General features: G+C 36.4%; 1 protein-coding gene across 1 annotated transcript; it reads left to right on the forward strand.

Annotated features, from left to right (window-relative positions):
- Positions 1-22,962: 22,962 nt before the first annotated feature.
- LOC105144873 (Sox box protein 14) lies at positions 22,963-54,905 on the forward strand. The gene is made up of 2 exons (XM_011054084.2): positions 22,963-23,943; positions 44,573-54,905. The coding sequence occupies exons 1-2, from the start codon at positions 23,833-23,835 to the stop codon at positions 45,899-45,901; spliced, it is 1,440 nt and encodes a 479-aa protein (XP_011052386.1). The 5' UTR covers positions 22,963-23,832; the 3' UTR covers positions 45,902-54,905.
- The last annotated feature ends 17,184 nt before the right edge of the window (positions 54,906-72,089 follow it).

Raw genomic sequence — 72,089 nt, forward strand, 5'->3', positions numbered from 1 at the left:
TATCGTATATTTTACATTTATTATATAATATATATTTATATATAATAAATGTAAAATGTTATACAATAAACTTTTTATAATATAAAAATTCATAATAAAATTGCGTTACATTATTATCAGCTACATAAATTAATCAAAACTTAATATATCAGGTATACCTAAGATATTTTTTAAAGTGCTACTAACACTCACAAAACAATTTAAGCATAACCTATTAAATTTTTTATATTACTCATTTTTCATTTATTTCATATTTCTAAATGTTGTTAAGTAATAATATAAAATATTGACGAGGTACAAAATTTAAGCTACTACTAACTACGCATTTGGCAACTCTCCCCTATTATATTTTTTGAACCTTTTTAGCTAGTAAAAATAGACCGAAACATACTTAACATATTTTTTAAACAACTCACTATAATTACTACTATAATTAAATACGTATCTACATCCACAACACTTAGGTGTAAGCTACTTTTCTTTCATTTTCGTAATGTTACATACGTAATTTTACGTTATGTCTTTTAAATTTCAATATACTGTTTAATGAAGAAATAAAGATTTTATTATTAAATAAATGGACTTTACATTCGCAAAAAAGAGATTCCACCGAGCGAAATGTCGAAGGCGTTTTATCGATCGGCATTTCTGTTTCGCTATCGACGTATCGATGCCTGCTGCTGATATTAATGAGTAAAACGGTGATAAAATGTTTCTTCACTACACGCCATTTATGCATGTTACGAGACTCACGATTCTCATCACGAATTTAATTCGAGCGCCGCAAATTAGCAGAGGGACATTTGTTCGATTAGCGCGAGTGTCGTTAAACGAATTAACGTCTCGTTACGAGCGTTCGATACGCGGACGACACGCGTGCGCGCGAGTTCGTCGATACGCGCAAAGCCAGCTTTCTACGGAAAAAAGTGCGTAGAAGCGGGGTCATTTTTTTTCTTTTCTCGCTCTTAGCTTCCAGAAGCAGACAGGTGTTGGTCGATGATGCACCTGCGCGCAGACATATCACCCGTTGTTTTTTTCCTTTTCGTCGGCACCTATGTTCCTGACCAATTTTCCGCCGGGCAGGCGCGAAAGACGATGAACGTATCATTATATTCCATCGCGGTGATTAGAATAGCGAAAAAACATGGTTCCCCACGTATCGATTACTTCACTCACGATACATTGTTAGGTTCCCCCTCATCATTATTTCATCACTTTAATAGATTTACTGTAATATATTAATATATGTGTTTTATATTATATATATTTACTTTAATACATTTTAATATATCTACACTTTAATATTCAAAAATTTTGATTTTTTTTCCTTTAATATTATTAGCTCATAATTATTTCATCATTTTAATACGTTATTTATTTTTGATATATTAATATATTTCATTTAATAAATATAATAATTGAATATTTTTAATATTTATATTTTAATTAACTTTTTAGCGCAATGCACATTATTTTAATATATTTACGTTTAGCGCAATGCACGATTGATTTACATTTCGATTATTGAAATGCAATCGATGTTATCTATCGAGAGAAAAATATTTTATATTTGTGACTATAATTATATGGTAAAATAATTATAGTTAATTATGGAGGAGCTCCATTTTTATAGTTATTACTATTATGATGTTGACACATAACATGTGATAATTCTTTCACATGAACAAATTGTACTATAAATTATAATAATTTCAAATATTATTATAATAAAATATCAAGATATTTATTATAAATAAAATAAATATTTTTATTCATTTAAATGCAATCGCAATTACAGTGAATATAACTACTTTCTTAAATTTATTTACTATTTATGTAGTATGTAGTAACTAAAAAATATGTTAGAGACAACTGAAAAAACTGAAGATTTTCAAGCACTTTGTGTAACTATTATTAATAGCATAATTGACTATATTTGCATAGTTAAAGCAACTATAAATATACAGTTGTCCTAAAAAATGACTATAAATTATGACAATTGCAACCACTTTTTTCTCTTAATGCGCTATTGTTATGATGTACGAGTTTACAATGATGTTCAGTAAAGCTCATCAAAAGGGAAATTATTTCCTTTTCTGATGATTTTTCACTTTGACTCAGGATTTTCTAAATTTCCAAGGATATAATAGCATAAAATGACTACAGAGTCGCAAAGATTCTGTTTAATGGGAGAGCCTAAGAAGTTAAGAAAGCTTCTCATTTAAATAATATTTAACATTTTAATGTTAGGTAGACGGAAATCTTAACTAGGAACTCACAAATTTAAACGACTGGTGATTATCTCCGAAAATATTGCGACTTCTGTAAACGTCTCGGAAATATTTTGCAATTTTAGGATTTCTTAAGCTGATTAAAGAGGAGAGGGTCGTCGTTTCGTTTGTTTTGAGATTATAATTGCCTCAATGATGGCTCACTTTTGCATTTCTCACGGAACCGTGCCGCTCTCGAAGTCGAATGTGTAGCTCCCGAGTGGCGCCAATCGAAAGTCCACGGCGGAAATAATGGTTAATGTTAATTTCCCATCGTATACCTTGTGTAATATTGACGATGGTTGGACGAGCGAGCGGCGTCACCTGCTCTCTCGTCCGTCGTCTTCTTGACCACATCCTTCCTTTTTCCAGGCGCTTTCGTGCGCTACGCACGTAGTCGGTGTGCGTTCGTAAGTGCTCGGTGTGTGCGCACGTTGCGTAAACTCCTTTAGACGTACGTGTGCGTGCATCTCTTTGGAGGTCCTCCCCTCGCGTCTGTTCCCCTCCCTGCCTCCCGATATTGGATCGTCTTTCATACTGTTCTCACACGGAGAATTCTGAAGCTCAGGTGCGACGACCTTGCAGGCCCTTTAAAAAGACTGCCCCATTCGCGACCCCAGGATGGCAACGGTTTTTGTAAAAAGTTCACTCTCGCCTGTGGGCAGGCTACGCGTATGTACCCCTGTGGGCGCTTTAAACTTTAAATCGAACGCACAGGGGAACCGCTAGTCACGCTTGCCTCGTCGCGAAATTATTAATGTAAGAGCCCCTTCCGTAACCCTTTAAGAAGGGTGTCTTTTACGCGATCTATTAATTGCCGAATTCACTTTCGAATTCATCGCGTGACCTCCATTGCATTTCATCCGTTCGTTTATTTACAGCAAAGATATATTCCACGTGTTCGTCAGCCTTTGTTTCAAGTGAAAGTAAAGCTGCAGCTATTAATAATATTGCGTAGCTGTAAATACAATATTATAAACGTCGCGCGTCGCTCGTAGAGTCGGAAAGCAACGTATCATGATCGGATTTTCGTAGCGTATAATTATTTCATACTCTGTTAAACAGAGCGAGCGAGAAAGCAATGTTGACGCTCTGACTGCTCCAGCGAGCGACATGCAATCGTGTCTGTGACTTCCGCTTTCGATTAACCGCCGCTCAAAAGCGTTGACTCATAAAATCGTGTACACGCACGTTTATGAAATTAGTCGGACATCGTAACGGGATTCTTTGGTGAATGGTACCCAAGTCGAAAAATATACTTATTCGTATCTTACAATAATCTTCTTAAAGATATGTATATGTATCTATAAATATACAGAAATATTTTACAAAAAATGCTCATGGAAAATGAAGATCAATTTTTACTAAGTTTAAATGTTGAGTAGTATTTTGACTTTTTATTTTTTCTATTATAATACTATCATATTAGATACGTATTAATAAAAATTTTGTTTACTCGTTATGTTAATAATTATGTTAATTTTATTAAATCTGTAATATTTAAATATAAATAATAATTTAAATTAATATCTAAATTATTTACAATATTTACTATGCATTTTAAAATAAGTCTTCATTTTTTTCGAGCATTTTTCTCGGTTTGATGCCTTTGGGAGTTACTTTCACGAGAGATGCGATGTTTTGAGCAGCTGTTTACAACCGTGGAAACTTGGAGGTATCCAACGGCGAGGCCGAGCACGATGCGATGCAGCGGCTCGAAGAAAAGAAGAAGACGTATAGTATCAATACATCTCGTATGTCGTTGTTCGAAGGAAGTGGGTTCTTTTAAAGTACGAGCCCACATCCTGTCGTTGGGCGACTCGGAACACGGTCAGCCGACTCGTGCAGTCATGTCCATCGCGGGAGGAGTATCGTTATCTCGTGAAAAAGCAAGCTTCTCGATTAGAAGAGACGTATCGACGTGGTATAATGAAAGCAAGAACGAAACGAGCAATACGTAGAAGCCGCTTATCATCGAGTCCGTATTTATTTGTTACGGGACGTCGTTTAATGGAACGCAGCTGCCGTCATCGCTGCACCGGCGTGGCGATAAACCAACGATCTTTTTTTCTACCGAATAACGAAGAGAGCGAGTGACGAAGCTCTCGGTGTGCCGCTGTCAGATGCGATTGCCGTATCTAATCATGCGTTGCGTTAAATGGTGCCACCAACACATATGTGTCCCGGAGAGACTCGAAGTGATTAAATGACAGTGCGCACCCGTACGATAGAGAATCAATTCGCTATCAGTGAAGCGGGAACGCTCGCTCGTTGGAGGTGACGCGTTATATCGATGACCTAGTTCGAGAAAACAACATCTTCCTGCTACCGAAATTCCTGGTTCTGATAAGAGCCGTTTCGGTCATTCGAAGCGATGCAATTATTGAAGCGTATCATCATGTTCACAATATTGCCCAAAAAGTTGATAGCGTAATTGTTCCTTGATAATTATTAAACGAAAAAAACTCGTATGAGTACAACCAAGTTACACATAATTTTAAAAACGTTCTGATTATATGTAAAAATTCTTAAACGTTCTTAATTCGTTTTAATAATAAAAAATATCTGCAGATTTATTAAATATTGACAACCAACATTTCTAAATACCTAAATCTTTGAAGAAAACATCAGCTTTTTGAAAGATTTTTTACTTGTGAGAATTCAAATTTCCATTTCTATCTATATATATCTAGATTCAATTTATTTTAATTACAAGATATACTGAAAGAAAATGTGTTTGTAACTATAATTGCATAGAAAAATAATTATGATTGAGAGCTCCATTTTTATAGTTATTACTATTATAAACTATAGGCATTTTATATTATATTTGCAATCATTTTTTCTTTCAATATAATTTATATTCAAATATAGCAATTCGTTCTCTCTCTTTCCCTTTTTCTGTCTAAGCTTTTCCGATTTCGATTTTAGCAATACTATAACGTTTAGCAATATAAATTTATATTTTATATTATACAATTTTTCCTCTGATATATCCTCTGATATGTTGCGACTAAAATTAAAATCTAAAATTATTTTCTATCCACGTGAAGTATGAATTTGTATTTTTCCATGCGCAGTCATCATCTAATATTACAAGTTCTACGAAGTGGGGTTCGGGAGTCATGTTAAGTAAGTCGGGCGCCAACTGGAGTGTCTGTGTCTGTATGCGGAGCACAACCGGTCGGCCCTTTTCTGTCCGCGAGGGTCGATTCTGCCTTCCGCAGGGCGCCAATCCGCCCGGTCGACCGAAACCAGACGCTCACGTCGTACAGCTCGAACAGCTGATGTTTTCGCATATTTTTCGGCAGATGCTTGGACCGACGCAAACGCCCACTTCCATCGCTCTTTCGGCATACCTGCGCGTTTTTCTATATAAGAAGGGCTCGGGCGATAATTCAGTTTAACGTCCCAGATCCATGATTATTATATCCTCCATTATTATTTTCTAGATAATCACGAATGCTCAACCAGTATATTTTATATCCAAGAATGAAGCCGTTTTTATAATAACGTAATTAATAAATCAGGCTGATCTAAAAGGGGACTGACCAGGATCATCAAATAAACCTCTCGGATTTTTAATACTTCGAATCTTAACCCGGAATAGTCACCTAGGTTTTTTTTTTTTGCGTAAACAATCATCTGGATTTTTATACTCCAAGTAAAAATTACTATTAAATCTTCAACAATGAAAATGATACATACGGGATCCTAAGTTTTAAAGTGTTTGAAATACAGAATAAGTGAATCCCCGCTTTATGGCGATTGATAAAGAAAATTTCAAAGTTATTTACTTACAATTTAGAATACTATAATATCAATCATACAGACTATATAGTCGTTCAAAAATTTTTATTTCGAGTCCAAATGATGCGTTTTTGCAGTTGAGAGTTAATTACATGTTGTATATATATATATATATATATATATATATATATATATATATATATATACATATATAAGGCATCTAATTTTTTTTACATAAATGATTATCTGGGATTTTTATATCTTAATTAAAAGTCACTATTATTAATTACATGATGTATGGCTATTATAAAATTTAATATTAAAAATTTATAATTTACACTAGATTTTTAGCAATGGCAAAGAATTTTAAAACACAATACAATATGTAATTAATAATAATGATTTTTAATTGGGGTATATACAAATTCCAGATGATTGTGTAAAAAAAATAAGTAACTATTTCCGAGTTAAAGAAAAAACTATTTAAAATAAATCCGTTCACTTTGATGAAACAAAATATGTTGAAGCAAATATGAAACTCATTCGACTGTATAACGCGATAATTAACGCGATAAACATTTTGTCGATTCAGTAATTGTGTTTATTGCGCAGTGTATTGAAAAAATTTATTGTGTTGCATAAATACATAATTTGTTCAATGCGATATTAATTGGAGCGGAGGTTATCAACCAAGAGTTTTGTTCATCCAAGTAGTTTTTTTTTCTTTTACTGTAAGAAACTAATAAAAGGCTTGCCGTTTGACATCGTAAATAGCAATGTTATAATAAGGCTATTATAAGACTTAAAGAAATTCTGTTTGTAATGTCGCTTCTAGCGTTGCGATGACCGGTAATAAGACCTCGCAAAAAAACGCAATGTCACTGATACCGTAAGAAGGCTTTTAAGGGAAAGAAAAACCGACGCTTTGACGCTATCCGACAAAAGCGTAAAATGCGGCCAGTTCAAAAGGAAAAGATTAGACGCGGGGAGCTGTTGTAAGAAACGGAATACGATGTCGGTAGAGGGCATCGAAGAAGAGCGGGGAGTTTCTGTTTCGTATCCGAGCACGAAAGAGTGGTACGAATTACGAGGAAGGTGATGGGAGGAGGACAAGAGCAGAAGGAAAGATCGGCATCGGCGAACATCACGGACAACCGGTACGGTGCGGCCCGCATTTTCTTGGTGCCAGTTGCTACTCGTCGTTGCCATCGTCGACGAGCGTCCCGGTCGCATGAGGGCCGATATGCTCAAGGCCAAGGACACTTATGCCCACCCACAACACACCCGAGAATATGCGACGACGCGGTTCTCGTGCATGTATATACTTATGCGCGGCAACAAAGTAAGAGAGAGAGAGCAACGGATACGCTCCCGCATTATGCAATTATCTGTCGATAGTCTGCGCGGCGTCACTCAAAGAAAACTAGTATTATCTCGAGCACGCCAGCTAATGATAACTGTTGTCCGTCCGACCGACTGTGAGCGACCCGCGCGCGTTCTCGTCTATTAATTTAATTTGGTAGTTAAACGAGCTTATTTTCGAGGGACGACGCTACGAAGGCAGAGGGCGGTGACAGAAGATTTCGCATGAGGTCATTGTCCATGTATCAACAAACAATGTAGACTAAAGCAAACAAAATCAAATAATGAAATGGGCCAATGCGGTCCTAAGCTTGATGCCTAATAATATTTTAATATGTAAATTTTAAAATGTATCTTATCATTTATACACACAAATATTATTCTATTATTAAGAAAAGTAATTACTCAATTTACTTTTTTTCTTTTAACGGTTATCTCGAATCGTTAAAAGAAAGAAAGAATTTTTTATAATAATCTTAAAATTTATTATAAATTTTAGAAAAACTCAAGAAATTCAAAAGAATTTCTTTTTGGAAGAATATTATAAAATTAATCGAAGAAGCAACTTTATATAATAAGACAAATTTGTTTTAATTTAATAATCTTGATTAAATTTACTAAGATTCAGAATATATTTTATTTAGGTAATGCATTTTTCAGAGCAAGTTATAAGTATATTTAAAAATTTCGTGTTCCTAGATAAAAGGGAAGAACAAATGTTGCTATGAACATTAAAACGCAAATGTTTCGTTGTCAAAATAATGATCGACTCAAATACAAATCGTGAATAATGACTTTATTTAAAAGTTTCACGTGGATATTTTTTTACAACAGATGCTCAAAATGTCCTCCATCATTTTTTACACATGCCTGAGCACGACGTACACATGACTGGCACATTCCTGGTCTTTATGAACAGTCTTAACGAAACATTTGCGACCTAATGTACACAGAAACATTTGTTCTCCTTTTTCATTCAAGAATACACTCACGAAATTTTACTTATAACATACTTATAACTTACTTTATATAGTCTGTGCGTTGTTTACTGACTTGAAATGCTGTCACGAATTAAAATTGAAAAATTAATATCAGTATTATAAATTAATCATCGATTTAATGCTATTAGTATCTTAAAACATTACACTGCAAAGAATAAATTTATTGTGAAAAATATTATCTCAGTCAGGATTCGAACTAGAATATAGAATGTGATTTCAGGCCATAAAGATACGAATTGTTGGAATATGACTATTTTTAGCATACCTGCTTTCTCGGAACGACATCTGACGATCTTTCTGATAAAAGAAAATTGTAAAAAAAGTTGTAAAAAAACAAGCATATCATTATATCTCCAAACATTCGCTTGATCCTCTTTTCTCATTCCTTTTATAGTTAATCTTTTTTACTTCTCAATCTTCTTTGCTTCAAAATCTTTTTTTACACTAAATTCTTACAATAGAAATAAAAAAAAATTAGTGCAATACCGCCGGTAATATAATAATCTCGAGATGTCTTAGAAAACCCTTTTAAACTTTCTTAATTTTTTTACCGAAATCGTTATAAAACGAAACGAGCAACTCCTTGAAATATCCGCGTGGGTATTTACGGTAATTTGGAATTGGCTCGACGTACCTATGAATTTAGAGTAATACAACTTTTTGCTGCCGCTTATAAATATCCCGCTGCCTATAAACGCAATGAGTTAATGATAGGAGTTTTACGAGGGTCTCTCTTTAAAGTACTGTCCTTTCCGGTTTCCTCGGGTAACGGGAGAAATCCGAAGAGCCTACGAAGTTCTGAAGAGAGTCTGATCCTATCGTCGGGTGATTCTCATATCGTCACATGCCACCGATACACGCCAATAATCGAGATCACGACACGCAAGTGGCTTATCGCGATTACTCGGCGTATGTGGCGTATATTCGCGACAATCACTCGTGCGAGACCGGCGTCGTCTAGTCTACTCCGCTCGGCTCGACTTTGCCGAGTGTTGTGCGTGACGCAATTCGCTTAGGCATCGGCGAAGTTACGCACTCGCGAGCTGCGCGATTGCCTCCGGCAAATCACGTAGGACTCGGTCGGCTCTCTGACGTACCGGGAGAAACGCACGGCCGTTTACCATTCCGATGAGAAGCGCTCTTGTGACTTCCGCTACGACAGCTGCGGATAATTGTCTCTAGAACGCGATTTCACCCGTATGCGTACCTATTATTGTAATTAACTTTAACCCTGTTAACTTTGTGAGATCCTTTAATTATTTGTCCTTCCTCGGTCTGCGTCAATTTTATCTCGTTTGCTGCGATGCGACGGTCTTTTTCATGTTTCGGTATCGCGACCTCACATATCAATATTAATATCTATCTTCCGCAATTTATTCTAATCTTTGAGCTATGCTTTCCTTCTGTAAACTTGTACAGTAAAAACATATACTTGTGTTAAATCGGACCTTGTTAAAATTTTTGTGTAAAATTGATATTTAACATTTCTTAGTGTTAAGATAATAAACAATTTATGAATGAATGAACAAAAAAAAATAATGTAATTTTAAAACATAAATTCTAAGATAAATGTATATCAATTTAATACTAATAATAATTATAAATGTTAACTTTACTGAAGGAATTTGTTTCCAAATTGTGTCAAAGCGTTGCTTTTTTTTTATTAATTTTTATATAATATTGTGTTATTCTCTAACATATTCATCTCATATTAAATTGGGACGTTGGAACACATAAAATGTGATAAATTTAACACAAATTTTTTTCAACTGTACATTCTAAAAAAATATGAAGGTGAATTTAACATTACGTATATAACTCTTACCGTGTTAGAGTTGATAAATTCCAACATCGTATGGATTTAACAGCATAGTTATAAAACCCATGATGCTAAATCTACATGTTGATGTTTACACCAACACTGTGAGAACATTTAACACACGATATTAAATATACACCTATATTTTCAATATATACACGATTCTATCTGAATTTACGCTTGACCGTCTTCTTCGTTCCTCTTTCACGGTACTTTATTCTGCAAATTCTAGTCCTGCAAGGCGAGGAGCGAGGAAGAGTAGCCGGGATCATCACGATCTCGGAGGATTGTCGTTCTGTACGACTCGTCTCGTTTGGCATATCGTATCGCAGAGCCCCATTAACGACGCGGTGCAAGTAAAGCGGCATTCGATGTTTGTTAGCTACAGATAGCTGTATGCGAGTTGCGCAAGATTTGCGCGACCGACTGATAGCCTGACTCAGAGCGCTGAAATGCGGCGCGGGTGTTCCGCCGGTCCCGTATACGTGATATATGACCAATAAACGACCAATAACAGGACGATCGTTTCGCAACATGGTTTTCAATCGATTGGACTTCGCCATTCGCGTACTCGGTTCCTGGTCGTTTCGGAAAAGGAGAGGGATATCTCGCGCGAGATAATCGCGGTTATTTTTTTTCTTCCACGCGTATCGGATTGGTTCGATGCGTCAGAAAGGTATAATCGCGACCGATTGTCTCCGACTGATTGATATGGGGTAGATACCCACACTTGTAAATGATTGTTCGCCGGGAATTGTCCAGGCGGAGTGAGAGGCAAAAGAGGGGAGGAGGGAGGGGGGGGGGGAGGGAAATGATACAATTGTATCCTTATCTTATGCGCATTGCGCCGCAATGATGATTCGACAGTTTCGATTTCGATCTTTCAATTCAGGTAGTATTCTCTCGAATTGGAATTATTCATGGTTTCCATGCGTGCATTGAAACGATTGTTGCCATCAATCAAATGCGTGCTTTTATCATGCGTTTGTCGCTGCTTTATATCGTGCATCGATGCGCGTGGAAATCAAGAGCTAATCGATAGGTCATTCGGTCCTTTGTTCAGTTCTCTCTTTCGAGAACGTACGAGAGGTAATGTTGCATCATTATTGATGCGAAGAAAAATACTTATCTTTATATTTATCGCGTGTACTGGTATGGTATTGGTATCTACAGAACAAGAAAATATAATTTTAAAGGATAAGCGTTTTCTTTTAAATTATGATGAACGTTATTTACAAACAAATTGCGTGTTTGCCGTCGTTGAATAGACAATACGTAAAGGTATCTGTCGTATGTGTATAATTGCGCCGGCAAAGGAAGAAATACGCTGCAATCTTATCGAGGAAACTTTGTCGAGCCAGGGAAATTTACTTAAAACCCGAAGACCGAAGGGAACAGGCGTGAAGTCTTCGGGTACAAATGACACTGCTTAGCAGCCCTCGGTAAAGTAATCCGATACAGCCATGTGCAAGTGACGGCAGGGGTCGAGTAAAAATCTTCTACCTGCGTCTAATTAGTGGCACCGCGCAGTATTCGCTCCTCGGCGCGGTAAGGGTCAGATACATATTCGCCCGAGCTTTCTTTTCTCTACTATTCGCTCGTATCGGAGTACCGTTATCTTAATTAACGTTGTATCTCAAGCGTTTCTTTAGCCGAGCATTAATTCTCAGAATCGGCGTTCCTACGCCGCACGCCTCTTCCCGCCGCTGCGCTGTCGTGGTAGCGCGCGAGACATCAGCGATAACTACGCCCGAGCAGTATGATTAGATGCGATTTATTAATTTGCTAGAACACAGTGGGAAATTTCTAGCGTTGCTCGCGCGAATCTCCAAGATAAATCGCATCTGCAATATGAGAATGATGTAACGAAAAATATTGATGATCTAAGCATTTTGAAGAAGTTGACTACTAATGGAAATGAGAAATAGAAATTTACACGGCGAGAACAATTTTGCTGAAGTGTCTATGAATTTAGGTGGCTACAGATCTGGAAATAATTTTTGCTAGATCAACGAAATAATGTAGGAAATATAAACATAATGAGTGTTGCAAAAAGTTTTGATATTCTAATCATCTTGAGCGTCCTACATATAATAATCGTTTTGATAGTTCAACAAAATTATTTTTTCTTTATCTAAAGTTTTAAATACTTCAACAGAATTGTTTGTACCATGTAAAATGTGTAGACGTATTTTATTTTATATAAAATAAAATTATAATCTTACAATGTTGCAGTAAATAACAAAATAAAGTTTAGTAACCGTAGACTTTTAAAAGAAAGTATAACATCTCTGGTACAATGCAACTTTTTTAAATTTTACAACAGCCTCTTCTTCATAAAGTTTGCAGCGATCTTTTCATGTAATTATATCAAAGTACTTTAACGTCGCATTTACATCTTCTCGAGATTCGTCGTCGCGTTGTTTTCTCTTCGCGAAAATTTCTTGTTTTTTTTTCAGTCGCGCGAATCCTAACAGGATTCGTCATCTTTTCTCTTTTTCTACATCTTTTTTTTTCGCGAAAGAAGTACCTGCATTATTTCTGCCGACGGGTATCATTACCTACCTACTTCGTAGGATATTCGTGAATAGACATTAGCGTGGGCAAACCCGCAATTAGCTTTATCAAAAGCAACTGGACGCGAGTAGGTGGATTCGTGGAAAGCAATTACATGTTAATGGCTCGCTTCGCATGGCAACTCAGCTTCGTCTCGCAATCAGCCCGCGCCGAATTAGCATTTGGCCCCTTACGTTTTCGTTGGTGACCTATGTCGATGCTGGTCCGACCGCCTCTCTAGCTGGGTCGTCAAGCGTGTCTTCTTGAAAATTAACTTGGAGCCGTCGGGACTGCCACGGAAGCGATGGAACGCTTATTCGATTGACACAGTTCCACGTGGCGGTCCCGCACGTGTGGAGTAGAATATCTTTCTCTAAATCCTTAAAAGATACAACATGGAAGAAGCGGATATTAAAAGAATCTTAACTCAAGGATTATGCACATATTTTTTATACGCAGACTACACACTGAATCTTTCAAATCCAGTTCAATATTTTATGCATTATTCTAAAAATGCATATTTTTAGATAAATTTTTTCCAGCAGAATATTAGTAATCGTAAAATGTTCAGATAATATAATATTAAAAATACTGCGTTGAAAAATAAAAAATATATTGAAAAAAATTTACTAAATTTTAATAAACATTTTAATAAACATTTGTTTGAATTTTTAAAAATAAAATTAATAATTCTTTTATGTATATATATATAAGAACCATTAATTTTATTTAACTATCATTATTTTATTAAATAAATTACTATAAATAAATGTTTAGTTAATATTATAAAAAAAAATTGTATGAAAAAACGTATTAAGATTTAGTAAATATTTTCTCAGAAATGTGTAATCGATATAAAATAAAATTCATTAAATAAGATGAAAAAAATCATTTTCAACATGTAAAACATCTTGCACTTTTTTGATGAGAATATTTGAGAACCATATGGATCTTTATCTCCATGAAAAATTGTCTACAACTCAGCTGCGTTTCGTCGTATTGTTCGCCTGCTACCTGCGTCGCTGCATTGTTACGGATGTGTTAAATTTGTTGGCTACATCATGGAGATGGATTCTCATTGGCCAGAAGATACAGGCGTTTAAAGATCAAGGTAGACCTCGAGACCGCAGGTACTTAAGTAGCTATATCTATAATATGACGGTTGAATTTTGCTGTGGACTTAACATATTTTTCGAAAAAAGGACTGTCCAAGGCACCATTGACCAGAATGCTGTGAAGCTTTTCTTAACGTCTTCGACAAAATAAACGGACAGAGAACGGCAGGTGATGAAAATAAGCAATTTTACCTGTTAGAACCCTAAGCTTGAGAGTTACTGTAAACCATATGCCGTTTTCAAATCCCTTGAATTGGTTGGTTTGAATAAAATTTTAACGAAACGTTCAATCACACACTTAGAAAAAAAATATTTGTGTGTGTAATATATTTTTGTGACTATAATTTCTAAAATAATTAGAAACTCCATTTTTATAATTATTGTTATAATAATAATAATTGCGTGTAAATGTATGTGGGACAAATGAGATGGCAACAACGATACTGTTGGCAATAAATTCATAGGCAAATGGAACTTTCAGATCGTTTATAATAAATTTAATTTATAGTTCAATATAATTTATAGTTATTTTCGGTCAACTATAATATTTTTGGGTAGAATTATAAATATTATTATTAATATATTATAATATAATAATTATAGTGTATGACTATAAATTATATTAAATTATAAATTAAATTTATTATAAACAATCTGAAGATCCCGTTTGCGCATAAAAATTACTGTTTACAGATCGATTGCCCTATTGTGTACATTAAGGCTCTTGAACCTCTATCATACAACATATGAATTATGATATTAGAAGCAAGAGATAACATTTTTTTTTAGAATACATATAGTATACTCGCTTCGTGTACAATTTTCCAGAAAGCGAAGTTCTATATGGGTTATCAATTTTCTATGAAGTGAGATTTCAATCCAAACTTATCCGTCTAACTTTTCAATGGTGAAGCCCCCCGTAGAGAGAGTAGCGAGATCCACTGCATTCGCACATATACTTTATATACAACGCAAAGTGAAGACATGGGTTTACAATTTTCCATGTAAAGTTTAAATGATAACGTTAAATACACATTTTATATTGTCAACTCTCTTTATTTGTTAATAATTTTATAATAACGATTGACTCAAAACTTTTTGTTCTCGGTTACAAATTTGACAATATGTCAAGGTAAAGATAATTGAAGTTGCTACCTCTAATATATTATAGATTTAGATCAACTGATTACTAATCGCCTTAAAAAAAGGTCGTCATGATTGATGATGATGTGGCGAGAAATTGGTATCTAATCCCCGTTTCATGTAGGTGGACATCAAATTTCTCTTACGAGAAGATGTCATTTCTGAGAGCTCTGCAAATATTCCTTGCTCTACCATAATAGATTATTTCGTTGATTATAAAAAACAAAATTGATTTTGTAATTACAATCTGGTTTTATATTATTATTTACAAAACGTGAATAAACAAATAAAATTATACTATATTAAATCAAAAGGTTCATCAAATTTTGCTTATCTAATAAAAAACATTACATTTTATTATTAAAAAAAAATTGTCTACTGATAATCTACTTATAAATATATAATAGCTACTTATAAATAATTCTCTTTTTTTTTTGTTACCAATGCTATAAATTTTTTCTCAGTGTATCTCACTGTTTGTTATAAAGAAAATCAATACGAGAAAAAAAATATATATCTGACAAAACTTGTTTATCATCGTTATACAACGCTTGGATATAATTATTAAGATTATTTCTTCGCGTGACTATCCTTTACAAACGTGTTTCCGTTGACACACACGCAATAATTTTATATATTTTACGCTGCTGTATTTCTTATTAAAACTTAATAATTCGAAGCAAGCAGTCAGGTAGTCAGTTTTTACAAGACCTTCACTGCCTTCATTTTCTCACATGGCACGATTTGTACATTCATCTCTTTTCAGCCAGCCAATAATTCAACTTTTCGTTCGCATGTTTCATGATATATGGCATACATAAAGATTCGATGCAAATGCCCGATTGAACGATGGTATTATCGACGAGTGTTATCGCGACACCGGGTTCTGTCGCGGATCCTAACGGATTAATCAAAATCAGACATTCGTCGATGTCGAAATGACGATAACCCGTCCCGCGCCAAATCACTTTCGTGGAAAATCGAGGTGCATGTACTTTCGCGTGCGAACGCGAAATCAGCTGCGTCATTCGCGTTGTCGAAATCACAGCGCATCGCCTTTTCTATCCGTTTCATGGACATCGCCGGAGGTTTTTAACCTCCGCATTCGTCACGTTCCGTGGTTTTGCTATACTTCACCGATATTGCATCACGTAGGAAAGAGATAACCTGGTATTATTAATGTCAACTTCATGATTGATTTCCTGATGAATTAAATATCTACCTTAATCTGATGTGGAGCGAAAATAAAGATCCAACGTATATTTTTATTTGTTTCGCGATATCGACACATGATTTTTTATTTAACCTTACAGAGTGTACACAGAGTCAAAATATATATTCGTAATACAATAAAATATACTTCGCAAGCAATTAGAATGTACTCGATAAACGAAGTTTATCAACGACGATAACGGATGTACTTGATAAACGAAGTTTATCAATAACGATAAAAAGTAAAATGTAAATCTGCATTTATTATTTTGTTCTTGTTTAATATTCGATGAGTAATAAAAGTAAAATAAACTACAATTATACAAATAAAGTTTCTAAACGTAGACATTTCGGACGTCGGAATTTCCTTTTATATAGTTTTATATTTATATAGCGATAAATAGTGAAGTTTAGTATAAACTAGTTTGTACTCGATTTGATTATTTATGTCAAATTAAAGAGAACTCAAATCCAAGATCGAAATGTCTACAAGTTTATATTTTACTTTTAACTTCGTTTATCAAGTTTTAATTTCTTATGAATTGTATTTTATCACTTTGTAAATATACAAATTACGCATCAACAGAGGGTCACATAGGCTTTTTTAAATTAACTTTAATTAAAGTTATATACAATTTGTAAAGTTAAATTAAAATATGTCGACATCGCAAAGTCAATAGATTGTATGTTTGAATCTTCTTTCTCGTAAATTAAGGCAGGCATTTAATCAGTTTCTTATTTTTATTGGATTTATGTTTGGAGCTACAAAATAATTAAAGTCTATATTAAAATAAATTAATTCATAGTTTATTTATATTATTTTTAATTAACACTATGTCAAGTTTTGCAATCAAATCAGCTAAGATACAATTACTGCAGAAATAACTCAACTTTTCAACTTTTACACATCCAACTATTAATTACTTTTATTAAATTTCAATTTAAAATTCTGTAAAATGCATGAATAAATCTTGATAAGATTCTTTTTAGGTCATAAACGCGCTTAGAGATTTTTTTTTTATAACGTAAACATGCTTAGGGAAGGCCGAATGAGATGGTAATCATATAAATCACCATCAAAACCCGCTACGGAAAGTGCCGCCACTATATGAATTAAGCAATGGAAATTAATTGCTGATTCTGTTGGAACGTATAATCGCATCGTAAGTATGATTGCATTAAATCTCGCGCGCTGCTGCGATTAAATATAATTTATGACAATGCGTGTGTACGCATCATACGACATGCGTAAACTCTCTCTTAACATTGTGTAACGCGATGCTGAAGTGTCTGCGGGGGAATTGCATCGCGGGGCTATCGGGATTAAATGTATTTACCGTGCACAGATAATTTCCGATCTTGAGTCTTATCGCGCACCACAACATGACTATTGACCCTGCTTAACATTGATTGATTTCAACACACGTCCCGGGGCGGCGCGATCGAAAAGAATTACGCGTTATCTTCTCGCTCGGCTATTTATAATGTTTTTAATGTGCGCGCGGAATGGAAAATCTATTACGCGTTTATACGAATGATTAGGATTGCGCTAAACAGGGTCAGCGAAAAATCTTGATCATGTCTGAGAGAGTGTATCTCTCGAGAGTGAATTATGTTTCCTGATATACTGCAAGCGATCAAAATTACACGAGAGTTTGAGAGAATCGAAAGGAAGATACATATATTGTATATATTTTTCACATAAACGCTTTAATCTGAAGACAGTGATAGAAGCTTGTTTGCTTGAAGTTTCAAGTTGTTTCAACAAAATAATCTGAGAAAGTGTAACATTCTTGACATTCTACACACGATGTTCTAAACATTCAAGTGCATTACTATCGTATATCTTGAAGTTCTATATCATACATCTTGACATAAATTCTTGTTCTGAGATTATCAAGAGATTAAAACCCTTCCGGCAACATCAGAGTCAGTTACATTTTAAAACAAACAAATTCGAAGGCAGATTTCTGATTATACATACACGTTAGTCTATATACTCAGAGAGAAGTGTTTGTGTTTATAATTAATAAAATAATTATTGAAAACTCTATTTTAAGTATAAAAAGTTTATGATATAAAATTATAATTAATAAAATAATTATAGTTAAACGTAAAAGCTATTTGTTAATATGATCAATTAAATCATTGGTTATCACGCCGATATTAATTTGTTGCAGAATTTATTAAATAAACTGATGATTTAATAATACAAAACTATTTTTATGGTACGAAATTATAATCGTTTTGGGGAATAATCGTATATTGGTTTGGTATATGAAACTATAAATACGGAATGAGCTATAAATATCTTTTAAAATTTCGTTGAAATATATAATCAGAATTCTGATTATATGATCAGAATCTTTCGTTCATTTTCAACCAGAAATTTTTATCAAATGTAAATACAATCACAAATACTTTTCTCTCAGTGTACACAAATAAAGAAGATGTTCTTCGCGAATAGTGGAAAATACTGACACTGAGAGGCACACAGGACATCGGTAACGATATCGGTCAGCAAGAAGATTTTTCTAATGAATGATTATCGCGGTGAGGAGGCGAGACTGAACTGAGAGTGGCGTATAGGACACGGATAGTATCGCGGTGCACTTCTCGTAAACACATCGGCACGGCGTCCAACATCGGCGTTTAATATTCTCGAGTTGCAGTTAGCATCCGGTTAAAGCGACGACGAGACCGCACCCATCGGACCGGACGATACTTTTTTCCGTTAGCGAAAAGGGAGAGGGAGAGCCTGGTGAGACCGTTTCCTTTTTGCTTCACCTCAATTCGGGGACCTAACGTTTGAGACCTTGGATCGAACCGCCATCACCGTTGTCGACCTATATCGCTTTTATGTTGCCTCTTGAAATACGAACACCGCCAAATCCTAGACGTCTCACCATTCTCCTCGATCGCTCCAATCTTCTCTTTCTCTCTCTCTCTCTTTCTCGGTAAAATCCCGAGTCCTGGATCTCGTTACCTGTCTACTGGTAAACCGTGCGATTCCGGAAAACCGACGTGCGGAAAGAGTATTGATCCTTTATTGATCCTCTATAGACTATCTTCTATTGATACAGATATATAAGCAGCATTTTCGTTTGGAAAATTCGCATTGAGATAGAAGAGATAAATTTGGAACAGAAATGAACAAACGAAAATCAGTTGACGTTGATAAGAGATTTCGACCTGTCACGTTAACTAAGAATTTTATTTTTAAGCTCGAAGAAACTGACAGATTAACTAAAAGAGAATTTTTTTCTAGAAAAAAAGCGTTCTTTGAAGCCTGATGGTCCTTGAAAATAAAAATATTTGTTTCGCAGAAACAATCTATTTCGTTGATGAACTGACCTATATTCAAGAGAGTTAACCTTGACAATGTGATCTAAAATAAAAGGAAAAGAGGAATGGGCCTCCCTAGTCAGGTGAGAACGACGTATTCGCGAGCATAAATGACTTGTCGCTCTGCTAAAAATTAAGAGATCCGACCCCCTCGTATTCCGACCGTGAAAAAGGAACACGTCGAGACGAATTGGAGGTGAGAGAATCGTCATTTCTGAAACGTCGTCGAAGGATGCGGTTTTATTTGATAGCATGGGAACTTCGGTTCACGGGCTGATCACGTTGCGCAAGGCTTCCTCGTCGAAAGCGGTCGCGGTTCGCAAGCGTGAAAGACGGCCGGAGAAGTAGACGCCGTTCTCGTCGCCGTTCTCGTCCGCCGTTTTCGCCGAAAGAGTTTCGTTAGGCCGGCAATATATATGGTTTATATTTGTATGACTTTCAGCGTGCGCCGCTCTTGACGTGTTTGCGCAAAATAAAGAATTTGGACGGTCCGTCTCGCTCGCGTGTACGAGAGAGTCGTTCCGTCCCGTCTCGTGTTGGCGTGACTACTAAAAATATATCGTAGATGAAACGACTGGCGAGTGCACACACGTCTTCTGCTGTACTGCATTTATAGATCGGGGCATTTACCGGAAAAAAAAAAAAAATCCCGGCTCTATAAAGAGAGCGGTAATTGCCATGAAAATTGCGGAATCGATCGAGTCTCAAGGAATTTTCAATGATTTCGATTCTCGCGAAATTGAAGCGCAAATTGACGTTACGGATCTTGCTGTCAAATTGAATAACGTATCTCACTGTTTTATTTATGAGACATAGAACATCTGTGAGCACTGCCTCTCGATGAAACTTGATAAATTAGAATGAGATTAACTCTTCTGATGGTGGGTCTATTAGATCACTCAATTATAAATCTCTTTGTCAAAAATGTCAATTTTCTTTATGTTATATCTGTATTATTCTCATTAAAATATACTTATATATTTATTCTTTCTTATACGAGTTATATCACTTTGACTCCTTAAAATTAATTAGTGCTTTTTAATTACACTGCAAGAAATACTTACAAGCAAATGTTATTTGTGACGTTTTCTTGTGACGATATTTGATTATAAAAAATTCGACTGTTATGATGGAATTCATATTTCTGTAAAATATATCTCTTATATTAATCGTAAAAAAATAAACATTATATCTCAAATAAATTTTTAAGTATTTTTCTTGTAGTGTAAATATATAAATTAAATAGGTCTTGTAGACCCAGCTCTGAAGGATTAATGCAACCAATAAATATTAGTAATTTTCTATTAGTAATTTTTGTAAATTCTGTAAAAGTCTCTACAATATCTCTTCGAAAAAATAATTACTCCACTCCTATTGAATTTAGACGTATTTTCCCTCTAGCAATTCACAGACATTAGAATGGAGTCTAATCCTTTTTGTGAAACGAAATTACAACAGTCCAGCTGGCTGAACATAAGGCAAATATTGTCATTCTATAGAAATAAAATACGCGTAACGCAATCAAATAATTCAACGTATCATTATTGTATTGTGATTTGAATAGTCTCGATGAAATGGTCCGAAAATTGCTGTTTCCTCGTAAAATAATTAGATACTGGAAAAAAAAAAATGTCTCCGGATGGGGCCACGCAAAACGCTTGGCCGGGCTAATGTGGCTCCAGAGAATTTCTATGAGAATAGAAAATGTGATTCGAGTGCTATTATGCAACTCCCCTAGGCATGGCACGGCGCGTCGAACATTATGTTCAAGGAAACAAGAGTATCCGGGGCTGACTAAACCTGTTTACGCGTAAAGTCTACCACACTACTATTTTTCCCTATACAACGCCGTATCCGTGCACTTTAATACGTGACGCGCGTGAAGCAGGAAGAAATCATTTTTACGATCCCACGATCACTCAGCTGTGCGCTAAAGTAAACAATGTGCTCGATAAATAGTGATAAGAAATCCGTGCAGTGATCAATGAGCGTTCATTTAATAAATATCGACACCGCTAATCGAATTATCCTGTTTAAAAAAAGGAGACACATAATTCCTCCCGTTAAAAAAAAAAATTGTAAATTACTCTGCATTTAAACGACAGTTTTATCTTGCGATCTTGAGAATTGTGAAATTATCAAACTTGACTACCTTGCGCCAAGAGTTCTTACTTGAAAAATTTTACGTTTAATATATTTATTCGTATTTGTCCCACAGAAATCAGTCTCTCTTACAACAACAAAAATATAGAAGTTCGAAAAAAAATCGATTAAAATAAAAACGTGTTGTTGAAGACGTTATTCGGAGGTCGTCTTAAAGTCTGCGGAGGTTAAATTAACGGTTTACGATTCAAATTTCTCCTCCGCGGCATATACACACGCCTTCTCGCAAGATATATTATCTGGCATACGTAAGGACGCATTCAAAAGCCCGTCATATGAGAAAGTGCTCCGCCGCGCTGATCGTAATCTCTTAATTTCGCATGTTTTTACGCCCCCGCAGGCACGACGTCCGAGTATCCAAACCGGTATAACGCGATATTCGCGGTCGCGCCGAGTTGCGCCAGGATTAAACTAATCGCGGGGAGAGCAAGGACATCGACTATCAGATCACTCGCTTTCATCTGTGTGCCTATAACCCTCCTGAGAATGCCTGCCTTATCTTATCTAACGTTTGAGCTTTATAAACTAAACTAAAGAGGGTCCGGATTTTATTTTTTATTCGCGGCCCCCGACTCATTGCTGTTTATACAAACATCCGAACTTGAATCTTCATTTCAATTCGAGAATAATTCTCGATTAGATTCAGTCACGGTGATTTAACAACTTCATTCTTATTTACATTTTTTACGCAGTAAGACTGCAATACTATCTCATTTAATATAATTATATTAAATATGATTATATCGCAATCATATTGTATAGAAAATACGAATAAAAATTGAGTTGTATTTAATTAAGCTGTAATTATTTAATATAATTATATAATTAGATATATCAAATAATTATATCCATCATCCGCTACACCAATCTCTTTCCTGTAAAATGATCACCGTAATTCTCTCGTTAAAACCTCGAGGATCAATGAGAAAAAAAAAAAAGAAATGACGGCGCAGCGCGTGACGGCGAGAAGCTACGACCGTGTTTGACACTGACAGTGGCTGATTAGCGATCGAGTTTAAGGATATAGGCAGGCAAGCGACGCAACTCGTGCGTATGCGTGCGCGCAGCTCGACGTAGCGCGGCGGAGTGAGTGCGAACACTGCGAACGCTGGTCGAGATGCAGTGGACGAAGAGGGGACGAGGCGGGGGAGGGATTGCCGGATGCGGATTGGTCGGCGCGATGTAACTGCGACCCGAGAGTAGGGATACTCAGCTGAGCGCTGGAGGTATAGCACGAGTAGCCGATCGTACAGTCAGTAGCTTATGAGCGCTCGTGAAACGAGCATCGAAACGTTTCTCTTCGGAGCGGGCGAGGATGTCAGTTCGTGATCGACGAGCGACTGTGAGAGGATCATAAAACGTCTTAGGAGTCTTGGAACGCGCGTGCACGTTGTCAATATTCTGAATATCGAGAGGACGAGAGAAGAGAAAGGAGGAGAGTCCACTCAGACGACGGAAGGATAGCGATTGAACGCGCGCCTTTATCGGCTGCTCTCGGCGAGCACGTGGATATATACGGAATAAATACGTGCGGCACCGTAGGAATCGCACGTAACCGTCGCGTCTCGCGCACAGATCAACTGCAAGTAGCAGAAGGTGGAGGAAGTGTGTCGTGCCAATCGAGGGATAACCCGACGCGTTGGATTCACGCCACGGTCCATCATCCACAGTCGAGTCGCGTTCACGAGAGAGGAAACTACGTGTTTACATCCTTTCGTAATTTTTCGCCTCGCCGATTAACGCTCGATAAATGCGATAGACGCTAAATCCTTTGAACACGCATGTGTCTTGAATTTCTTCTGGCGGAGCACTCTTTTTTTTTTTTGGATTGTGTTTGGAAAACGTTTCGCACGGTGAGATCGTTGGATTTGTCTCCACGCGAAGGTGCGTGAAATTTGAGTGAGAGAACCCGATAGAGGGTAGATCGTTCGCGACGAGTGATCGATTGCGAGAGTGAACGACGAGAAAATAATTCTCGAGTCACACTTCGCTGTCGAAGCGCGCGGAATTGTGATGCGAGTCGCCGACTTGACGTCGTTGTTCAATTGAAGTGAAGTGGAGTTTTTTCGTGAAGTTATTTCGGAAGCAGCCCGAAAATGCTGCCAACGCAGCAAGAGAGCCCCTCGAGTTCGTCGGAGGTATCCATCAAGTTTGGATCGTATCTCGTGAATGAGAATTCTCCCACGCCGTATTCGGATGCCACGAGGGTAAGTAATTAGAATTGGCATTTCCATAGCACGAGGAAAGCACTTGAGGGATATTTTTTTTCATAAAATTCTCATCGCGGGGGAGATCCGGAAAAATTTCAAGCGGAAATTTTTCTCGCAACGATTTTACTCTTATCTTATGAGCGGCCGTTACTTAGGGTTTTTCTAAATTTACTTTTTGAGATATTTGAATAATTATTTTTTGATCCATAAATATCTCATAAAGTGAAAAAAAAATTAAGAAGTTCTCAATGAAAAGAAACTTATTTCAAATTTGCATCTAAAGAACTTCTTACCTTATCTTGGAAATTTGAGGGAGCATGCTAGAAAAGTGTACTCTTACGGAATCTGAAACTTGCTTGAAAATTTGAAGGCATATTATACTAAAAAAGTTAGTTCTCATGTAATTTTAACTTGTTTGGAAATTTGAGAGTCAAAGTTAGAAAGTCAAAATTCTCAGGTAATCTTAAAATTTGCTATGTCAACTTATTTAGCTATTAAACTTGCTAAAAAAAAATCAACTTTTGGAGAATTTTAAATTTTTCTGTAAATTAGAGGGAGCATGTTAGAAAAATCAGTTCTTAAAAAATTTTAAATTTGTCTGGAAGGGGGTATGCTTAGTTTTTGAGGAATTATAAAATGGTGCGTGAAAATTCGAAGGGGCGCATGCAAAAAATCAGCTTTCGGAAAATCTTTTTTGACTAATGTCTATTTGAGAAAAAAAATATTTTGTCAAGGATTAATTCTATTATTTTTTGACATTTATTTTTACTTCGGCAGCCAAATCCCTTATTTTTACAATATTAGTTCTCGAGGGTCTTAACGGTATTTTTTTCGGATTGTAATTATTATATCCCGGTTTTCCATTATCTGGTTTTTCATTAACTTGTGATTAGACTTGCCCACTTAACCTAATGATGATATAAAAGTTGTGTTTTTCTAGCTATGATTAATCACTAGACTGTTAGTTTTATAATGATAACTTTAAAAGTAACCCATCAATTTAGTGATTAATACACTGAAAAAAAAAAAACTAAATTTTAAAAAGTATTTGTTCAAATAGTTCTAAGTAAATATTTACTAGAAGTAAATGTTTAGTTAGTATCATTTAAAGAAATGTATATTAAGATTTAGTAATTTTCTTCGTAGTGTTATTTAATATAATTAGAAAAATATAATTTTTTATATTAGTTTAATCACAAAATGGAAAACTGGGCCTTCAGCTGTCATAGAGACTCGCGCGGAAAGCGAACAAATTCTCATTGAGAAAGATATCTTATTGTTATACCGTCGATAAAACACATCGTCGATATTCGACAAACTGACATCACAATAGTTACACTTCGCATCGTTTGAAACGCCGAAACAAAAATCGCTTCGCATTAGACAGAAAATCGTTCTATATTCGAATATTACGTAGTATAATTACGTAGTTAGAACGTTGTTTTGCACTGCAAACTGATCATTAAATTGATCTTTGAAAGGTGAACAGCGGGTCTGGCTCGGACTTAATAGAATTTTATTTGGTGAAATAAGAATTCAGGTTGAACTTCGGTCGTACTTACCTGCGATTTCCTTTCTTTCCCGAAGGAACCTTTTAATAATACGCGATAATCAAAGGGAAGAAAGACTGCATGCATTCGACGAGATATACCGGTCCCAATGGATTCCACGTGACGAGGGTCAAGCTGTTTATTTTGAAAGCGGCGCAGGTAAAGATTTTCGAAAGCGCTGTTTAGTCTCGTCACAGATTCGCTGCCAAATATTGCTGCATGGCTGCATTTCGATGCATTGGGTTCTTCTTAAGCCGGATTAATGTCCCAAGAATGAGTTTTCCTCGCGGAATCAAGTTCAACCGACGGAAATAGCGCAAAATGACGCTCACGATATCGTTAATAATTTCGAAGGGACGTGCGCGCGCGCCGCTCAAAGTGGGCTGTAAACTACATTTTTATCGGTGCACGTGGCGAAGTACATTAATCTCTAGTATTAACGAAATTTATTGCTTCACGGCATATTCTCATTCGTATTCATCGATGCGACTTTCATGAATTTACGACGCACGATCGCGTTAGTTACACGATTGGAAGTTGAAGGGCGACAATTTTTCGAAACACTGTACGCAAGCAATTTTACAGCAAGCAATTTTCGCTCGTTTTTTTCGTCTAATTGAAAGTGTCCTTTCTATTAGATATTCATTAAGCTGTTCTATTAGCAACGAAAGTTGACTCGTGTCAAAATTAATTTCCATTCTCCATATGATAATTATTATTTATGTGAAGTAAATAAAACGCTCAATCAACGAAATAATTTGTCTGATTTTGATGTCTGTAATCTGTATCGGAAAGATTACAGAAACGCCTGATTGCGCAGAGAAATGAGGTAGATAGATGTTATTTTAAAGTGGAACAACCGTAAAGGCAAAGTCCCGCCGATCAGTTCAATATACTGCCTAATGACTCGGTGTAATATTCGATTCGTCGAAAAGACCTCTTTGACGGAATGCGATAGTACATTAAGATAACTCGTTGAACGAAACGTAAAATATCACCGACCGATGTTTGTTTGCGAGGCCCGTCCTCCTCGAGATGTCCATGAACAGTGTTATTTTTCCGTGCTTATGTATCGATTGTCGAAGTCTTTTCGCGGCAGTGTCTTTGACCGAAAGAAATCGGTCGTTTTCTAAATATAGAAGTGTATTTATGCTCCTTTTGCTGTCGAAAGAGGAGGAGAGACATTCAATGTACAATATTAATCTTCACTATATGAAATTTTCCATCTTTCGCCAGCAATATCTCTTTAAGAATGAATTTCTACTACCATAGAAATCGAATTGTATTTTACTTTTTTTTTTAACAAATTTACATTTATTTATAAAAATTCACAATCAAAATATTGACTGTACTTTTAAAGTCACTTTCAAAGTATTTTAAATTCGGTGGAGAAAATTAAAATATCAGAAATTCGCAGTAATGATATAAATGTTGTCAGGCATTAAAAAATTGAACACAAGAGATGAACATGACGTAAATCAGAAAGTGGACTTTTAATCTCTTTTTGTATCAGAAATACTGACCGGATTAACTTGATCCTTTTCGAAGGGGAAGTTTTTCCTCGAAAGGTCTCGGGGTCTCGGGCGAGATGGATCGAAAAAAACATGAGAGAAAAATCCTTAAGGCACAATTTAGAGTACGCCTGCTGCGAACCCATGCAAGCGGCGATGAAACACCATCCTCGCTTTTTAAACCCATGCGTTTCCGGTGCGTGCGTGTACTTATGCGTCGCCGCCTTTCCTCGTGGGCGACGAAACGAACAGGGTATCGCCATATGGCTCGCGTGAAAATTCATAGATATTTCCAGACCTCAAGTTCTGCTTTCCGAGCCTCGATACACGGACCGGATGCGTAATTCCTCCCTCGTATGCGTAATTTACTTGGGAGTTTCTTGGCCGATACATCGACATTTTTCTGAGTAGGTCCTCCGGTCTCAAATCTCCTTTCGAGACCGGTCAATTATCCTTCGGGACTTTAATGACTCAGGTCTCTAATTCTAGAGTTCGGTCCGACCAGGTAGTCCTTCGCGCGGTTATGTATTTTGTATCGCTCCGGGGAAATAACATTCCCCGGTACGAGTATCGGTTCGCGGCGCGGAATAATCGATCGATCGCGTCATCGTCGTGATTTTTGATTTCGCACGCACGTCTCCAGCCACCGCGCCGCGCCGCGCCACGCTGCGCTCGTTCCGTTCGAGAGCCTGTAATTTGACGGTTGCACCATGATCGTCCATTTCGACCGATCGATCGTACTCTGTAAGCATGAATCGGGAATACGATCATGTGTTCCACACAATATCCGCAGCTTCGCGGATCGTTGGAGGTCCTATTACTTAACTCCTGCATGCCAAGAAATGCGGATTTAAATCGTATCTCTTCCCCGTACAATTACGATGCGTTACGCATTTTCAACTTAATATTGCTGAAATGTTTTATTTGTGAAAGATCAATCTCGTTACTTAACGTCCGCTTAACGTAAACGGAGAGATCATATTATTTACTTGGGAGATTAATATTGAGCTTAGTAATATAGAAAAAGATGTGAGAATGATTCAAGATAATCGCTCTTTTATCTGCATCCGAAACAAATATATCTTTCCTTTTTCTATCTGATTCGTCCGTGTTGCATCGTAATTGCGTTAGCTATCTTAATCTCCCTTGACATGCTGTAACGTCGCACTGAGCGTTATCAAATCTTCGTTACATCCGCCTTGCGATATTTGCGTGAAATCGCAACAAGTGCGTCATAATATTCGTCTGGAATTCGCGCGACGACAAGAGGGAATGGGAGAGAGAATATCGTACGCAGAATATTTAAGATGTGTCTTGAAATGTTGATGTTTTATTAATCGTATAATTTGTCTGCCATTGATCTTTTGCTAAAATTAAAGTAGAGACCTTTCCTGGCTGAGATATTTTTCGCAATAAATTTTTTACAGTGGTTTAAGATACTAATATTATTACATTTAATTGTGTGTGTATTATTATTTTATAAAAAATAATAAAAATTAAACTCTGGAGATTTGACCAACAAGTATCTATTTAATAAGAGCAAGTGAGAGTAAAATTCAGTACGATAATTCATGCGTTAAAAATTATATTATATTTATTCTTTCTTACAATTAATTGATGAGTCTTGTTAGTCAATGTAAAAAGAAACAAATATAATATAATTTTTAGCGCACGAATTATTGCGCAGAATTTTGTACTCTCACTCGCCCTTTATTATTATTTCAATTACAGTTATGATTGTTTCAAGTTCGGTACGCGGTTTATAAAATAAAAAATGTATTTAGAATTAATGTATAAAAATATTACTATCAAGATTGATTCTCTTTAATTTCATTTATCACTAACCTGATTTATTTAATTTATTTTAATTGGATTTATCACTTATTCGATTTATTTATATAGCGTTTTGGATTATTTAATATTATTGTTTAAAATTAAGACTCATAAAAACACTTGATACCTCGTATTATACATAATATAAGGGCGGTATTCATAGTCCGTACGTAATTTTAAAATCATCTGAAGCAATGCTTTAAGATACTAATACGGTGCTCTCTCTGATCGGTTCATGACATTTTAAACAATAACTTAATCTGAAAACTTGAGCAACGTCTATAGATTTCTTCCTACGTATCTGAAGTGAAACTAATTTTCATTCGTAAGAGTCTCTCAGTTGCAATATCGTTCGATTTCAAATTTTATTCCCTTAACACGGCGAATGGCGATCACGTCCGATGGACCGATATTGCCGTGCGCATTTTTCGACATTTTGATTTACGTCGCTTCGGAAATAAATCGTACGTGTGTGTTAGGGCGCGGCGCATGGGAAGGACGAAAAAAGGACTCGGCGGGGAACGTGGGATCCGTAATTTTCGTCTCGATTCCAATTTCTTTTTCTCGCGGGCTTAATCTCGTCCGGTAAATTGGCCCTCTGAACTTCTCTTTGACTGCTCTCGGCCTCTCTGGCCTCCGTCTCTCCCTCCTTCACTCCTCCTCTCGCCCGTCCGCCTCCTTCTTTCCTGATAGGTACAATCCCATCAAATTATCCCGATTACCTGTAGCCTTGACGGTATACGCGAGCCTTTCTAATAGAGACAAGCGCGCACCGACGTTAACGACGATTTCGAAGTCGAACGCGTGCTGCCGGCATTCGCGTGACGTGAGTTTCGTTAGATTTACGCCGTGCATTTACCGTTAAATACGTGGCCGGCCTCTTGTCTTTTGCTATCGACATTGAACGTAATTCTCGCGACGCAGACAAGTCGCAGATTTTCAGTTATCCGTCATTGAAAAATAATCGATTTTCTCACTGATTTATTGACGACATTGCATTTTGGCAAGAAAAGTGTACCTATATAAAAAGCTCTGAAGAATATAAAGCATAAAAAAATAAATGCCAATCAGATCCGACACTAAGTGTGTCATATGTGCGCATTTACGTTTTTTATTAGAATTAATTATTTTTGATATTTAATCCTTCGTATGCATACTAAGTCTTTTTTTTTTTTACCCAGATTACCCTTTCTCTACGAGATTTTATTCTCAAATTTCTTGGCATAAATTTTCAATTTTTATTAAATAAAGGTTTAAACAAAAATTGAGTTAAATAACAATTCGGCAACATAGCAGATATGTTGAAAAGTAATCCTGAATTTTTTTCTAGATTTCTTGAAAATCTGAAACGATAAAAAAATTTGAACTGGACAAAAAAGATCCAGAATGCCTGATAAAAATCCAGAATGTGTCATGAAGGATTAATAAAATGCACACGTAAACATCTAGTGTCAGCTCTGATTATTGTTCATCACATTTGCTTCTTTGTAATTAAACTTTGCTACTTGCGCATTTATTTTCTCTACATCCGCGTATCTACTGGCTCATCTAAAAAGATATTGCAACCTGTAAGCGATTGAAAATAATCACGGTAAATGCGCGGTGGCGAGATAACGCGTTTCTTCGGATACCATCCGTTCCCATTGCGACGACATGAACAGGCATAGCGCGGAATTTTAATCGAGGGACCAGACTTCTATCGATCTCGCGGTCACGGAGAGAAGGGTTCCGCTATCGGGAGTAAAAAGCAATGAGCGGATACGCGGATCGGCTCGCTTTCATGGAAAGCTCGCGTGATAACGCGACGGCGCGGGGGATAAGTCGGATGTTCTGGGAAGCGCATCCGGTGCGATGGCGCGAACGCGGTTGGAAAAAAGGTCTCGCGTTTTCATCGTGGGACGAGCACAATTACCAGTAACGCTGGATGGTAGACCGACTGTCGGTGGTCGGCCCCTACTGACGTATTCACGTATTGGTGCGTAAGCAAAACGCAAATCATTGCCACTTTCCCCGCACGCGTACGCGTGAACGTGACATTTCGCGCTCGCACGATTATTCTATTTACGAAAATGATTATTGAGAACGGCGAGCCTTGTCACGTTTAGCGTCAATCGTGTCTGCGATCCTCGCGTCACGTCGGAATATCGAACGCAATTTTCCTGCCAACCAATTGAAGCCAACTGTGTATTTTATGGTTCTAAATAAATGTAGAAAGTGTGAGGTTTGAGCGATAATTAAATATATTGTTTGACTGTTGACGGTGTGTGATTGGAATGTTAGACGAAACATGTGTCTTTATATTTTCTTGTAAAAATTTAATACCGAAAAGTAATGATTAATTATATTTATTTTGAGTATTGAAGTTAATAACAGTGCCATAAGTACTCAAAATAATTAATCACTACTTTTCTGTATTATTAAATGAGAAGTATTAATTTGAAGGTACTAAGTTGAATTTCTATAAGGGCGATATTAGTAGTAATAGTAGTAATAGTAGTAAAATTAGCGGATGGAATTAAAACAGTCTCCAATGTATAATATAATCTAGATCTACAAAGTTTCTCTGTTACTCCGAGGTCAGTCAGTCCTAACCCTGTTCAATGGCATTTCACAAAATATTTTCTTAGTAATGTAAAATTTTAGCATGTTGCACGCAAAATATGTGCAAAATATCTGCATGGAAATATTGCTTAAAATAATTTATGGAATGATTAAATTTTTTTTATTTTTTTTTTATTTTTAGAAGGAAAATAATATAGAGAAATAAAGACCAACAGTCATCACAGTACTGGAACTAGACTCGTTCAAGCGAAATCGAATTACCAGATTTTTCTTTAGGACTATATGTTTCTGTTTTTATAAAATTGAAATTTCTATTTAAGTTTCTACAAGATATCTAAGATGTAATGGGGTCTACTGTATATTTATTATTACATAATTATTATTATTTATTTATGTATATTATTCTTATGTACATTATGTATCATATATACGGAGTAAAGAGACTAATAATCATACCAATGTAGTTAATTCATAATAGAACTATTTTTTGTATATAATAGCGATCTTAATAAACACCATTAATAGGTCGATATGTCAAATGTAATTATACGATTATTTCCAAATAGATATGGTCAGATAAAATATATTATAAATTGCACTAGTATGACTGCAGCTCTATTAAGTTCCTCAAATAATTGCTGATAAATTAAAATATGTTTATACCTGCAAAAGCATCTTTTTAAATAAATAAAATATTATGTACATAAATATATATGTAAGTCTATTGCAGCTATACTAATGACTGTATCATATAATGTATATAATGGGATTAATACTGTACATATCCAACTAGTAATACGGTGCAACTACGCTATTGTTACAAAATACAATTTATATAAATTAGAAAAAATTGAGAATCTCAGTCTAAGATATTTCTGATGGATATGCTTCCATTAAGAATGTTGGATTATCTATAATCGTATAGTTACATTGCAATATTAATACAGTGTGGTAGTGGCTATATAATACGCTGAATTAATAATATTTATCGCTAATACTTTTATTAATCTTCTCTCTATGTCGCTTATTGCATATGTAATCCATTTTTCGCTTTTCACAAGGACATTGTAGCAGCAGTTTTACTGGTACCTCTCCAATTGCGTTTTTGTATGCGTTTTACTTTAGTACATTTTGTTTTCCACTTCCATTTGTAATGTACATCGATATACAATGAATAAAATAAAATAAAAAAATAAATAAGAATAAATACGTATACAAGGGTATCCCGTAAAGACCGTATAACAAGGGAAGATTCTCGAAATCATTTTGAGAGGAAAAGCCTAATATCAAAAATATCGAAAAAAATGTTTTTTAACATGAAAAATATCAGTAATTTTATCTTCGCATATGTAATCTTATGTTAACAAGAGACGATAATTAGCTTTTGCTTTTAGCACTTTGCATTGTAACACACCTGAACGCATAAATTTTAAGCGGTATAATTCGCAAATTTTTAATGTATAATTAAAAAACTTATTACAACCTCGACATTTTGGTATTCAGATTTTTTTTTCGTCCCAGAATGATTAAAAGGAATTTATCTTTAAGCTTAAAGTTATTACGGACTTTACGGAACACTTTGCGGTATTTTTGTTTTTTATATATTTGTAATATTTTTATTTGATTAAATGTCAAAGAAACAAAAATTTATATTTTACGAATTAAAATAAAATTTATATTTTGTAATTAGAGAAAACTAAAGATTTTTTTCAAAATTCCTTTTCAAAAAAGTTCCAGGCATATCCAAAAGGTCTATAAAGGTAAAAAAAATTATCATGCATGTCAAAATTAATTACGCTAACCGTCGGATTATCTACAGAGGCATTATTAGCCGCGACGGTGAAACCATCGACGATGCCGTAATGCCGTGCTAACCGGTGTAACGGTATTACAAAAGCGACAGTGAAATGGCGGGATGAGAACGCTGGTTTCGCTCCTTGAAAGTTACGCGAGCGCATACGAGCCGCGAGCACGTCACGTTATAATTACTTCGCACTTTACTTATGCGAACGATAAAACGATAGTCTTTCCCTCCCGCCTTCCTTCTCTGGAAATCGCACAAGTTTGTTCGGATTCCGCGGAAGAAGGCGTATACGGAAGAAAGTAGAAAAAGTAGTCTCCGTCGGTGAACGGGAGAAATAGTTGTCTTTTGTCGAGTATGCATAAAATCGGCCGTAAAGATTGAAGTTATGGCGTGCTCGTAAGAGATTCTGATAAGAACTGAGATTTCTCTACTTGGGTGGTGCGAGTTATTGTTACGGTTATGAGAATATAAAGCGGGACTATCTCGCACTGAGATCGGTCTGCTTAAGAGACCAACTATAAATATAATCACACATTTTTTTTCAGTTATGCACCACCGGTGGACAGAGCCGTATATTATAGGGGGGATTAGGGTTACCATATCTAAATCACAAAAAAAGAATAAAAATTCTAAAACTAAATAATTTTTGTTGGCAATTGTTCTTAATATGAATATATTAAATTATTAATATAATTCTTTAAATATCTGTACAATTTTAATTAACGATCAGAAATTTTATGACTTTAAATGAGTACGGTTGGTGTAAGTCTGTATGGTATTCGAATGCACTTTTAATTCGACGACGCAATACTAGACGAGATAAATAAACAGACTCATTAAATTCCAGTTGATTAAATTAAGTTCCAGCTTTTAAATTTAATTGCAATACAAACTAAATTGATGCCTCGGTGAAAAAGTATCGTTGCATCTAAATTTAAGAGTTTATTTAAATTTGATCTGAATTTATTTTTGAAAAATAAATTAAGACATTTCGCGCTATCGTTACGAGGTAATGATACGTTCAGACGATAAGATATTTTCCTTAATATTTTTTTTCCCTAATATATATTTGTGTTTACGAGGCTTTATGATAATAGCAGAATAAGTCCGTAGCAGAGTGCGCGATAAAGTGACGTTTTCAACGTTATCGGTTATTTGCCTATCGTTGTACTCTTTATCTATCGATCTAATCTCAATGACATTGCCGTATCGGGTGCACAATGTCGTCTCTATCGCTATCACGTAAAAAAGCGAACGGGGCAAAACAACGATGCGATTGATTCCGACCCGGAAATCACGTTCCTAGGTCTCTTCAGTGACGTTACGAGATTTCTACGGTGTGAAAAAAGCGATTCGCGTGTCACTGGGAGACGATGGAACAAAAAAAAAAGCTTTTAACGTTCTCCGGGTCTTTCTACGGTCGGATCTGACGAGATTAATGTCTATTGCAAGGTCGCGTTGACAGATTCATAGCGGTAAATTGTGTTGGCGAAGGTCAAACGAAAGTACGATCACTCGCCTTCGCCGAGACGAACAGTTGCCAGATCAAATATCCGATGAAGAGAATTGATTTTAACTCTCTGGAGGCTAGTAGTTTTTTCTTCACATCGAAATCGCGTGTATTTTGCCGAGGCGAGAAGCCGTGAATAAACTGCTAATAAATTATCATTGACAAAGTTGAGATATTAATAGAACCGAAATCGCACGCGCTTACACTGGGGAAAAAAAATACTAAATTTTAATAAATGTTTATTTAAATAGCAGTAATTTAATATTTACTGAATATAAATATATTTTTATTCAGTACAAAAATCAAAATTTTTGATACAAGAATCATTAATATGATTAAACTATCGTTTTTCTAGTCAATAAATATTTATCTCAAGTAAATAAATATTCAATAAATATTAAGTCAGTGTTATTCAAAATTCAAATTTATTAAAATATATTTATTAAAATTTAGTATATTTTTCTCGGTGTATGTACATAATGATATTACATTATATGTGGAGAAGGATTACCGTAATACCATTAATAAAATCAAATTTATGCGGGAGAAACTTTATCATCTCGAAAGTTTAGCGCTAATGGACTAATGCTGTTTTGCATTTTGTGGCTTCAAAGCTCGCTAACTTATTCAAATATAATCCTCATCTTGTATTACTTTCTGTGTCGAAATTAGCACAAAAAATAACGGAGGAATTCAGATTTCGTGTGGAAATTAATACATATAATAATTCCACTCAGGAATCGAGGCTGGAAAAGGACGATTTTTAGAAATACAGTGACTGCGCTTTGAGAGCCGATATGTTTAAAAAGTTCTTAAAAGGGGTCTGGCAGGCACAGACGCGTCGTTGTGTATTTTATAAGTACCACGATCGTATGCAAGCTGGATGAGTCACTGTGACTGGAAGTCGACATATCGCGACGATAGAAAGAGGGAAGAGAGACAGAGATAAAACAGAAAGAGACTCGGAACTCCGTTATCAGGTTTTACCAAATCGTTCGCCGCTGTGATCCTTTCGCGGCATTACCAGGCGGTAACATCCGATGTTTTGTAAATGATATGGATGTGACGCATGGAACATCAGGTCGATGAACGTTTAAATATTCACGTAGCTTTAGAGTTGTGCGCAGCATTAATTTTCTAAATTCATCTTTTTTATATATTATTTCTTTCCTTACTAATTGTGACTTTTAAAATTAGGAGATATCGATATTGATGCATCGATAAGTTATAACTTTCCAAGGGAATTATTTTTATACAGAAAGAATGGTATTGTATCTAAAAATTTAGGTAGATACAGATCTAAAAATAATTTTATTGGACTATCAAAATAATTACATGTTACAGGACGTTCAAACATTTTTTTGCAGCATTTTTTGCTCATTATGTTTGAATTTCTACACAATTATTTTGATGATCCGATAAAATTATTTTTAGATCTCTATCTACATTTTTAGATATGTCAATAAAGTTGTTTTTTTCCAGATAATATCAAGCGAAAAGAATAAGAAGGAAATGAAAGTTAAGTGTAATTAATGGAACGCAAAATAGAGTTTATTTTTATTTAAAAATATACAATTCCAGTAAAAATATACATTCCAATTTCGGCTTATCTTTCAATTACACTGAAAGAGCAATTTTGTTGAAGAATCTAAAAAGCTAGATACAGATTTGAAAAATATTTTTTTTGCTGGATGATCAAAACAATTAGATAGGACGACAAAATTGGTTACTGGAATATAAAAACATATTGTAGTTATTACTCATCATGTTTAAGATTTTTGAAACATTATTTTGATGGAATTGTTAGATTTTTGAGCAAAATTGCTCTTTTAATGCATCTTCAATAAAAATATGATACCATATCATTATATATTTTCCTGATCTCCAAGTGAAAGCAAAAATCGATCCTAATCAAATGAGTGCGTCACACAGATTACAAGGCCAAGTGACGTCAATTAGAATAAAAGATATATGAAGATATAATATTGTATTTTTACTGAAGATAGTTTGAAGTGGAGATAAAATGTCTGAAATGTTATGTATTTTTAAATAAGATAAACTCAAAATTTTGCGTCTTACTAATTACATTTGACACTTATTTACTTTGTACTATTTTTTTTAATTTCCAGATTCTTTAGAGATCAATATATTATTTTCAAGATCTTTTCTTTGCCAAATTTTTCATTTATCACGGATTCATTAACGTCCAATTGAAATTGTTCAAAAGTAACATGTTAACTTGTGTAAAAATTCGAATTTGGCGAAAAGCAAGAGATAAACTGTTAAGGGCATTGCAATGCACAGATTTATTTCAGACGTTCTCCTCTTCAAGAATATCTTCAGTGAAAATACAATATTATATTTTCATATATCTTTTATCCTAATTGACGTCACATGACCTTGTAATCTGTGTGACGCATTCATTTGATTAGAATTTTTGCATTCACTTGGAGATTAGGAAAATATATAATGATATGGTATTATATTTTTATTGAAGCAGCCAAAATTGTCTGTAACGTTGTATTTTTAAATAAAAATCAGTTTTAATTTGCGCTGGATTAATTACGCTTGACTTTCATTCCTGGGCATTACTTGGGCATTACTAGGCAGTACAATTGGTTGTAGCAGTCAATTAAAAATTATGCCATATTTTACTGTCTAATTTACTGCAGCAGCCGATCATTTTTTTTCAGTGTAGACATTGGTGTACACAATTTTGACCAGCGGTTTATCTCTAAAATGTTCACTTTTCACATTTTCGCCTTAAGGAAAAAAGTTACTCTATTTGCAGCAGTCTTCAAGCTTTAATAAAAACAGAACAATTTACGAGAATGCTGTTTGTACAACGGTAGTTTTCAAACGCGAGAGCGCGTGAACATGCAGGTGCGGAACTAGTCTGCGAAGGAAGGCAAGAGGGGGGGGGGGGCAGAGGGGGATGATTTTTCCAGGCTTCCAAATGCAGGCGGTAGTTACAAGGGGAATCGGTATACGCGAGGAGGGTTAACGACGGAGGTTCCAATCGGTAGCGAACGGAGCGGGTTGGCCAAGGCCAGCTGCGTGAAGAAAACGCGGCCATCACCGGTGCGTCGAGCACCGATCAGATCGGCTCAGGGGTTCAGCCGGTTCAGCGGGCGGAGAAGCAGGCAGCAACAGCGCGAGAGAGGGCACTGGGGAGTGTAGGCTCCAGCAGCAACGGAAGCGAGCCGGTTGTTTTACCGCAGAAACAGCAGCCGGCCACTTTGTTGCACGCCACGAAATTATGCACCGCCGAGAGGCGAGCGGGCGCTCGCGCGCGCGGGAGAAGCAACTCGTAAATAACGACCGGGCGTCACGAAATTACTTTCGGGGCACACGCCGCGCGCGTCGCCTCTCTTCTCCTTCCCTCGCATTACCGCGTTTGATTCTTGATCTTCCCTCGATGTACGTAAGTTACTTATACGTTATATATATGTGCACGTCGGTTTCGTGTATACCGGCAATCGACCGGGTCGGATCTTTCCATCCAGCCACTGCGCTGAAATCTTACGTCGTCGAGAATTTCTCGCGTCTATGGTTTTCTGTTAAATGGCTGCTTCAAACATTAATTAAAAATGTTATGTAAAATGTAAAACGCCGAGTAGATACAGCCACGGAACTGTGCGTGCGTGATCAGTCAAGGGATATTATAAAGTAACATTTATATAGGATTTTTGCTAAACGGAAGTATCGTGGCGTGTGTTTATCGATGAGTGTTCAAACTTTTGCGAAAATGTAGGAAATGTACACGGGCAGAATAATATTTCAAAATATTAAAAATAATGATTACTGAGAAAAAATATTATTTTCACGCATATATGTTAAATCAAGCCTGCGAGAGAAATTTCCAAATTCTTGAAGAAACAAAGCTCTCGTCTCGAGGCAATGATCTCGAATTCCTTTGCTTGCTAAAACCCGATCCTCCTAATTTGCGTCTAACGGGAGATCTAATCGCTGAATATATATAAATTGCGAATCGAATCGCAAGTCCGCGATTCTTGCGGTATGGCACGCAAGGTAACGCGTGGCTCTCCTCTTTGTAACCTACATCCAGCCTCGCGATCTCCGCCGCGCAAATCCCGGTACGTCGACCGTCGACATCTGAAAGTATAATACGCACGGTGTTAGCTGACATTAACATACACCGCTGTCTAATAAGCAACGCAAATCGCGGGCAGATCAGAATGCGGTGCCCTTGGCGTTCGTATTCGCGCGATTTCTTCGTATCTCGGACTAAAAGTCCGGGTGCCCCCTTCCACCATTCGCGTTTCGATAATTACGCATTGCGTAACGCGCGTATGGGCCTCCTGTGCGCATCAACGATGTGCCAAGGTCCTCTCTTTCGTGGATAGTCTGCGGACCGAGACGGTCTGAGAAATTAGTCGATACGAGAAGGGAAGGAGCACACGAGTCTTTCACAAGAACCGGTATATATTTATCCCCTGATATCGTTATGATATCGCAATAAATAACCTGCACTGAGACTCACGCTAGAATTTTGTAAGACACTCGAGTTTCGCTCAAGAATACATGCGCAGTCTAACGATGGTCGATCTTTCAAAAAAGACCTGCATATATAAAGATACGTACTATATCATTCTTTTTTACTGTTTTGCAACGCGTGTTTCACTCGAGATGTAATTCATGTTGTGTTAACTCTACGTTACACATGGTTTTTTTTTAAACTCTCTATTTGTTTTTTGATATGAGCGAAATTTCACTCTCAAATTTCAGCTTCATTTTTGCTCTTTCAATTTTTATTAAATAAATGTTTTAGTTAAAACATTAATGTAATAAAGATATTGAAAAAAGTAATTCTTAATGTTTCACTTTTTGAAAGTCTAGAACAGTAAAAAACTTGGGCTGGATAAAGAATCTAGATTGTAAATGAAGAGATTGTAAATTAATATAATAATTCTTGTAAATATGGGGCGTTTCTGACACCTCATTATCATATATTAATTTTCATTGTCTGATGATTTATAATTAAATGAAAATTGATATATAATATCCTATACATCCTTTAGATACAAATAAATGCAATTTTTTTAAAGTTGTAAAACAATTTGCATTAAATATAATGACATGTACAAATAGCGTTTTTACATTTAATGAATCTATAAAGCGAATATCTTGGACATTTCACGCGACTAATAAAGGATTATATACGTTACTTGAAAAATGTGCATATGAGCCACAGAAATGATTTTTTTCAATGCTATAAACGGCTATTTACGCGTATATTGCTTTTATTGCATTTCCAAGGGGCGCCGCCGGGTCCTTAAGATGCAAGATGCAGGCAATAGACTTCAGGCAATATAAGCTTAGGCTAGTAAAAACCATCCATAAACTATTTTCTCCGATCTATCGAGATACCAGCGTAGCGACCAGATATCTGCTCTAATGGTACCGCTTTTGTAGCGCGAGCGGAACATATGGCGGGTCTCTAACATAACATAAGCCTCATCCGAATATACACGGGGGCCCCACCCACCTCATCGCATCCCTCGGAAAGCATACTTTCGACGCTGATCCTCTCGCGAGCAACGGTCACGCTCGATTTGGCGGTTTCGTGTTCGTGCGATTTTCACGGGTCGCAGGTAAAAGCCGGTCGGCGAGGATAATGATTTATCGGGCCCCGCTGGTGATGGTGGGATGGGAGCCCCCGGGGGGCCAGCGCAACGACTTCACCTCCACCTTGGCGGCACACAGGCTTTCCTTTTTATTTTATTAAGGCTCGGGGTTTGGCCCTGGCGTCGTTGCGGCCTCTTGAGAGAAGAGAATCCATTACGCCGATCGCGCGCCGCCTGGTCGGCGATATCTCTCTCATTTTTGCAGCGTGTAGCTCGTCAAAACGATCGGGGGCCGTCTCGATATATACAACGTGTTGTGCCAGATATCCCGCGAGACGTGCCGCAGGTCCCCCTACCGGGTGTTACATAAATCGGATCTCGCGAGCGCGAAAAACACAGCCGAATTTTGGCGAATGACGACGTGTAATTCATCGGGCCAAAATAATCAGCCTTGACGATCGGACGATCGGATCCGTTCAGCCGTATAGTTATCGGCCATTTAACCAATTAGAGATTACCATCTAGATATTTATACGATCAATTGGGATAATTGCGATAGCGAGGTAAACGAAGTATCGCGATGAATATTATTTTTATCGTTCAAAGATATCCGTGTTACATCATTATATAAGTCGGAGGTATATCATGAAGTTTCATAGTTATATGACTTTATACAGACATTTAGAAACTTTCTAAATTTCTACATAAGCGGAATGAATGATTTTTATTAAAATATAAAAATTGAGCCTGGATACTGCAGATCTGAAAATAATTTTCCTGGAGTAATTTTTAGATAATTATTTTGATGATCCAATAAAGTTATTTTCAGATCTTATATTTAGTTAAATTTCTAGATATTTTACATAACGAGAAACTTTTATATGTGACTTAAAAACTTTCTTACTTTTTAACTTAAAAATTTTGTTGTTCTAATCAAAATTTCATTAGAATAATTAAATTTTTATTAGAACAACAAAACTTTTAACCTACTTGATTTCCAAAAAAAAAATTCTTTCGTTTTTCTTACTTTTTAATTACAAAATTTTGATTAACGATAAACTTTTCAATTAAAAGGTAAGAAAATTTTTCTAAGTCACATATCATACAAAACATTTCTCTGAGTGCAGCAAAATCGTTCTTTAGAATATTTCTAAAATCTGTATAAAATTTTACGGTCTCTACTCTTTAAAAATGGATCAATGTATTATTACCGAAAAATAATAAATATTTGCTGATGATTACATCAGTTACAAGTGTAAACACTAAAGTCACTGATTCACTTTTAAAGAATAAATAATAAAATTCTTATCACAAATTTTAGAGTCTAAACAATTAAAATTCTTTAAATCGCAAAGATCTCCAATTCGTTCTTTCACCTTTTTTTTTGTTCACAATTTACATGTCAGGAGTTAAGCTGTCCCAGTGTTTTTAGAAAGTTCTTTCTTATTCCATCGGAAAGTATCATCGTATGTACCTAAATGTCTATTACTAAAAGCTGCATCCGGAGAAGCGCCAGTGCGACGGAAATCGTCCGGGTCGGCCGTGAAACGACAGCGAGGTATATTTACGGCCTGATATCCATTTGAAACTTTCTCACGTTTCGCGGTACAAATGACGATTCCGTGTTTCACGGCCACGCGACTAGGAAGCGGCGAGGTGATTTACAAGAGCGGTCCGTCGTTCGTTGTTTGTGCGTCAGCAACGAGCGATCCTTGAGTTCGAGGGACCTCGCTGGCTGTTTGTGCCTCATTACGCACGACCAGGCCCTCGACGAGAGTTCGCTCTTTTCCTTTCTCGAGAATCGTGATTCGCCAGTCGGCACGATGTACAACACATCGTGCACGATGACCGAAAAGGACAATACACGTGGCTTTTCTTCTTCCTCTTCCTTTCCCAGCGATAACGCACGTCGAGCCGCGCTTGATCTATGGATCTCTATCTTTACCGGCACCGACGATCACGATCGCGGAAGAGCGATGCCGTTCATCATTCCGTATGTTGATCGCGTTCGCTATCGGTGTTTTTCAATCAACATGGGACGAGACGCGATTGCGTCGTGTATTTCTCAAACGTTTAGCTATGCGCGAAATGAGAAGGAGATGAAATATTCCTATTATTCTAATTATCTAACATTCCAATTAGTCTAATTGCTTGTTCAACTAACAGTGATGGATATGAAATTATCTAATTAAATCTAAGAATAGAATTTTAAACAGTTGAAAAATATTAACATAAATACTTCTTGTCTTTTTTTCCTGATTTGCTTCCTCATTCTCTTTGATGAAATAGAAATAATAATAATATTTAATTACACGGAAAAAAAAACGCGGTTTTACTGAAGTATTTAAATATTTAGCAAGATACAGATCTAAAAGTAATTTTATTGAAGCCTTACAAAATAATTATGTAGGAATTTCAAATATGTTAAGCAGTGCTGCAAAGTGCAAGTTTTAACATTTTAGCAAAATTTGAATTTTACATAATATATTTTGATTAATAGTTCAAATAAAATTACTTTTTAATTTCTAATTTTAAAATTATCTATCTAAATTTTTAGATACGTCAGCAAAACCATTCTTTCCATATAGATAGAGATCTAGAAATAATTTAGGATTATATAAAATTAATTATATACATTGCTTAAACGCTCTCGATGACGTTGCTGCAAAAAGTTTTAATATTCTAACAATCAATTTGAGCGTCCAAAATAATTATTTTGATAGTTGAAATAAAATTATTTCTAAATCTATATCCAATTAAATTTTTAAATATTTATGAACAAAACCGTTCTTTTCGTGTAGATTCTATTTTGAGATCTTTAACTAAATTTGCTAACTAATATTATTTATTATACTGATAAAAATGTCGAGAATAAGAATTATATTGGTTCGATGCTTCTCGCATCGTATATTCTTACAAATAAAAGAATCTTTGACACATCCTTCTTAAAGTCATATTACAATTCCACATAAAAAATTTATGTCAAAAAATCGAATTTGCAAACGCAGTTTGATAAAATTATTGTATGTGCGACATCGCAAGTGCACGGGCGAGAATCGAGGTCGGAATTCCGGCGAATCGAGATTTCGAAGCTCAATCCGCTCTTCCAATCTGCGCACGCGGCGCAATTGCGAACCGGAGAGCATTCGGTGAGCGATTAGCGTGATACGGTCTTTATGCGGTTTGTCACGCAGGAGCTATCGAGCTGCTCGTATGCGTAGTTGCGTGCGTGCGCGCGCGCGCATATGTACACACGGCGAACGACGACGCGCATATAGCCCAGAGCGATGTACACGCACGCGATCGCTTGCCTCTCCGTCAAGTTCTCGTGAAGGCCACCACCATGTAGCGAGTTGAGATGCGAGTGTGTCTCTCGGACTCGGCCTTGGTCACCCGCTTCCGTCAGCTGCGGGCTAATTGTGAATAACGTGTCGATACGCAGGCACGCACGCACGTGCATGTGCACGCACTCACGCACGCACGCACGGCCGAACCTCAGGGCCTCGATTCCGTGACAAGGAGCGGCGAGGAGCCTTTCCGTGTCGCGCCTGTTTCTTTGTAGCGTAATGTCGGAAATTATGCCGAAACGGGAGCAGCCGCTCGCTTTATTACGGGTGTCGTGTCTCTCCCACTTCGTTTTACCTTCGTTCTGTACATTCGCCTTTTTTTCCACACACACACATAAGCGCTCTCTCCGCGCTCTTGGCGATGCTGGATCGATGGCAAGGAAATGAGAGAGAGAGAGAGAGAGAAAAAAGAAGAAAGATATGTCGACCCGCATTCGTCGCATCCCACATTCAACGTGATTCGAACGTCGTCTTTCGATTCCGGGTCGTGTCTGTCTAATGCGAAGATCGCGGTCAATTCGATGTATCATAGGCTGAAAATCACACGTGATCAGATGTCGAGTAAAATGTACGGGTATCGATATATATGACTCATGAGATTCTCTTTCGACGTAGTAATATTTTCAGACGAGCTCTTAGGTCGGTATTTATAGTCGGTTCTTACATTTAAGACCGCCTTAAGTATAGTCTTAAGATGTCGTAAGTCAATCAAAACTCTGACATGATCTAAAATATTAATAAACTTTGACATTTATCGCGGCGAAATATTGCCGCAATATCGATAGGAAATTATCTTATGGGATTACTCATTATCGATGTAGGAGAAACCTACGCTGAATATAAGAATTTCCTAAAAATATTAATTAAATAAAAATAACAAATTAATTAAACCAAAATCCGTTTCTGATTTCTCTGTTACAGACGAAAAAGAACAATCCCAACCGCATCAAGAGACCCATGAACGCTTTCATGGTCTGGTCGCAGATGAGGCGCAGAGAGATTTGCGAGAAACAACCAGATATGCATAATGCTGAGATCAGTAAAAGTCTAGGGAAAGAATGGAAGTTATTACCAGAGATAGAGAAAAAGCCTTACAGAGAAGAGGCCGAGCGACTTAGGAAGATGCATCAGAAAGAGTATCCAAATTACAAATACCGACCCAGGAAGAAGACTTCGAAACCTGCTGAGATTTTGAAGGCAAAAGAGAGGAAAAGAACGCGGAAATCGGTGTCTCTATCGTTGTCGTCGCCGTCACTACCGCCTTCTCCATCGTCGTCATCATCGATGTTGTCGACGCCGTCAAACAGCCCGGCCTCGATGCTCGCCAGCTCATCCTTGTCACCGCTGTCGCCGGTTTCCGCGGCACCCGCTGCTAGTCACGCTGCCAGGACCAGAAATGATAACAATAACAATACCCGACAGCAGATGCTGAAGAAACCGATAAAAAAGCTTCAATCGAGTCTTAAACCGATGTCCAGGTCGAACTCAAAACACGTCGAACTGACTTTGGAGACCCTGGAAACGCCACATCATATGCTACGCTCTGATGTGGATTACAACTCGGCACCGTTATCAATTCCCGGCAAGGTGCCCACCAGCCCGACCTGCGACACCCCCGATTCGCCCGAGTCCGCCTTCTACGAGGAGAGTTACAACTCCGAGAACGTTATCAACAACAACGCGATCTGCAATATTGCTCCTAAGATCAAGCAGGAACCAAAAGTAGAACTGAGAGAACCGAAGGTGGAGCCAAAGTCGGAATTGGATGAAATGAGTTTCGCCTCGAAAGACATAATTCTGGCGTCCGTAGACCTGCCGTCGACAATGCGACCGGACAATCATGGTTACTGTCACACGAATTTGACTTCCGCTGTTCGGCAGATGAATTTCCAAGTGAAGCGGGAACCCACGCAGCCCACGATGATGAACGCCGTTGTCCCGATGACGATGCTTCAGTCGCCAGTGTCCATCATGTCGTCCGTCCTTGCAACGCCGACGACGGGCATCACGGGAGGTGCCATCGACGACTGTCTTCTCACGGATGAGACTCTCATTAGCAACATCGGTCGTCATCCGGTTAACCTCGAGGAACTTATTAACAGCTTTCCACATCTCTCCGATCAAACATTAACCGAACTATCGTCCGACATCGAGATGGATAGTTTGACATTGCCGGATTTAGAGTTTAATCGTAATGAGGAGATTATGTCTATACTCAATACTGACGAATGGAACGCCGAGTCCTACTGAAAAGTCAAGAGAGAAAACGAAAATGGAAGAGGAAGATAAACAGAATGCGCATTATTGGTTTGTATGGAGCGTTTTCATGCATAAAGACAGATAATCGCGTTACAAATAATTGTCCTCCACGTTGCTCGAGGACACCAGCAGAGAATTCATTCGCCATGTTCCGCATGAACCGATTGACAAAGATCTTGACCGAAACGCATCGACGTGGTGCGCGAAGTAGATAACGCGTATTATCACGATCGTTATCAATATTTCTTTCACACGGATCGCACGCTCGAGTTCATTTTGAACGAATTATCATTCGCTATCGCGCGTCTTCGTCTTTTGTATTTGTCGCTAGAGTAGACGCGCTACTCTTCGAATATACGAGTGTTTTTTTTTTTCGGCCGGCGCGCGTCGTGGCTTTCCGTGTTGTGCTTCGTGCAATTCAAATCTGCACGATCAATCGTTAGATCAGAAAGTGACCTTTCGAAGGAAAAATGTACGATCGTTTGATTTCCAGTTAGCTTCTAATATAACAATATTTGTGGGTAACAAAAACCTGCAATTAGCATATATAAAAATGAATCCAAGAGATACGGCATTACGTGGCCTTTATCAGTTTTTATCTTTTCTTTTTAAAAATCCGCGAAAAATATCCCGAATTCTTGCTCGATATTTCGTTGAGTAGAAATCGGGAAATGGTCAGCGCCTAATAGATTAATTAATAGACTCCGATTCGCGGATGTGATTTTGATTGGACGATTGTCGCAACGCACATCGTCTTTGATATTTTGATTCATATGAAAATATATAAAAAAAAATACTTTTTTTGAATTTTTCGTACGAACCAATATATCAAAATTCAGCCAATGTATCAAAATTTTTCGAGATCTAAAGCGATCAAGTCTTCGTTAATTCTTTATTTGTATTCGAAAATCAGCACGGCGTAAGATTAATCAGCTCAGCTGACGAATCATCTGTGCCGGCATTAACATCGATTACTGAGAAGAAAAAGACAAACGTTAGCCACGACGCGTAACGGTTTCGAGATTTTTCTTTTTTTGTATATGTACTGTAGTATACTTTTGTATGAAGTTAGATATAAGCGTAGGCGGGCGGTTGAGTTCGCGTGGTTTAGAAGTTTTCAATTGATAATTCATTGATATGAAAAACATGTCCGTCATGATACAAAATTCTTCGTCTTTGTGCGAATTGCAGCCGCCCGTTTTTTGTTGTATATATCGAAACTGTATTTAGTAGAATATAATATATATTAAAAGTATAAGTAAATCCATCTCTAACCATGATATGAATGACGCACGCATTTTATGTGACATCGGTGTCTCTTTCCGATTCCGTTAAAATTAGTTAAAAAGATTTAAAATTAAAATTAAAATTGAGATTTTTATTTAATTTGATAAAAAAAAATTATCTGAAAAATTATTTATTGAATAAAAATAAAGTATATTAATGTACATATATATATATTTTAATATAAACGAAATTATATCCTGGTTAAACTTAATGTATTTAAATTAAATTAAAATGTTACATCAAATTTAATCAAAATATATCCTATTTTTCATTATTTAAAGCAAAAGGAGGCTTGTGCTTATTTATGTCTCTTTTACTTTTTATTATTATTACGCTCAGTGCAAATTTCTTGGGTTTTTAAATTAAGATGTAATAAGATAAATTAAGATATTAAAATCAAAATCGGAAAGAAAGTTATGATTTTATTTCAACATTTTATTTATACTTGTCTTGTACATACATAAGCACAATCAGAAAATGGAACGATCAAAGTGCAAAAAAGGAATTATATTAGTTCAAAAAAAATTAAAAATTGCAAAATTGTTTTCGTTGTTCGGTCTATTTAAAAAAAAAATAATAATAAGAAAGTCGATTATTAATCGATTTAAATAAGTTATGCAATATTTAAAAATCTTAAAAACTTTCGACGAGAATATGAAACGGATAAAGGAAGAACATCGATTGATATAATGTGCGTGCGTGCATTGCTTCATGAAAAATATATATACACTACCGTTCATATAAGTTTTCGGACATTTAAAAAAAAAAAAATAAAACATTCTTGCGCAATTTTCTTTTATTTTGGCAGCAACTGCAATAACAATATTAATTATCACAGATTGATAAGTTATCAGAAAACTTACAATTTTTTCTCATAAAAAATCCTTCTTTTGCTTTGATTACAGCTTTATATTTTGGATTTTATGTTAATTAATTTTTCAAGCGTACTTAATGATCTCCAGATACTTTAGAAATACTGTCAGAATTATAGTACTGTATTTTTCTCATCCATTTGTTATTTAGAGAGATTTTTCGAGAAAAATTATAAGTTTTTCAAATACATATCAAACAGTGAGATATTTTTGTCATTTTATAATTAAAAAGATCAACTTATGTTGCTAAAATAAAAAAAAAATTGTATAAGAATGTTTTATTTTATTTTTAAAGGAGTCTAAGAGCTTATAAACGATAGTATACATACATAAATATATATAAATGTTGAAGAGTGAATAATGCGTGAGACACCGTTACGTTGACGATAGTCGTTGCGCCCTCCCGCGAAAAATGGTGAAGCGATCGGCAGGAATCGATCCCCAAGTACTCCCTCGACAAAATCAAGACTCTCGTCACCGAACAAATAAAACGCGGAAGGATAATTGTACGCCCAGTCACGATCGATCGGACATGATTAATCTTGTCGAGTTTGCCGAGTTGATGTTGAATGAATGTGATCGACGTGACGCAAAGTGACGAGATGTACTTTTAGAGAATTTGCTCAGATAATTGTTGTCGGGTATCCCTCGAGATATCCTTAAAGATTTCATTAGATGTTGCTTTCTCCGAACGTATGTCCCAGGAAGGAAAAAAAAAATGATAGAAAAGAGAAATTCGTACTTTCGATGGGACTACGTTTGGGAAAAAAATCGTCGAGTAGAGGCAAGGCATATCGCTTCGATTGGAAACGGTCCCACCGGGAGGATAACAATGCGAGTCTGTTTTTCTCCGATCGGTCGTGTGCATGATCACCGACGTTAGATCTAGCGGTTATGATCCATCATCGGTATATCGAGCAAGCGAGATCGGAGTAAGCCACGCTCGGCTGGTCGCACGATTATCGATATATCAAACACTTGATCTCATAGTCTCCAATAATTACAAATTACATTTATGTTTGCGTAGCGATTAATTTTCAATTGTTCGTAAACGGTGATTATATCTATAGTCACACCATCAGTGAATTCACTATCGCCCGTCTTTTGTTCTTTTCTTTTTACTTCTCTTGGTAAGATTCAAACGCTGCTCTTTGCAATGTAGCAGCTCTTACGTTGCTGTTATTCTCACTATTCGTATTAACATTGTTATATATATATATATATATATATATATATATATGTATATATATATAAATATATATAAATATCTATGATTATTATTAATATTATTACTTTTATTGTAATTACAATTATCATAATTATTATTTTTATTATTATTGTCTTTATCAATTCTATCGCTATTATTACTGATATTATCATTATTATTCATATTTGCTATACCGTCAATCGCGAAAAAAAGGATTGGATTCGGCGAACACAGCGTGAAAAAAAAAACGAGCGAGCGCCTCCGACACAATGCGTGTGGAGTACGCGATCCTTAAAACTTGAGGGAAAAAAATGAAAAAAAAATTAATTTTTGATCGGCGAGCAAAATAAGTTGCTCTGTGCGAATTATAGCTCATAAATTCTGTTTATCTGCTTCCTTCTCTTTCCTTTCTTTTTTTATTTCACCAACACGTAGGCGAGCGTCATATGTAATACTGCGCCAGCCAATTAGTGCCCCAATTAATCGCAAACAGCGCTTTTTTTATTTTCTTTTCGATTTTTCTCGAGAGAAACGATCGCCGTAACTGGTCGTTTTCTTTAAAGGGCGAACGACGTGCTTGGAAAGGAAAGGAAAGAGAAGGAATTAAAAGAAACCGGATGTAATACTGAGAAAAAGAGAATAAAATACAAAGAAAATACAGTGCCTATCACTCCGGTCTGGAAACTCTCGTACAAAAATCATATACAGGGCCAAGAGGAACAAAGTATAATGTTAGTGTTGATAGCTATTTACATGAAAGCGCAATAAAAATTATTACGATACAATTGCTCCGAAATTCTCGTCTCCTTTACTAAGGTTCTCAGGAAGTTTCAGGAAGATGATCAGACTCGGTCCTCGCGAAACGGGCAGAGATCGAAATCGGGCAGGATTACCGTAATGGTGAAGGAAACGAAAGGGAGAGCCGTTGCTCTAGGAGCGAATGATCTTTCACGAGTAAAAACAGGCTGTGTCGATTCTAAAGTTGTTAAACGCTTCTTCGCGGACAGCATTACATATCAAGCCGCGTTAATGCCATGCTCGTTCACCGCTCGTAGCTACCACAAGGACGCATTCGCGACGTGCGTCGCGATGCGTCAAACGCAACAGAGAACTGCCAGCGATATCGCGTGATATCTGCGTCGAAGAATAATTAATGTCTCGGTGATTAAAAAGATAAATAGATAAATAAATTTTTGTTCCATCGTAACGCACATCGAATAACGTTCAAGGTGATTTTTGAAGAAATCCAAACCCCGTACAACACTAAACTTGTAAACAACGATGTTACAACGTTTGCAATGTTATTACAATATTGCTGGAACGTTTGTAATGTTGCTGTAATATTGTTGGAATAATCTGTGCTGTATGGAAATCGGAATATTGAATCGTTAACACCACGCGAACATTTCTTATTTAACTTTCAAACGTTAAAATCATTGCGAGGTTGTTCCAAATTAATAATTCAAGTTTAGAATTAGAACAACGGACCTTTAAACTTTCGAAACTGTCCAAGCTTTAAGGCTTTAGGCGCGCGTCTGAAAGTGGCGCAGGATGGTTACAATGAGCGAGGAGCAAAGGGGGGGGGGGGAAGGGGAAAGGGAACACCAGTTCAGATATCGTAAATTACTCGAGCAATTTGCAGCCGAGTGCACACGACGACGAAGGGCACTTGTGCAAACAGAGAGCGATGAGCGAAAGAGCACGGGAAACTGACTCCTCGGGACCGGCCGAACGGAGCGCGAGCCACCTTTTAATTCGCCCCCCTCTCCACCCCGCGACTTGCTCTGCAGCTTTATGAAAGCCATTGTTCCCGCGAGAGATCGACGATAAGTACGCAAATACGCATCGTTACGTACATTAGCTCGATCATACGCGTGCACACAGAAAAATATCATTTTATTACTAAGAAAAGTGATTTAGTCAATTTACTTCCTTCTTTTTAACTGATGGTTATCATTAATAAATCGATTTTCTTGCTAATCTTAAAATATACTTATTATAAATTTTCGAAAAATTCATTATGTGCTCAAAAGAAGAATTTATTTTCTTTCGAAAAATATTATAATACTGATCGAAGAAGCACCTTTATATAATAAGCACACCGAATTTGTAATTTAATTTTTAATTTAATAATCTTCTTGAGTAAAACTCATTACTCTTTAAAAGTCTAAATTTAAAAGTCTATTTTATAGATAATCACTGATAAATCAGTGAAATTCAATTGAAAAGAAAAGAACGTTCGAGGTTTAATAATAATCGAAATACCGATACTTGCACATCGGTTCCAATCTTTCAATATCGTGTACATTGAATTTGTACACTAAAGCAAAATTAGTTAGGTTAGTGATTTCACGTTTCATTCACTGATTACCAATGACATACTAGGACTGATGTCAGTGATTATCCACTGATTCAAATTTAGAGAGTAAGATTCAAACCTCATCTTGAATAAATTTGATGCTTGTGACAAGCTTATGATAGATTTGCGAATATATGAATTTTTGAAGTACTTGAAACAAAGTAACTATTATGCGCATACAATACGTATTTTTCTGTGTGCGTGTGCGTGTGTGTGTGTGTGAGGATTTCTCTCTTTCTCGTGGGGCTACGATCGTGACGGGTGCGCATTCGGACGAAGAGCCGTTCTTGTGAACTCACATCGGAGCGTGACGAATGGCAAGGATTGTGAAGCGGGAGTTTGAAGCAACCTTGACAGAAACCTGATAATGATTCGCGTAAATAAACCGCGAATCATTACCGTGCTAAGAAACGATAAGCGAAGTATCGATCGATTTACGAGCGGCTGTAGAAAATTGAAAAAACGAGAAAAAAACACGGTGCACCATTTGTCGCGAAGATTTTCCTTCTGACGTAAATCAATATGCATTCATTATATACAACAACATGCACATTTCTGCTTAGAAAAAGTTGTTTGGCACACATGAAGAACTCGCGCGCTCGATCGTTTCTGTCTGTCCCAAGTTTTTTTTATAACTGTTCGCGAATTAACGACCGGCGCTTATTTAGATTATTCGTCAGATAAAAGAAAAAAAAAAAAAAATTCTTTTCGTCCAAACACGCGTTCGTTACGATCGTAATTTTGCATCGTGCTTAGTGGAAGAGGCAGGGAAGCGTGTCCGTTCGGCGGACGGGAGCGGGAATTTCGTATGCGAGCGGGTACAACAGCGAGATACCTAAATCGAATGGATATATATTGCAGAAGCGACCAAACAAGAAAAAAAAAAGGAAAAAAAAAAAGAAAGAGAGGAAGTTAACGAACGAGTTACAAAGTATATGGGATGGGGATACGTAGCTGTATGTTAAAAGAGAAAAAGAATTCGCGCAGCGCCGCGAAGAAAGCGAGACGATGCCGACTTGCGTTTTGCTTTCACGTAGATTTATCGAAATGTTATCGAGAGGGTCTCTCGTATTCCCGTCTTGTGCCGAAGAGACGCACGTTTTACACGGCGAGAGACGGGAACGTGGGAAAACTCTGGATTTAGTGCTTCCACCAAACTCTATCCAGCTGAGATTTCTCTTAATTTCCCCCCCCTTTGAACGCAGATTGCGTTATATACGTTTGCTTCGCGGTGGTGCTTTGTAAAAAGGTAATTAAACTTCGCGAGATGTATTCCCATCGATTATTTCCAATTCAGACACTTGTACGGGATTATTTTGTACACGTAAAAAAAAAAAAAAAAAAAAAAAAAGAAGAGACACGCAAGTCACTCGAGTCACTGCAGATCCGTTTTGTGGTTGCGTTCGGATTTACTTGCTTTCTTCGCATCGCAACCGCCTTCTATCCTTAACGAATGTCGTCGGTATAACTTGGAGAGCCGCGAGCTTTCTTTCACTGTCTGATCTCTAATAATAGTTATGTACCAGATATCGCGTTTCGCATATAGATGTTAGGACTCGTCTCGAGAATGGGGGAGAGGGGCAAACACGCGTGCACTTTCCACCCGATACAAATTGCTGCTCAAATAAATCGTAAGCCGCGACTCGACACACGCACCTCGAAGTCGCACCGACGACATTATCTCCGTGTTGCGATTAGGGTTTTTCAATTTTTACAAAACTTCATCGAGTAACACGTAACTTAGGCGCGCACGCCCTCGCGGACACTCGAATCGAACAGTATCCTGCGATCGATTTTGCACTGTAATAATGCACTACAGCAGCGTCCAAACTTTCAACGATAATTGATCGCTGTTGAGCGCATATTTTCGCCTCAATTTAATACGAAACACCTGAACCGCTCAATCCGTCGAAATTGTCCAACCTGAACAGATATTAATTTCTCAATCTTATTTTTAAAACAAGAAAAATTGAAATACGATTGAAGTTAATCATGTAAAAATGATATTTATGATTATACTGACTCGATTCGGATGCCAGCCAGGGCGTGCGCATGTACTCGTATATATAATATATACATATATACATATATGTGTATGAACGACTCGACAAATAGATGTGTAGTAGTTTCTAACAAATTCTTAGCGTGTATATATGTCCAATTGAGAGCGTTGTGGAACGAGAAGAAGAGGTTTTTTGATATATTTCGAGATTGCGCTTCGATGGGCTACAAAGTTACATTTGGTGTACGTGATAAGGTTTATTGAGAGCCATTATTTACGGTTAACGTGTAATATCTATATTGATCGGATAATGCATTCGTGTACCTTAGGCGTTTGTCGCGTGACGTGTAATCGCTTGTATCGATATGTATCGAGGATGGGGGAGGGGGGGGCAGGTTTTTCGCAGGTTTCTCTTTCTTCCGTAAAGACCGGTACAGATCACTTCCTCGATGCTACGTGTTATCGTTGTTCCAAGAGGGAAAGTAAAAACAAAAAAACGAATGCAAAAGTGCAGCCTTTCGCGTGAGAAAAAGGGAGAGAGAAAGGAAGTACACCAAAGTGCAATATTCCGCGAAGGCAAACGGTTAGCTCTGAAATAGAAATCACCTTTATCGAGATACGTAACGCGCTGAAAAAAACCTGATTTCAGCCGACACGTCTATTTTTCATGGCCGAAGGGCCGATATACTGTGAAAGCGAGAAGAAAGGAGCAACACTTTCGATGAGGAAGAAGAAGATGCCGTAAATTTTTCCACGATATTTTTACACGAACCCGTATCTCGCAATAACCGATCGATTCTCAACTTTCTCGCGATGAAAAGGGAGAAAAAGTCAGGATCTTTTGTTTCTCTCGTGTCTTTTTAATTGTCGCCGTTTTGTTGCGTCGCTTGGTCGTTTCCGTTTCTTTTTCTCCTTACGTGAGACGGAAAAGAAATCAATTTTCGTCGAAGAGATCGTCAATTTTTCGCTTACTTTCTTGTTTCTATACATTCTCTGTATGCGTTTCTTTGCCGAAAGCATTGTGGAGCGTTTGTACGACAAAAGAAATATATTCATGCGCTTCTAAGTTATATATCGTAGCTTTTAAGTTGCAGCATATACATAATAAGAAAGAAGCAGATAGACGATAAACGACTAACTTTAAATACCACTGTACATTTGTATTTAGTAATCTTGTTTATAATACATTATAACATTATTATATTGTTATTAAGTATCCGATTTGTATCATTTTTTATCGAAATTATTAAAAAATAACTTAAAAATAATCCAAGTGGTTTCGTTAATTTGCGAAACGATTACATTCCACGACCGATCCTTTCACATCATCCGTTCAGTCATCGTTTTCAGCATTAATTAACCTTCGAGCGGCCCCGGGACGTGGAACGCATCTGATTATGGCATCTCTGCTTCGTGGAAGAAACGGGCGATCTAAATGTAACAGCTGCTGTAATTCTTTTCTTTTTTCTTTTTTCACTCTCAAGTCAATTATTGTCAGTCTATTGGGATTTCATTCCGCAGAAATAATTAATAATAAGAAAAGTTCAAAAAGACAATCTCGTGGAAAGGAGATACAAAAAGATGGTCATGTATCTTGGATGGGCATCGTCAACGGTGCCCTGTTTGCGTGACTTTTCAAGACCCAAAACTTGCCCGAGGCTTATAAAGTAGCTCAATTGTAAATTGCGTTCGTTTCTTCAGTCGACCAACAGCCTGCTGAATTGCGAAGCAATCGAGAATTCAATTTGCCGAAGGCACGTCCCATCGCGGTTTCGACGACACAGGTCTTCGAGGTAAGTAATCGATAACGCAGAGGAGAGAAGGCTGGAAGAGGGGAATTCTCCAGAGGAAATGTGAGGCGTGAAAAAGAAGAAAAAAAAGAAAGGGAAAACGACGAGGACTCGCGGCCGTTCGCGCGTCGTTCTCTCCTTGGGATTTCTTCCCTGAGTGGAGAGTTGTCGCGTCTCGTTCTCCCCGGCTCATCGGCGTTGATAATAACGCGCAGTACGCTATTAATAGCGCGGGCCTCGCGATCGCGGCGTGGAAACGTGCCGCGCTTTCGATTTCATCCTATCACCGCCTGTATGCAGTCATCCGCCCTTTTCTCCGCCGACCAAGGCCTCTGGTGTCGAGCCGCATCGCGGTGGCCGAGTAATCTCCGATTGCCAAAGCGCGGCTCGGGCACGAAGCGCGATAACGGCCGTTATTTTACGATATTGTTATCTAAGACTCAGTCAGCATCAAAGTACCTTTTTCATGTTGACGCTCGACACGCTCACTTTTACAAAATAGGTTACACTATCAAAGCTGCGATGGTGGCTTTGGATCAGTAATTTTGACCTGCCTTTTGCGTATTTCTACGTCTTTGTATATTTCGTATGCTAATGAATGTGTATAAGGACACAATAATTTAAATTAAATTAAATTAAATTAAAGTTGACGCTGACAGTGAAAAATGCATGAAAATGATGTAAGAATCCATGTATATAGAGTCCAATCGTGGAAACTTCAATCTTGAACTGAATGCTCTAAATAAATTCAACTTCTAGCGTCAGACTAAAGTCACGTGATCACGCTGACGTTGCTTTTCAGTATCTTAAGAAATGGAATTCAGACCGCTTTGCGATCCTTCATGTATCCGAGGCACGTCAATTCTGCTGCGAGACCAAATTTCATCCCTTTTCCAGTTCATTCTTGTTATAAGCAAAAAGCATTGAATGTTTTCCCTATAGCACAGAAGGTTGCAGTAACATTGCTGTAACATTTTCAATGTTATTGTAATATGTTATTGTTATTGGAACCTTGCAATATTGCCGGAATAATGTATGGGTTTCCATTTAGTGGCATTGATACGAACTCTTATCATTCTTGCTTTCTTGAAATTCAATAAATAAAAAAGAAGATAGTGTATTATGGCACTCCATTTACATTTCATTTAATCCTTAGATACTTAAACTAATTAAACCTACGTAATGACTAAACTAGATTAACTCAGGTTTCCCACAGTTTTCTTTGAAACACAGCGGCGTCTCTGAAAACATTTTAGACACTTCAAAAAATGATACTAGAAACTTTTATTGTCATTATTACATACTGCTAATTTGATCGGAACAAAAATTAAAACAAAACAATCACACGTATGGAAATCTAAGTTATCCTCGGTTAGATATTTAAAAGATAATAGCTTGATTAATAAATCTTCAAATTTAACTTTACGATTACATTCATCAAAGTATTGTTCTATCGATTCTAAACTCAAAAATACGAAATGTTTATTACTTAACTTAATCGCCGTCAGATCAAATGCTTCAGACGATACATCGCGGTCGCGGGGGCGAGCGTTTCCACGATTGGACTCGTCGTTTACTGCGGTACAGAAAATAAATATTTTCCGAGTGCGATTTCTTTTTCGGTTGGCGCGATGATTGAAATAACACTCCCGCGGCTGTGTTTTCCTTCGTTTAGTCGATACGTTACCACCGTCGCAGCGGACGCGTATTTTTGGAGCCGCGCGTCGGCGTGCCGGCTCGATGCAGCCTGAGATACGCTCGAACGCGGAGGACTCCCATCCGAATTGACTATTAACAAGATTGTTATTAATAGCGAATCGTGTCGATTCGTGCTAATAAAAATGTCACGGCGTATCGCTTTCAGCGACGCCGCGAATGTTTTTTCAAAGAGCGCGTAAACACGGACGGAGAGCAAAAACGACGCCAAGTGATACCGATGACGCGTGGAATCGGCCAAGATTAACGCCAAGATACGTCGGCGTCGTCCGCTGATCATGTCTTAAACTTAGCGAGCGACGTGTGAGTCGGATATTTTTCACTCGTGTATGTCAAGCTCGTGCTACGAAAATATTGATCGAGCATCGAGCATCCGTGGTCTGACAGACAGTTTATGTGACTGTAGTCTCCTTTTTTTTCCTTCCATGCCAAATGGTTCATAGAGCGCAATTTTTGCACGTTGTGTCATTCCTACACTGTGAAATTCCCAATTCTTCAATGGAAGTCCTAAAAGACGTCCTTTGCATATGTCCTTCGCATACATATAACTGGTATAGTCAAGTTTAACTTTCAGTACAGAGCATTTAATGATATAACAGAGTACTCGGGCAATCTTGAGTCTCCAGTTCTCTGTTATACTGCTAAATCCTTTAACAGTTTAGTTAAACTGTTATTACAAGTATAAAAAGCATTCATTATAGAAAAATCTTAAGCATAAGACGTTTGTTGTATCTATGTATATATTAAAATGAGGCCGTAATTGACATTTTCTAAATTATCTATTTATATAATTTATATATATATATATACAAAATTTATTAAAACCAAAACTTGACACTTCTCGAGGTTTCCTTGTGAGGGCATATCTACGTTTTTCCTATAACACACCTGATTATTTCTCCTCATATCATTTGTTAAACGCGTTCAACTATTGTTCGCAGGTATTACAGTTGGGTGATCCCTGTATACTAACGATTAAATTTGACTCCAATTTAGTTCATTTATTAAATGCACATATTAGTATGAACGTTGAAACTAACCACACAGAAATGGGTCCATTTAAATCTTGATATAGAAGTTAAAAAAAAAACAAAATTATTTAACTCAAGGGATTGGATTAAACCATTGCTTCTTTTATCCAACATAAGATATATTCCGGGAACGCGAGTATCTTATCCTATCTTTCGCAATTCTCTCTCGCGATACCTGCCCCCCCGTGATTGTCTCCCTTAAAGAAGGCGTAAAACCGCACTCCGGCATTAAAACTAGTACTGCACTAAAATGCGATGCGCGTAAAACGGAGCTGCCGCGGTGCCGAAGCACGCGAGGCGAGTTCACAGTAAAATAATCGCTCAAGGTCCGCGGTGGCGTTGCACCCGGCCGGTCAGGGCTGGCAGCAACCGCACTGTTTACATCGCATATACACACGCCGGCTGCATCATTTGAGAGCACTCCGTCCCTCTCTCTTTCTCTCCTTCCTTCTCTCCCACCCCCTTATTCCACGCTTTCTATTCCTCCTGAACGAAACGCACGCGCGACTGACTGCATTTATATGCGTATGCAACTCAGTTGCGTCGCGGTCGCTGCTTCTTGGTAGCGGCGACAAGTATAACGCCGCGCATTTATGACACACGCGCGTCGCACATGCCTAAATTTCTTCTAGCTGACGATTGACACGTGTTACGATGTTGTTAAGATGCAAATAATCGAGGGAACGAGGCGATCAATATCAAAAAAGAAATACATCTAGCACACGTCTAGAAGAGAAAGAGAGAGAGAGCGTACACATGGACAAGCTAAACTCGTTTGCGAGCCAAATAGTTGTACCTCGAAATACTAAATCTTTCAGCGAGGTCTCATTAAAGACCTTAACTTCGGGATCATAAATCGTGCGCTTCCGCGACATGTTCGAGAGCAAGGTCATTTGGGTATCGAATAGACAATATGGACCAGTTGCAACACGCGTAGATACACGCGCGTTTAGCAAGAAGGTTCTAATTCAGATGTTTTACTATGTTGGCGCAGATGAGAGGCACGTGTTGCTTGCGATGGCATCAGGCAACAACCGAGTGAACGAGCGGACACGTGTAACAGCATTTTATTTACTTCATCTATTTTAATAATGAATAATCAAACTCAGAAATAGTAGCTGCTGCTGCAACTACTTCTTATGCTTTTGCAATAGACCGTCGGAAAAAAGCTGATTGACTTGTGAATGTTAGATTATGTTTATTTTGCTCAAAGAGAAATTAAAGTAACTATCGCACGGTATATTTTTGATTAGTTATATATCCTTGCCCTTGTAATACTCAAAGTACACAACATGCAGCAATTGTTTGTTGGAATTAACCCTCAACTATAGCTGTGAAAATTGCACCTAAGTTCCAAAGTGTCTTGTCTCTTTGAAATGTAGAATGCAAATAAATCTCCTTTACGACGATTAGTAGAGAAAGGTTCCAAATTTTTTTATCTGTAATTTAAAAACTCGTAGTACTAATATTGTGTACAGTCATCTAAAATTTTTTACTCTGGATTCAAATGATCAGTTGCTGGAGTTGAAGATTAATTCTTTCATGCAAATATCTAGAAGTTAAGTAAGGCTTACCTAATAAAGAAGACTGCACTTGATAGACCTATGTACAAACGATGCAATGCATTAAATAATTGGAGCAACTTAATAATGGAATACTTGATCCTCGAAAGCGTTTGACCGTTTATATTGTTGCTAAGGATGACTCAAAGCAGAATCGAAACGTTCAACTGAGTATTGTTAATAAAGACGATACACAAGTTTTTTTACACAAGTTAATTAGCACTCCAATTACGATGCCTCTTTTTATTAAACCTCGTTTTACACTTAATTTTTTTGATATTTTTGTGTTGTCTTTTAATTTTTTCTATTTTTAATAAACAAAATCCTATTATGCATTTTCTTATGATCTTCTTATCACTATCACTTCTATCACTCATTTCGTCCTGCACCAATTTTTGTTCTTCAAACTTTTTCACTTTAAAAATCTGAAATTTTTAGAAATTAAATTTATTCCCAAACTTTCAAATTCTCAAATTCTTAAGCACTAGCAAACTAAGAGGTAACCCACGACACTGATCCTTGCAAAGTATTGTGAGGAAACCTTACTCATGCCAACCTCCGGAAATGCCTACTGTGACTCTGATAGTCATACTAGTCTACCAATAGAGAGTTTATACTTTTCTTCTCCTTTTTCTTTTCTGTCGTTTCGGTCTTACTTCATCTTAGGGTGCATTCCATTTGACGCTTGTAAAACTCATGGAATCACTTTATTGTTTATCAAACATTAAACAAACAAAGACAAATAACGTTCGCGAGCATTGTAAGCGCCAAATAGAATGCACTCATAATGTACGAGTTTCATTTTATTGTAGTTGAAATACATCGGAATATTTATAAGCTAGGCAGAAAAATTTTTATCAAATTGAAAATGCACGATAATTATTTAATTTTGTTAATTTTTAATTTTTAGCTTTTAAACATTTTTTCCCTCCCAATTATATTTGGATTATTTACTACAAAATGTTTTACATATTTATAATTATTTTTTACCCACATATGTATTAATCACGCATTTTATTTCGATTAAATATTTCAATCATACAGTGTTTCAAACAAATTTAAATAATAATTTATTAAAAATAAATAGTAGTCGTGAGTACACAAAATAAATCACTATCTAATTAATGTGATAATAAATAAATAAAATTTTTCATAATAAATATTTGTAAGTTTATAAGATCTTTATTAGATCTTATAATCATCTTTATTAAATTAACAAAATTAATAATGTAATATCTTCTAAATTTTGGCCTAAAATTGCGTTTCGAGATCGAATAGTAATTGGTGCGTGGTTCAAAAACATTAACACAAAATGTATAAAATTTATAAAATTAATATAGTAGAGATCGGGGCATCGTGAATCGTGGGATTTCATGGCTCAATGATTGTTTAGAGTAATTCGGAGTGTTTAGATCAATGTATTTAATATTATATATATAATTGTTACAATGTTTTATATCTATAGGTAGATTAAATTCCGTTGTCTTGGGATATCGTTAATTGTTTTTGTGTTGAGAAAATAATTATCAATCACTTAGAAATGCTTTAATATTGTTTTTGTAATAAAAAATACATGTATTAAAGATTAGGCGAAAGTTTCTATATATTTTTTTTTTCATCTTATTACGAGTAATCAACGATTTATATTTTGAATATACAAGATATAAAGTTGTATAACTTCAAGGGAGATATAAGATATTATTGGTTTGATTTTTTTTTAAATAAATGTTTGGCCATATGTAGCTCACTTCAATTTCTTAAATAGGAATCCTATTTTTTTATTGCATATTCTTGTAGCTTAACTCGAGAGCTTTTCAAAATATTACAATGAAATTCCTTTTGATCAAGTATTTTTGGAAATATGAGTTGACTAAGTTCAAGTATAAGCCAACATTAGCATTATTCAAATAGGAGGAACAATCTCCTGATCTTGATCTTAATAAATGTTATTAAGTTAAATCCTGAATAACATTCAAAAAATTTTAACCGTCAGTCGAACACCTTGAATGCTTTAACTACATAAAAAAATAAGCCAAAATCTTACATTTAAAAGTATTTTGAGAGTTAAAATTTTTGTGATTCATGATCTAAGTATAAGATCTTTTAATGATCAAAATATTTATTTATTCTATGAAATTTGTATAATAATTCATATTCGATAGTTTTCTATCACACACTCTTTGAGCGGAAAAAAAAATACATAATTACTCTATGTAAAAAAATATTTCTTTATTTTCTTAATTTATCAATTTTAGTATAAATTATATGATTGCTTACAATAAATTATTTCATTAATTCTTATTTCATATATCCATTATTGCATGTTTTTTTGACCGCTTTTTCTTTTAAATTTTACTTTGTAAATTAGCCTTGTATTTTCTTTAATTTGAAATAAATGTATTTCTCCAGACAACAGACAGAATATCTAGCCTTTCTCGAGTCCATGTGAAGTATATATATATATATATATATATATATATATATATATATATATATATATATATATATATATATATATATGCACACTTGGCTTGTGCACATATGACGACGAACACACGAATGCTTGGCCTACATATATATGTCGTCGGTTGTGCACGCTCGCGTATCAAGGACTCTTCACGGTTGAGGTGTCTACAGGGCCTAGGTTATTCGCGGACCGATGTGCAACATTAGAAGAAACGTACGTAGACGTTGGGAAGAAGCACGATGGAAACCGCGCGTGGTAACCTTCCGTTTATCTATATCGCGATCGTGTGTAACCCGTTTTTACTGCGCAAAGTGACGCAATCTCGACAGTTTTGAAAATCTCGCTAAAACAGACACGTTGCGGTAATTTACGCTCGCATGTATTGCTCAATACCGTGGAGCGCTAACCCCGGCGCGTGTATTTTACGATTGCAGTTACATGATTTATGTCAACTACTAATGATCATTATCGCAACGTGACGTCATTCTTTCCCTGCCGTCATCGGGAATATAATTCTCTTGGAAAACTTTATGCTCTTGCTTGTCTTCGAGGCTCTCCGAATCTAATAATTTTTTATTTTAATTCGCGTTATTTTCAACGTCCGCAATAGCAGTTTGATTTATGAAATATTGTAATGTTTTTTCGTAATGAAATCATAGTCCAGTTACGCAGATGTAATTACGCAGCGTGAAACAAACAACGGAAAAAATCTTTCAATTTTATCGTGTGCAAGAAGATTATAAAATCAAGAAAAGACATGTTGCAGTATACTTGGTTTTTAACGTATAATCTATGATTAGTTTTCTTAATTTATTTCAGCTTCCTATTTTGAATCAATATTTGCTTATATTAAAATACAGAAACATTGTAATCTCTGATTAGCGACAATTCGATCTTGAAAGACAATTAAGTATAGAGTATAGATATTAAGAATAGAAATTAGGCAATTTTCTCTTTGCAACCAAATAGTAAGAAAACGTACAGAGAGGTACTACAACGCGAATTGTTTTATCTAATTACATTTTTTTCAATCATTAAAAGTCAAGGAATTTATAGATATTAATTCTTTTATTTTAGCTTTGTATTATTATTGCCTGTCACTTTTTATATTTTGGTAAATAAAATTGTATATCTAACATTGTAAATATAAATCTATCTTTTTCTTTGATGATTTCTTTGATGACTATAATGAAATCAATGTTATCTATGTTCTGTTAGAATAATAGAAAAGTAAGTTGAAGATAAAAAATTTTTTGAATTATTATAACTGTAATGGGTTATTTTTTAGAGTTTTAATATATATAAAATAACTTACAATTAATAGTTACAGTTTTTGAAACAAAAGAATTATAACTAGTTACTCTCTTTTACAAAGTAATTCCCTATTTTAGTCTATTTTCCATCTTCGTTATCGACTTATTTCAGTTTCGTCTCGAAAAATCAATCTTCGCGTGTATTATTATCAGAACTTCGTAAGATCGCCAGGAGGGGTGTTCGATGCGTTGAAGAGCTTATTGACAGCGATTTCGCATGTGATTGGCTTTGGACTTATCGATGAAACTAATAAAATCGATTCTTCGTAGGTTTTGTAGGGCGTATCTACTATATTATTTTAACCGAGCAGGTACAGCATCGGTTAGGTAGGCTGGTGAGCAAACGAAGAGATAGCTTGGTAGGTGTAGGTACAACCGTATGCATTAGTGACACAGCTCATCCGCATCTCTAAGGAATATTTTACCGATCCCTTTTGTTCCTTTACAAGCATAGGATCGTCAAAGCGTAAAATAATTTAGTGAAAAGATACGCTTATTGATTGTGAATGTCACAGAAAGATTTGCCTGTGGAATGAAGGTTCACCGGGCATCTCTAATACGCCTGATTGTACGCGTAGGTAGGCAGGCGGAAAGACAAGTAGATAGGCAGACAAGCAAGCGGACAAGGAGGGCAGGCAGGTAGGTAGTCCGACAGACGTATGGGATTTCAGGCAGGTACCAGATCACGAACGAGCGAAGCAGACAGATGGTCGAACACGTGTATTGACGACCGGTAGTTTGATAAAGGAGATCATTGCCGCCCGGATGCAACGAAATGGCGAAATATTTCTGCGGGTTTTAGATCGATGAGACGCGCGTGTGCGGACGAATAGATGCATGCTAAAATACCACCATGTTGCTGAATAAGGAATAAATGTGACAATATAATTGTAAACCGTTTCGATCGATCTTTGAGAAGATATATGAATACTTGAAAACGGCTTTTTTTGATTTATCAATATGGAAAATTTTCTATTGGCTGTAAGCAATTTTTTGTGTTATTTTGCGTTGCTCTAAGATGTGGATACATAATGGAATGCAAATAATATAATTAGAAACCGATAAAAATGGCAGGTATATATTAATACACTTCTTGTTAGCATTGAAACACTTTTAATAAGGTAACGACATAATCTAGCGGCTAATATGGCTCTATCTGCTGTTTGTAGTTAAATGAATAGTTATTGAGAAAAAGTATATATGTCATGTTAATATTAAAGATGTTTCATTTAGAAATGTTTTAAATCTGATGATCATTTTTATTGGATTTAGCAACGCTAATCACGCATACTGCACTTTCAGCATTGAAAGCAACTTAACATAGCAATAATAGATAATATAAATATTTAATTAAAAAATTTCATGATAAACAACACAATAAAGAGAATCTTACTTGTTCAGAAGACTTATTTTGTACAGGAGATAGTATGTTTTAATGACTTGTTGGAATTTTGGATCTCTAAATCGCTTAAATTTTTCTAGATGCTAACCAACGTCACTTAGACACGGTCGAACTTCGCTCGCTGATGCTCGCGTGGGGCGAAACTACGCAAGATAGTCGCATTGGTATCACTAAATATAACTGGCGCGATTTACGCACTTCTCTGGTTCCCGATGACAGCGGCCACGTAGCACGTTTAAAGATCGCTGATGTGATGCACTACTGGATGCACCACGTTGCAAAATTCATGAAACGCACTTTGAATTTTCAGAATTCACTATAATATATATTTTCAATCTTATAATTTAAGATCCTCATTTATCGCTATAAAGTTTCTTAACTAGGAAAATGTTTATTTGTCCTTAGATCTAATAAAATAATAAATGCTTAATATTATTTTGGTATACATTTATATACATATACAGTTTTGTTCGTTTTTAAACGTAATCTTGAATTGAAATTAGAATAATATTACAAATTAAATTGACAAGCAATTTAATGATACTAATAAGCATCTTAAAGCGTAAGAATTTATTGCGAAAAATATCACCTCAGCCATATTTCGAATCTGAACACATCTTTCTACATTTCGTGACAGGTTTTTTCTTTACCAATTCAGCCACTGAGTCATGTGATAATATTTACTGCAGTAATTAGTACATTGAAAAGAATCTGGCAACAGCTATCAAATGTTGAATAAAATAATTTCAATCAAATGTTCGGTTAATATAACCAAAAATAATTTTACTTTTCTATATATAAGTATTCAGTAATTATTGCCAAATAGCTGATGTACGTTATTATAATATTTACTAAATATTTAGAAAAGTAAAATTATTTTTGGTTACATTAACCAAATGTTTGATTAAAATTATTTCATTTTACATTTAGTTATTATCAGACTCTTTTATCGATCTACTTAAGGGAAATGTTGATTAAAGGCACGTGAAATAAACAATAATAAATGGCATTAAATCAATATGTGAATAACATAATTAAGGAGAAAAATGCCTTTTCAATCTAAAATTAAGTGCTTAATAATATTTTGGTGTAAATTTATGTCATATTCAATTTTGCAAACTGCGTATTTTAATTTTTATTAAATTTAAAGTACTTGAGAAAAAAAGAATGTAGACTAGCGTCTCTTATTTTTTCTGAAACGTAAGACGAGAACGATTCTGTCCTACTTCCGGCTCTAGGCGCCGTTGAACACGAGTTGGCGAAGAACGAGAATCACCACCAAAAAAGATTTTGTACGTCGAACTGCCATTAAACCCGTTGCACCGTGTCGAAGTGATTTTTGCGCGAATATTTTTAGTATTTTGTCCTTCGTCCCGCATCGGGGTTCAAGGCTCGCGCTCTCCTTCTCCCTCTTCCGCTCTCGCCTTCTGCTTTCTCTCCCTGTTCTCCTTCTCCTTCTCCTTCATCACCGTTGCCGTGAATCCTCGGCCTCTCTTTTTCTTTCTCGTCGTACGTCTGTCAATTCATCTTCGTTTCTCTCTTTCCACTGTGCCGCACACCGCCACGGCCAGTTTCGCGGCCACGAAGTCAAGCTGCATCCGAGCGAAAAGAGCGAGCGAGGATCCTTCGCGGCTACTCGCGCATGCAAAAATCTTGAGACTACTCGACGATTCCAAATTCGGACGATTTCAAATTCCATATGTTCTTAGGAAATGCGAAAAGTCTTCTTTCTGGCGACAATTCTAATTTTCGCCCCGAAAGCGAGTTATACACGCGCCTACTCGTCATCTACTATCCATCTTCTCGATTTAGTAAAAGGATTTAGTAGAAAGAAAGCCTGCGTGAGTCAACGCAGTTGACGATGAATCATTGAGTATATTTATATATAATAATTACGTACAAAGTCGCATGTTTGATTTAAATCCTCTTCAACGCTTATTGAATCTTATTGTTAATATAAGACAGAAATCGAGTTTAGATCGAATCTACTTGTTTTCCATCTCACATTTCATCATAACATTCTGAAGAAGATGCAAATTGGGGTCGAAAAATATACGATTTTATATGTAACTACTTATATTTTTGCATGTAATTATTAACGAATAACACAATAATTCATGCACTGTTAATTACGTTGACTCATACAGACTTTATTTTTTATATGATCTTCACACGAAAGAATGATTTTGCTGAAGTACCTTTTTTGCTGAAATAAATTTTGTTAAATCATCAAAATAATTATGTAAGAGCTCAAATTAATTGCTAGAAAATCAAAATGTTTTGCAGCATTATTCATCATGCTTGAGATTCTTACGTAATTATGTCCAATAATTAATATATATTATATAATTATAATTATTTTCAGATCTGTAAATATCTAAATTTTTAGATATTTTCTTTATTTGTTATCAGATTTCTCGATTTAGTATTTTAATTATTTTCAAAAACACATGCATTTTCGTGCCAACATACGTCTGCAACTACTTGATTTAGTAAAAGGTATGGAAATAAAGTATGTATGAGTCAACGCAGTTAACGATGCGTGAATTATTGTGTATATTCACTAATAATTATGAACGAAAGTATGAATACATATAAAGTCGCACATTTCAATCATGGTTTGAATCCTCTTCAATGACTGTTGATAAGTACATTGAAAGAAAAGATTGGCTGCTGCAGCAAATTAGATGGTAAAATATGGCATAGCATTTTTAATTGGCCGCAGTAATTAATTTTTGATTGCAGCAGCCAATTTTTGGTTGCGTTAGCCTATCCGCAATATTAGTATAAGATTTCAATAGGCTAACGCAACCAAAAATTGGCTGCTGCATCGAATTAAAAATGTTATGTCATATTCAGTCAATCTTTTCTTTCGTGTAGCGGATGCATGATTTATTTTCAGATAAGTATCATCCGTGGCGTCTTCCAAGTACGTTATCCCTTTAAATCGAGCTGACCTCGCGCATAGAACGAATATCGCGCGTTACGCTCGGCCGCGAAAAGTCTCGTTGCGGGAGGTCAGGCACGATAGCTTTTTATAGGGCCACTTCACTGATTCTCCTCTTTATTTCTCTTTCTTTCTCTCCTTCAGATATATACTCCCACGCTTCGCATTTCCTCCGTCTTCTCGCCTCATGTTCCTCCCTCTACAATTGTAGCGGTTCGAAATGAGTTTGCGACGCTCATCATGGAAATCCGCGAGATCCCGGCATCCACGGTTACCGCAATCGCATTGTACTTTTTCTGTTTCGTATTTACTGCTCGAACTCTCTCGTTCGTCCCGTTCTTCCTCGTATTTACCGCTTGTGCATTTGCGTTTACCTACAGGATATTCCCGGATGTTTTTCCTAGTACTATGATCAAAATTTCGATCAATATGTTGTTTCTCTCATGATTGTATTCAATGAAAAATAGTGTTATTAAAAAAATTTTAATTTTTATATTATCAAATGAGTACCCCATTCATAAAAATCGTTATCTTTAAGTATTTTAATTTTTTTGCGAAAGAAAAGAACTCGTAAGTTTAATTTTTTCGTTCAAGCTTATCAATACAATTTTTTTGAAACATTAAGAAAAATTGATTGTTTTAGGTTAACAATTTCTATTTTAAAATAGAATGTGCTTGACAGGTTTCGCAGCTGAAGAAAGAATTTCAGCTAATTTTTGAATAATCCATTTTAGGAAGTGCCTATTGTTTTTACTTCATATGATTAATAGATATACCTGTATTTCTAACAATAGAAGTTCAAAGATTTAACTTATTTTGCAATTAGACTTACTGTTTCTCTCTTGATTTTATAAGATTTGTTACTATTTCAGCATAATTTTAAAACATTTAATTTGTAACGAGTTAAGGAAGTCAGAATTCAATATTAAATTTCAATATTAAATTTCTTTATATCTTTGGATATAGCTGCTTTTGCATAGCGAATATTCAAATAAACGTCTTAAGAATTTAATACATTAAACATTATTACTCCGGATTTACGAAAATTTGTTCCTGCTGGTATTTTTTATTTCGAAATAAAAGAAAGATGCAACAAATCGTTGCTTTACGATCGGAAATTTATATCATAGAAGATTAGAAATGTAACTCTCTGTTCCGTTAATACGACCTCATTACATCTGCGCTTTCCTCCTAGGCAGCGATTTTCAGTTACTTCGCGAATGCCACGGGGATATCTCGTGAGCAAAGAAACAACGATCAAAGGATGGTCGAGCACAAAAACCAACTCCGTCCGATGATAATTTTATTTTTATCGACGTTTCCACTTTTCTCAACCGCGTTATTGCGCGAGGTCAATCCTCTCTTTCCCTCCCGTTCATCGCCCACGCCGCGACGAAGAGAAGCGAGGAGTCTTCCTCGGTGGTTTACAGCCGCGTTTACTTCGTGTCTTCGACTTCGTTTTTACGAAAACCCCACCGTCGCCCGTGGGCGAACGTACGTGCGGACCCAACCAGGAGAAGCATGAACTAGTATAACCGCTATTTTTCAGAGTGGATAGATGAAACGACTTCTGGAAATCTCGTTATCTCTTTCGCGCTTAATCCACCGAAGCGCAGTGATTACAATTTGCAACGGTCTCCACAATCTCATCCTTTCTCAATTTTCGCTGGATAGAAATGTATCGATAAACTACGAATTTTTCCGACTCGCGAAATGCGACAGCGTGATAAATTCGAGTGACGTGTACGATTATAAATCATCAGCTCGTTAATGTAACGTAATATGATGCGGACGTACAAATGTCCACTCGCGGTACTCGCGGACAAGTTGAGACGTATATAAATCTGTCAGCCCGAATTAAATTTTGTCCCCCGCATGCATTCCTCAGTGTCACGACGATAAACATGCCTCCGTTATTATTGTGTGATCATAAAAAAAAACGTGATGGATTGTACGATCATCAGGTCTGTTTTTTTTTATAATTGAAACAGTACACTCTTTGTACTTAACTTTTAGAGAACAGTGATTTTATATTTTTAAAAATCTTAGTTTTTCTGCTTGAGTAAGACTTGTTATAATTATTTCATTGTACTCCTTACTTAAAAATATAATACTATTTTAGCTGATTTTTAAGGCAGTCTAAAAGCCCTCTAATCAGAGATTGCTATAAAAGAATTACTTTTGATATTGTTTTTCTGGAAACTCGCGTTAGAGCGAGATAACACATATTTTTTCTCACTCGCAAGATTTTGCTAAAACATGAACGACACACTTAAGTTCGTATCAAACTAGATTGAAATTAAGATTGCGATTGAATTTAACCAATCAAAGCAAAGTTTATTAAACTTTATATTAGTTTTCTTTCTTCTGATTAGTTACTCTCAATTTCAATCTCTAGTCTAATATGGGTTTTATGGTCAGTTTCTGATTACAGAATCTCTAATGCAATTCGGTACAGCAATAAAAAACAGTTTTCATAATTGTCAACATTAACAGATAATATTATAAAATAATTAATTAAAACACCAGTTTGATAAAATTGCAACAAAAAATTTAAAAGGAATTTTCTTTTAAAAAATTTGTATTCTTACATATGATAAAACAACAAAATATAAACAAACTTAATTAAAATTTTATTAATAATTCGTCGCCTTATAAGAATAAAAATTCATATTAATTCTAAAAAAAAAACATCTAGTATGCTCGATTAGTAGTATACCTTTTGAATTAGTATTACGAAACGTCTCACGTAAGAATTCCGAAGGAAAAGTATTTCCGAAAAATGTGCCGCTCTCTCTTTCGGATTGAACTTCGCCGATCGCGAAGAGCCCCGTGATTCCCAGAAAGCGCACACTCGACGTAAGGTTCGCGAACGGCGGTCCTACACGAAACCAGACATTCGTGTGTCCCCGTGGACACATGTTCGGCGGCATGCCCGAATAAATATTTAGTGTTTACTTACTTGAGGCCAAGGCGAATGCGCGCGGCGACACAAGACGGTAATGGATGCGGCGCCCGTTTCGCCCGCGTCTGCATCGTTTAAGCCGCGATGCAGGTGCAAAGCGTTTAGGCAAACTCTGTCGGCAGTCCTGGTCCCGACCGACAATGGAATCTGGATAAGAGCGACCTGCTCAAATATACCTGTTCGTTCCCTTTCCCGATAGATAACGGCACGTCAATCACTGTGCACTCGAATCACGCCCTGACGTTTGATTCTTTTACGAAATGCACCAAGTGTATTAAATTATTCAATCTTAGAGACCGATATTCAATTCTTAATTTAAAACAGTCTTAAAACTGTCATAAACTAATCACAAAGGCGTATCGATGCTTAAGATATTACTTAAGATAATCTTGATTATATGAATACTGACTGTAAATTGAATTGTTTATTAAATTACGAAATATTCAGGAGTATGACTCATGAGTTAGTATTTGTTAGAAAATGAAATGCACTATCGAGATTTATTATTATTACAAGGAGATCGCCTCTGGACGTAAAAGTCTCTCGAACGCATATATGCTTTTAATCCATGCAATTATTCTTGTCTCAAAAGCAACACTTTAATTCGTGCTTTTCCTGACGTATTCGCGCTTTGTTCCGATGTCCAGTATGCACGAATCGGAGGGAGCGAGACAGATAAACAGACAGACAGAGAGAGAGAGAGAGAGCATGAAGGCGAGAGAGGTATTTCGTAAAGTATCCTTGGTGCGAACCTACCTACCGCGAGGCGCACACAATGTCTGAACATATGATAATGGCATTTTCCTTTAGTGAGCACGCGGATTCGAAACGATCGGTACGGATTTCGAGGCCGGCGATGATTCGTCGTTACCGGAATCGTATGAAGGTCGTTCAATCTCTCTCTCTCTCTCTTTCTCTCTCTCTCTCTCTGCCCCCCCCCCTCTCTCTTATTAGATCGTCGTCCCTGAATGGCGAACGATAACGTCAGAGGCGCACACAGCGTGTATAGAGTAAGATAGAGAGAGAATGCTTGCAGGAGATTCAAACCGTGAGATAAATGTCGGAGACCTCCGTGACGGCGGAGGAGCCGATTGACGTCGGATGACGTGGCTTCGTTAGCACCGCGATACGTGAGCAGCCGAATAATAGCAATCGCGGTAATCGCGATACTCCTCATTATGAAACGGCCGATACATACGGCGCACTTGAATGGTTCATTACCATCATTAACCGTGGTAGATATATAATGATATCACATT

This window comes from Acromyrmex echinatior, chromosome 18, assembly GCF_024713525.1.
Source record: "Acromyrmex echinatior isolate Ae372 chromosome 18, ASM2471352v2, whole genome shotgun sequence".
NCBI classification, from domain to species: Eukaryota; Metazoa; Arthropoda; class Insecta; order Hymenoptera; family Formicidae; genus Acromyrmex; species Acromyrmex echinatior.

Coding starts and splice junctions, on each gene's coding strand:
- LOC105144873 (XM_011054084.2), top strand. CDS start 23,833: ATGCTGCCAACGCAGCAAGAGAGCCCCTCGAGTTCGTCGGAGGTATCC. Junction 23,944..44,572: donor CGTATTCGGATGCCACGAGG/GTAAGTAATTAG, acceptor TCTCTGTTACAG/ACGAAAAAGAACAATCCCAA.